Source organism: Phodopus roborovskii, unplaced genomic scaffold (assembly GCF_943737965.1).
Source record: "Phodopus roborovskii unplaced genomic scaffold, PHOROB, whole genome shotgun sequence".
NCBI classification, from domain to species: domain Eukaryota; kingdom Metazoa; phylum Chordata; class Mammalia; order Rodentia; family Cricetidae; genus Phodopus; species Phodopus roborovskii.
Window position 1 is genome coordinate 18,931,457 of NW_026126413.1, and position 72,089 is coordinate 19,003,545.

Sequence of the window (72,089 nt, forward strand, 5' to 3'; positions counted from 1 at the left end):
TCCGTCAACTCTGGCTGCCCTTACCCGGGAGCTTTTCTAAAATTCCGGCGCTAGACCCCACCCGGGAGAGTCAAATGTAATAGGTGTCAGGTGGAGCGGAGGCTGCTGCGCTTTTCAATCTCTGCCACGTGATTCCAATGAGCAGCGGAGCTGGCACGCGCTGCTGACTCAGTCTCCCCTGCAAAGCTCAAGTAAGAAACGGAGACTAAAGGTTTGAGTGACAGAGCAGAGGACTGCTCTGGGCACTGCGTGCAGGAACCTGGCATGCTGAAGGTCACCTGTAGGGTGTGGTCCCCCTTCAGCTCCATATCCTCACCAACCGTGAGCGCTTCCTTGACCTTGGAAACTCCTGTCCTGTGCACGCACCATTTAGTCAAGAGGTTCACAGGAGGCCACAGTCCACAGCTCCAACCTGATTTTGAGCTGACCTCAGGGGTTATCCCATGACACTTAGGGTGGCCCCTAAAGGCCAAAGGCGGGGCTCAGCACTTCAGGGGGCATCTCCTCTGCCCCTCCAAACTCACCTGTCCTAGGCCCCCCACTCTCTAGACTAGCATCCGTAGTAACTTTCATACGAACAGCTTTTTTACTCTCTACCACGGGCCTAGGTCTTAATATGTTACTGTGGGGTTTGTTTAAACAGCACCTACACTACTTCACCCTGAAACAGAGTAAACGGGAAAACGAGCAGCCTGTGTACCGTGAACCAACATCCCTGTTGGATAAATATTTATTGAAAGCCAAATTATCCAGCACACACACAAATTATCACAGCTGTAGATTTGTTGTTTGTGAAGGAGGTATTCGGTGGCTTGAAAGTCTGATATAGGACCTGGCCTTCTCTGAATGTCGTAGAGGCTTCTAGTTGTGGGACATTACTAGAAGATATGTCACATTTGTTTATGCTGTGGAACATTAGTTTAATGATGCAAAGATGTGTCGTACTCTTTTGTGTTGCATTTGTTTAACTCTGTGAAGCTGAGGTTCTTTGCCTGCCTAAAACACCTGATTGGTCTAAAGTAGAGCCGAATGGCCAATAGTGAGGCAGGAGAAAGGACAGGTGGGGCAGGCAGAGAGAATAAATAGGAAGAGGAGAAGAAGAGGGAGAAAGGGGGAAGGAGAGGAGGATCCTGGGAGGCCAGTCACCCAGCCATGCAACCAGACACAGAATAAGAAGAAAAAGAAAAAAAAAATATACAGAAATAAAGAAAGGTAAAAGATGAAATAATTTAAGAAAAGCTGGCTAGAAATAAGGCAGGCTAAGGCTGGACACGCATGAGAAAGAATGAGTCTCCATGTGATTATTTGGGAGCTGGGTGGCAGGCCCCCCCAAAAGAGCAAAGAGAAAAAATAACCCAACAACAGCTTCTCCTGGGGAAGCAAGGCTTAAGGTGAGGTGGTGGAAAGGGTGATCAACAACAGAGTTTGGACCAGGGGAGTCATGCAAGTGGACAGAGCCCCTGGAGTAGGCGCTGTGGGCAAACAGGGAACCCTGTGCAGGAGGGACTGCAGGAAGAACTTGTAAGGAGTAGGTTTTTTTCTCCCACCTCCGCCGGTCTGGTCCTGCCGCCACGCCAGCCCCAAATAACACACAGAGACTCTGTATTAGATATAATGCTATTGGCCAGGTACTTGTTTCTTTTCGGCTAGCTCTGTCTTAAGTATTAACCCATTTCTATGTATTTCCACGTGGTCTTACCAGTGAGAGGCGGCTGGCAGTTCTGCCTTCTCCTCACTCTCCATCCTGACTCCTTCTTACTACTTCCTCTTCCTCCTTGTCTCCCAGTCCCTCCTATCTTCCTTTCTTATTGGCCAACAGTGCTTTATTCATTAACCAGTATGAGAAACATATATACAGAATGGCAAAACATATTTACAGAATGATTATCTGCCATCAAGAACTCTTAGCTGGGGCAGAGGAAACGGTAGAGGGCTTCTGAAAACGCATTTTGGTCCTTAGCATAATATTGAGAACCATCAAGGGTTGTGTTTTCAACTGAGTAGGAATTTTAAATGTCAGAAACAGATTCCGAAGGAGGTTCCCTCCTACAAACAATGAACACCATTATTCTGCTTTGGGGCTATGAAACTCAGAAAGCTCATCTTAAGGATGGAAAAGCCCCTCTAACTATCCCAAGGCCTCTAATGTTTTATTAATTTTATCTGCGCTTCCTGCAACTTATTCCTGGGAGCCCACCATGTTCTGGGTGCTTACCCAGAGGAAGCTTATACCCAGATAAAGGAGGCTGAGGGAGGAATGCAGGCAGCCTGCAGAGCTCCTGATACCCACAGTGCCTCCCAGCAGCCATCCCTTGTCTAGCTTACATCCCTTGGAGGGAAGTTGAGGAGCACAAAAGGAGACAGTGATGGGTGAAACAAAGTCCTTGTTCTTGTGGCTGCCAGGCTGGGAAGAAGAGCTAGGCGACACACAACAAATAAACATATACACACAAGTCAGATTATTGTGAACGCTGTAGAAAATAAAAGGGACACACACAGTGAGAAAGTCCCTGATGTTTTATAGACAGGAATGTGTCCGAATAAGTGACACTTGAGCAGAGAGCACATCAGGAAGCATATGGAACTGTCCTTCCAGGAACAGGTATGGCAAGCGCAAAGCCTCTGGCGTGGAAACATGCCTTGCATGTTCCAGAACACAAGGCAGGGTCGCTGTGTGGGAGAGTCATCAGGGGATAGGCAGTCAGGTGAGCTTGCCCCCATGAGAGTGGAGAGTTACGATGCCTGAAGACAACCATGTGGATCACAGGGTCCCTGTAGGTCCCAGGGAAGAGCTGGGCTTACATGTTGCCCTAGGAAAGCCAGCGTCTGCAGCAAAGCCTGGTACAGGATGGCTACGTGCTGAGAGAGGAGAGAGAACTCTGGAGGGGCCAAGCAGAGCCTTGTTTATGAGGAGTGAGGCCTTACCTTGTTTATGAGGAGTGAGGTCTTAATACGTGGCGATAATTTGCATGTGGGGGTTGAGAGGAACAAGAGAAAGGGACAAAGGCTCTTCCTGCTTCTATCCCTGTTGTTAGTTCATGTGTTGAGGGGATTGTTTGAAAACTTGGAGTATTTGGTCAGCTGTCTTGATGAGTGTGGAGGACACCATGGCTCAGCCAGCACTGAATGAGGGGCTAGGGGTAAGGACACATGGAGCTAGGATTAAAAGCTAAAAAGCCATGCATCTCCACGTCCAGCTTTCAGATGACTTCTTTATTTTTTAAGGTTTATTTTAACTTATATGTCTGTGTGTGCGTACGTGCCCATGCATGCAGGTGCCTGGGAGGCCAGGAGAGGGTCTTAGATCCCCTGGAGCTGGAGTTACAGATGGCTATGAACTGTCTGTTATCGGTTCTGGGATCCAAACCCAGATATTCTGGAAGAGGAGTAAATGGCCACTAAGCCCCTACTTCTTACATTATCCACTTATATTGACCCATACATCTGCAAGTGCATAGCTGTGAATTTCAGAGCTCACACAAATGCACACAGCCACCTCAACAAACAGGGTACAGGCCAGTTTTAATGACCAAAACCCCCATATGACCTCCCTGGGGTCTCCCCTCGGTCGCTACACTTTATCTTCAGGAGATATCCACATAAATGGAATCACATAGTTACATGATTTTTCGAGACAGGATTCTTTAACTAGGAACACCTTTCCAATGCCTCTGAGGTTCGCCCAAATTGTTGCTTTTAATCACTGGGTAAACATTCTAGTGTATGCGTATTCCATAGTTTGTTAATTTTGCCCATTGAAGGACACTTGGATTATTTCCAGGTCTGGGCAATTATGAAGTGAGCCACTAAAAATATTTGTGTACAGGTTTTTGTAAAAGAATACATTTTCACTTCCCTGGAATATAATCAGGTCACTGGCATTACTGAATTCTGTGATCCTAAATGTTTCACTGCCAGACTTTGCCAGAATGATCCCCACCCACAGTGGATAAGAGTTCCCCTTGTTCTGCATCTTTACCGGCATTTAGTTTGGTCGACATTTTCCTTTTGTTTAGGCCAGCCTAAAAAAAGTTGCACAACCAACTATGACTTTATAATTTAATTCAAAAAGTTCTTGGGCTCTCTGCTCTGGGCAGCAAAGAGAAAACACAACCCGGCCAGCGGGAGAAGAAGGCGCACATGCCTTTCTGGGGCTCTCCATCCTGGGTTTGCTGGGCACTTCACGCCCTGGGTGGTTGGGCATTATGGTGAGTAAAAACATGGTGGGGTTAGGAAGAGGGAGACAGAGGGTTCATGTCCTGAGGAGAGAGGCAGATCTGAACAGATGAAGGGGTGAGGAGTACGCTGATGTGGGTGCCTGCTTGACACCCGGGACCATGGTGATGTCCAAGCCTAGGCTACTGCCAAGGGCAGAGTCTGGGCCCAGGGCCCTGCTGCAGCTGTGATCTGTGTTGATGGCCATGGCCCCTGTTACCGCCAAAGGCCGAGGGAAGAGGGCTGTATGGGGTTGGGCCCTTCCCTCACTAGGGAGAGCTGACTCTGCCCCTCATTCGCTGTAGTTCAAGGGAGAACTGGTCCTACCCATCTGGCTGCATCACTGTAAAGGGCAGCAAGCAGGTCCTGCACTCTTCCTGGGCAGCACACCAGAGCTGACCCTTTTGGCAGGACACTTGCCACACTGTCCTGGGGATGTGAGAGCAGGAGAACTCTCCCACCCCATCCCCACCCCCTGCTTGTCTGCCTCATGGTGGTGTGGACAAGGGAAAATGCCCCTTCACCCTTTGACACCTACAGCACCCTGCCCCCCCAATACACACACACACACACACCCCAACTGGAAATTCAGGAGAATGGGCCTTTGCCTGGGATGGACAGTGCAGCTGACCCCCATCCACTCCCCCATGTAAATCTGGGAGAGTTGGCCCTGCTCCTTATCTATCACATGGCAGCATGAGTGAGGAAAAGAAGCCCCTTGCCTCCCCCCCCCACTTCCCACCCCTCCCTGTCTGCAGAAGGTGGGAGAGCTGGCCCTGAGGTCATGAGAGCCAGAGAGCTGGCCTCGCCTGTCACTAGCTGTAGCCCTGCTGGTGCAGGTGTGGGTAAGCCAGCCCCAAAGGCATGCAAGCGGGAGAACTGGTCTACCTCTTGCTGTTTACTGTATAGTGTGAGCGACCAGGGCAGTGCTAAAGAGCTCACCCTGGTGGTGAGGATGGGGACAAGCTGGCAAGGCCGACCCAACCCAGCAACCACCCAGACCCAGAACCAGGGTCCCAGACTTGGCCCACCCCAACATTCACCTCATATATGATCTGCTGGAGCACATGAAGGGGCTGGTCCTGCAGACTCAAAGCTTCAAGATCTCCATGACACAGGACGACACCAGGGTATCCAAGAGCAGTCCCAGTGAGGGTCCAGTATTGATAGTGTAGAAACCAGGGGCCTCAAACCAGACCAATAACTCTTTGCAATAAACACTTAAGAGTAAAGGTGTATGGACTAAAGGTGATATTGTGTGATTCACTGTGTCACACTACAGCTTCCACTATGAGACTTTTTTTCCTTTCAAATTGTGTTTTATTGGGGCGGTAGGGGGGGCATTGCAAGGGCAGAGGGCAGGTGTGAAGGGGTGGAGAGGTGACTGGGATTGAGATGTGTGAGTGAAATCCACAAAGAATCAACAAAAACATTAAATTAGAAACAAAATTCTTAGAGGAATCACATAGGACTTGCCATCCTGTGATTGACTTGTGTCACTGAGTATAATGTCCTCCAGGTTCAGATATCACAGGATTTTCTTCTTTTTCAGGGATAAATAAGGCCCCATGTCGCATTTAGCCATCTGAAAGACATTTGTTTCTGTCTTGGTCACTGTGAATACCCTGCAATAAACACAGGGATATGGGTATATCTTTAAGATTCTGACTTCAATTCTTTTGAAGATCCAGACTGGGATTGCTAGGTCACAGGCTAGTTCTACTTTCAATTTTCTAAGACCTCTACATTATTTTCCATAGTAGATACCCTACTTCACAACCCTACCCACAGTGTGCTGGTGTTCTAGTTTCTCCATGGTCTTACAACATAAGTTATCTCCTATGCAGTAGCCACTCTCTCAACAGTGACGTTTTAACACAATGTGGGTTCTCCAAATGTATCTTTATTTTTTAATCCTTTACTTTTATTGTATACATCGATACAAATTTTATAGAACTAAAGCGTTAAATAGCAATTACATGTCTTCTGATTCCTTCTTTAAAGACATTTTTAATTGAAGTAGAATTAAATCTCTTTCTCTCCTTGCCTCCCTCCCTCCAGGCCCTCACGTCCCCTTTCAAATTGATAGTCTCTGTTGCTTTGATTGTTATTGTCACATACACACATACACATATATGTATGTGTGTACAAATATATAAATACAACTGAGTCCATCCTCTTGTTTGTGTATATTGATTTCAGGGTGGTTTTGAATTGCATTTTTCTGATGGTTATAATTTTGAGTATCTTTTTATAGCTAGGGGTCATTTGTATGTCTTCTTTTGAGAAATGTCTACTCTAGGCCATTGCTCATCTTTAAAATAAGTTATTTGATTTTTGCTTATGTTTGTTTAGCTACCAGGTTGTAGGAACTCTTTGCCATACAGGCAGGTGGAAAATATTCTCTCCCACTCTGTAGGTTGCCCTTTCTCTCTCTTTGTTATATAGAAGGTTTTTAAAGTGATATAATCAATGTATGTATATGTTTTTAAAGTGATATAATCAATGTATGTATATGTTTTTAAAGTTTGTTCCTGTGTCATTGACAAAACTAATGCTATGACTTTTCTCTCTTTTCTTTCAGAATTTTTACATTTTCAGGTCTTGCATTTAAGTGTTTAACCCAATGTGCATTGGTGTGTGTTTGGTGTGTGTGTGGTATGTGTGTGTGTGTGTGGTGTGTTGGGGGTATGTGTGTGTGGTGTGTGTGTGTGAGTGCGTATGTGGAGTATGTGTGGGAGTGTGTGTATAGTGTGTGTGCATGTGTGTATTAGTGTGTGCGTGTGTGTGTGTGTGTGTGTGTGTGTGTAATAGTCCTCCTTTTGCATGTAGAAGCCCAGTATCATACACCGTGACTAAGTGATTCTCATCTTTTGGGTGCAAGGATGGATCAACAGATACAAACCAACTAATATGAGATATATGCTAAAAGAATCAAGGACAAAACCACACTATCATTTCAATAGATGTTTAAAGGGCAATTGACAAAATTCAACACCATTTTTTTCTCTAAAAATAGCCAGGTAGTGGTGGCACAGGCCTTTAATCCCAGCACTCGGGAGGCAGAGACAGGTGGATCTCTGTGAGCTCATGGACAGCCTGGTCTACAGAGCAAGTGCCAGGATAGTCTCAAAACTACACAGAGAAACCCTGTCTCAAAAAAACAAATAATAATAACAACAACAACATGGTGGATATAAAAGAAGTTTACCTCTATACACCAAAGGCCTTATATGGAAACCTACAGCTAACATCCCAGTCACTGGTAACAAACGACGGCTTTTCTTCCACAATAAAGACCTAAGCCAGCATACCTAGGTTTTCTACCGATTTTATTCCACCTAAAACTGGAAGCCCTACAAAGAGCAATTAGTCAGAAGAAAGAAGAAAAAGACATCCATAGAATTATGGAAAAAAATAAAATAACCTCTCCCAAAGATACAATCTTATGTGTAGAATCCCCTAAAGATGCTATGAAAATAACAAATATTTAATAATTTCGGGGAAGCTGCAGAATGTAAAAACAACATACAAAATTCAGTTGTATTTCTGTGCACTAACTATCCAGAAAGAAACACAATAAGCTATCCTCTTACAGTAACACCAAGAAGAATACAATGCTTAGAAATAAATGTAAGCAAGGAAATGGAAGGCCTGTACACTAGAACCCACAAAATGCTGGTGACAGAAAGCAAAGAACACACAAATAAAAGGAAGGACATTTTCTACTCAAGAAGTAGAAGTCTAACGTTAGCTTCCGTGCCACACAAAACTGTAAACCAGGCACAGCGGCCTTTTCCTGCTGTAACCCTGTACTCAGCAGGCTGATGGCGGGTGATCATTGCAACTTTCAGGCCAATTTTGGCAACAGAATGAGTTTCAACCATCTGAGGGAAACTTACTGAATTTTGTCTTGAAGCATGATGTGCAAATGTCATATAGGTTGTCTGTCGTAAAGGCCTGCAGAGGATTTCACAAGCCCTCCTCCTCCTGATTAAACTGGGAAAACTGGATTTTTCCTAGAGAGAAAGCAAGCTTTCCTAGTCTCTAAGCCCATGCATACACACCGTGCTTCCTCAGGCCTGGTTAGTTTGTTCCAAGTCCCTGGCCCTTAGCAAAGAACTCAAGGTCAGCTTGAGCTGAGCATCCTCCGTCCTCGGGAGGTGCAGTACCAATTCTGTGTGAGTCAGAGGGAAAGCTTCAGTTGCAGAAGGGTTTCTGCAGGCTCTGTGGAGATACAAGGAGAGGTAACCTGACCCTAAATGAGAAAGAGCGCCATCTGTCTCCCCCCACACCTGAACTAAAGAAGCCTTGTGTTACTGTCTAGGCTCTGCTTTTCAAATATCTTCCCCAATCAAAGCCAACATGGAAATGGAGAGGGTGGGTGGCTCACACTGAATGGTCATTGTGTAGGAGGCTGGTTATCTCGCCCGTTGTGTTACACAATAAAGGAGGATCAGATAAACACAGGCATACCCTCTGCCTCCATTGATAATGTAAATCATCCCTTGTTTCATTTGTCTTCCCTTCAGGCCGGATACAAAAGGCATAGAAATGAACAATTCATGCCTAAACACAGGAGAGCTTGAAAACGGGTGGATGTCAGATGTTTATTCTGGGTCATCATTAAGGTCTTGAGTGGATTTGCTTATAAACAACAGCTATTCTGTTGGCAGGAGCGGGGGGTGGGGGGGGTGGGGAGGGGGGTGGGGGGGGACAGTGGTTTTACCATGTGGAGATGGCTCTTTTAAAGACACATTGCAACTTTTCTGCCGTGCACAGCAAGTTATACAGATAACCCTTTTTACAGCCTATGAAGTGTTGTCTCCTGAGCAGGGCAGAGTGTAATGCACTAGAGAAACAATGGGTCTTCTCTCCACTTTGTGGAAATGCTATTTTTCATTAGCCCCTGAATGGGACCCTTCTGGAGATTGAGATGAAGGCAAAGATGCCCCTCCTGCAGATGGCCAGGCGTGTCCGGACAAACACACAGCAAAGATCTCCATGGGAGCCTAGGGAGACCTCCCCCAGCAGCTTCCCACAAGGAAGCTGGCAGGGCCACGCCCTTGAAGGATACATATCCTTTCAACCCATCCATTTCTGCAGCCCTCTGCTCTCTGCTGAGGGTTTTGTGGGCTGTTGTTGTTTCTGTCATCGAGTCTGACCACCACTGCCCCGCTAAAGAAAAAGTGCCAAGACAAACAGAGCGAGAGCCTTGGGGACCCTGTAATGGGTACAGAGCGTGAGTGAGGTGATCATTCTTCTGATTCGTGCGCAGATATGTTTTCTATTTGCTTTCATACACAATGCACATTTTCCCCCTGGATCTCTAATAATCTGAACCAGGGTGAAACCATTACACAGTGGCCTTGGAACACCATGTCTCTGCTGGAACTGAACGACTGATCAGACACTTAAATACTGAAACAGGGAATGCCGGGGAATTATGCAGGCGAACTACATTGTTTCAGTTGTTGTTGTTTTAATGCTCAGAGCTGTTTAATCTTTGCTTTCTTGGAATCTCTCTCTCTCTCTCTCTCTCTCTCTCTCTCTCTCTCTCTATGTCACCCTCCCTCTTTTTCTTCCTCTCTTTCAAAAAGAATTCTTCACTGCTCCCCCCCCCACACCCCTGTTTTCTTTCCATTTCAAAATTGGTATTTTGGACCAAATCTGGGGCTTTGGGCATGCTGTGCACAGTGCCCTACCTCTGAGTGACACCCTTAGCTCCATAATTTAGTATGGTCCACAAAGCCAACTATAAAGAAATAATTTCTACTTCGTTTCGAACAGATGGGACAAGGAAAGAGTCTTAACTGTCAAGACCCCAGGTGTCTGACTGGCTTTGCCCTTTCTTTGGACCATGGTCCTTGATGTAACCAATACTTCACATATCCCGAGTATCGGCTGACCATCATCTTTGAGTCAATCACAAGAGGGAAAAAAAAAACCTTCATGTTACATGTGGGACGATGGCTTTAGCTGTTCATCATCATCCTTTCCAGAAGATGGGTGGAAAACCCACCTGGGAAATAAAGCTGAGCGTCCTGCACTGCCTTGCATTCCGTGGCAAGGCCCTCATCTGCAATGCCCCTGCAATCAAGCAGAGGAATCCTACCACCGGGCTCCAGGTCCCAGGTTAATGTCAAGTGCTGGCTTCTCGTTTAGTTACTCAAGGATCAAAGGGAAATTATTCAATAAAAAAGAACTTAGACGGGACTCCTGTGCCCACATAAAGCTTAATCAAAGACACTTGTTCAAACCCAGCTTCCTTGACCTGCCTTCTCATCCGGGCCCTTCTGCTTTTTACAGCACGTTTGTGATTAAAATAAGGGTCTACCCCCATTCCATTCCACACACCCTCTCCTCTCAGAGGACCACGGCTTTGCAAGGGTGACAGGTTGTTGCTAAGGAACTGAAGACAGTGTCACAATTCAGCATCCTGATGAGGAAAAGTACAACTTATCAACATACGTGTGTTGTGTGTACGCGCACAACGCACACACGTGTGCTGTAACAGCCGACATCGTGAAAGGAGGCAGCACCGTGTGTTTGGGTCTGAAATGTGGGTTGTCAGCCGCCACTTGTGCAAACGCTACCCCTGAGATGCCTTCAGCTACCTCTTCCTTACCAGTGTGCCCAGCCTGCATTTGAACTCTGAGCTTCAGCACAGTGTGACTTCCCAGCTTGTTCGCACCCTGGCCTTAGTCACATCCTCCTTTTAAGAACCCAGTCAAACTTTGCAAAGTCTCTAATATCTAGGTATTCAGCAGAGGAGACTGGAACATGAAATTCCTCCCACTGGGAGCACACCCACACCACGGCTTCTCTAAAATCTATTTATCTTAGTCACGACCTCTGAGCATGAATAGAAGAAGGTGGTGAATGTTCCCTGTAGCTCCTGTGCCTGGAAACAGTTAGAATTTATACAGTAACAATTACCGGGGAGAAGTGATGTAACATATATTGAGACTCTGAACATTTAAAGTGTGTCCCATTTTGCTGGGAAAACCTAACAGCAGACGATCCCACAAATGAGTGGTCCACATACAATAATAGACAAGTGTCTGCTGTGAATAAGGAGGAAATGGGTACCTCCAGAAGAGAGAGCGGTGATCCTTCGGAAACTGAAGATAAGAGTTTAATTACTAGCAGAGAAAAAGATACAGGAGGATGTGAGCTGAATTTGATTGAAGGGAAATAAACTTCTCGTCAAATCCCTGGGTGCTGGGCCAACGCTTTGCTTGAACTCCGGGCTGCTTTCTGCTGTGGTGCATTCGGAGTAATGCGTGTTTATTTTGCCTAATTGAGGAGGCTGGACGCTAATGAGTTTCCTGAGCACTCCAAGGAAGAATGCTGTGTGTGAAAAGGGAGCCAAAGGGTACATGGAAATGGGACAAGAGAGGGGGAGAGAGAGAGAGAATGTTCTGGGAAGGTGGGAAAGTTCATTTTAGAGGGCTGGGAGAAATCCAAGCGAGGTATGTTTTACAAAGAGGTGATGTAGCTAGAAGACACTCCTTGTCCAAGTGAGAACTAAACTACACACCCAGGGTCTGCCTCTGGTCACCCATACGTGATGAAGGCGCGCATGCACAAACACGCCACTTGATTCTGCCCCTTGTGTACGATGCATGGAGTTCTCTCGACTGTTGGTTCTTAATCTTTGTTTTTGTTTTGATACGAGGTCTCGCTATGCTCTCGAACTCTTGATCCTCCTGCCTCGGTGTGGCAAGTGCTGTGATTGTAGGTGTACGCCACTTCAGAGAGCTATCTCAAGTTTCTTTGTGTGCTCATAAAGGTCATGTTCCTCAGTCGTCCTAAAAATGTGAAGCCTACACACACACACACACACACACACACACACACATACTCAGTCTAAAATGGAGACTCTCCAAAATCTGAAATACCTAATCAAAACTGTGCCACTAATGACCAATGTTTTGGTTTTGTTTTTTTGTTTTTGTTTTTGTTTTTGCTAATGCCAATATCCATTTGGTTTAAAGTAATGAGGATGAAATACCTCAAGGCAAGAGTGTTGAGGAGCATGGACTCACACTGGATCCACTGGACCCTGGGCTCTGCCGAGATCCCCAGGAATGAAAGAGGAAATGAGGAGCATGCCCTGTGGCTTTAGGGCATGAGAGTGAACAAACAGATGGCATGACAACAGCCCTCAGAGCAGCTTCAGCCAAACATGCCACAGAAGAATAATCAGGGCCATCAGAGGTAGAGGCGAGGACGCTGGCATTGTGGGCAGGAGACCCTAAGGAAAGGGCAAGAGGCTGAGAACCTTGGCTGACTAGGAATATTCTGGTTGCCTGATTTCCACAAGTTACCATCTGGGTTTGGAGGGATCATTGCAAGATGTCCTCTATTCGTGTCGTGGGTGCCTAGACCTTCTCTCCCCTCTCTCTCTCTCTCTCTGTCTCTCTCTCTCTGTCTCTCTCTCTGTCTCTCTCTCCCCCCTTTCTCCCTCACTTACCTCTCTCCCCTCTTCACTGACCCTCATCTCTCCCCTCTGCCCCCTTCTCTCCCCCATCTCTCCTTTCTGCTCTTTGCCATCTAATCCACCAAGTCTCAGGTTCCTCACAGCATGGCAACTTGGGACTCTACTCTTTTTTTCTTTCTTTCTTTTTTTAACAAGGCAGCTTAGGTTTCCAGGACAGTGTTCCCAGAGGCACAAGCGACAGTTGCAAGGGCTCCTGTGACCTCGGCAAAGCCCGGTGTCACTTCGACTGCAATTCAGACTTCTAACAGATCACAAGAATCAGCCCATATTCTAGGGAACTGGGGTTAGACTTATTCCCTCAGTGGAAACAACAGCAAAGTGCACGTGCAGCCAAATGTAATCTACCAAAAGGAAGAAAGAATAAAGTAGAATGGCTTAATGAGATATGTCAGTACTAGAAAGAAAGGACGATCATAGCAAGAAGCATGGGCTCTGAGGTAAGGCAGAAAGATTGAACACATCAGGATGTCACTCTAGACTGTGGGACTGTCTTTAGTTGGGAAAATGAAAGTATCATAATCTTCCAGCATCACAGGCAGTGGACCAGGCAGAGGAGGGACCCTGCCATTCCCATCAGAAGCTCCCTGACCACACGGTGTGCTGCCAAGGCATGTGTGGTTATAGAGAACATGAGCTCGTTCGGGCCATTGTCTTAGAAACAAAGAATACAGGAGATAGGCATAAGCGTACCCTTAGCTGGCATCATGGAAGTCTGACATGCCTGACACTGCAAACCCAGAATGAGGTCTGTCCTGGAACCCTGACAGGGGCCTGAGGCCTTCCGCCATTTTTCTGACTTTGACCTCTTGCTCTTCCGCACAGAACTCTCTTAGCTGCCTCATCAGAATACGAATGCCTGAAAACGGCTGCTCTAGGCCAGTGTGGCCTGTGATCACTACATACCTGGCAGGCTTCCCATTCCAAGCAGACTGGGTTGTGCAGAGGGAACCTATCTCTGAGCTGAAGTCAAGTGTCCATTCTTGGTACAGTCCATGATGGCAGGGAGGCAGGCTTACATGTTCAGAGAAGTGACCTAAATGTATCACCTGGCCCCTCCTGCCAGGTGAGAGAACGCAGGCCAGGATCCACTGGAAAGAAGAGGCATAGACTAGACAAGCCACAAGTTAGAAAGACTATGTGGAAAACATGCCAACCCAAACCCGGAGGCCCACGTAAGAGCAACAGAACAGTTTTGTTCCCAAGCTGTCCTCCACTCACATTCCAAACCCCTTCCCTGATTGTCAGGCGCTTTTCTCATGGAATTGTCCCTGGCAGCTTTGACGTATGAAGTAGTGAAGTAATGCACAGTAATGGGTAATATCAAGGGGGATCCCTTCTTATTTGGCTCTGCAGAGACTTTTAATGCTCAGAATAGTATCGGGTGCTCCTGGCCCCCTCTCTTCCTTCACCTGTCTTCCAGCATCTAACTCTAAAACCACGTCATAAGGGAAAGATGGATGCATAAATGTAAGTGCTTTCGTATCTCCGATGAAATACGAAATCCTGGTCGGAGAAAAGTATTGATACTGTTAATTAATGGCTCATACTGTCACAAAAAAGAAATGTAAGTCAGAATTTTCCTTTTCCCTAATTAACACACACACAAAGCAGGGTGCATTTTAAATTAATGAGAACTTTCTCAACACCAGTGAACGATGCTGCCTTATTGATGGTAAAGGTAAGTATGGAGTACATTAAAAACCATCATTTTCTCGATAATCAAGCTTACCTCCACAATAACTTTGGACTATAGCATTCCTTCAGAAATGCTGTCTACTCAAAATGCTTCAAATAGCAGCAGGGAATGGAATTCTGCTTGGGTAGGAGAAATGTGGCCAAACAGTCAAAATCAATTTGTTCATGTGATTGACACGAGGGACTGTGTGTCAGGCAAGCTCTTTCATACCATCTGGGCTCTGATTATGATCAATAGGTATCTGTGATATGCCCAGGAAATGTGCTGTTTGATTACTTTTACATGGGAGAGAAGACACAAATGTCTCAACCCAGAGTCCCTTGATGTGGCTGTAGAAGCCAGTTGACGAATTATCAGAATATGGAGTCTGCACTGATAAACTTTTGAACTTTCATTGAACTTGTAGATTAAGAATAGGCATTTTTTCCAAGAGGAGAATTCACCAGACAACCAACAATTTTTCTTTCACATATTTAAGCGAGATGTTCGATCTGGTAAGGAAATAATAGTAATTTATGTCTTTGATAATTGAGAAGGATTATAGTTCTATACGCAGAAAAAGCAACCATCACCCAGGCCCTGTGAGTCACAAACCCATTAAAGAAGCCTCCAGCTTAAAAGCAGATGAAACCTCTGGGTCTGGAGGGTGGTATTTTCCAAGAGGGAGTTAAGAGAAGGGAAAGAAATCCCCAGGCACTTGTAAAATTAAGGCTCTGTGTCTGCCTTCCTTCCAAACCAGCATAATGACAATTATCAGATTCAACTTGATACCCCACAGTGAGAGAAAAGCATGCATGATCAGACCATTTCTCCACAGCATGTTTCTCTTTCAAATATCTCTGCGTCCACACATACCTAGGCCTACACAGACTCTTGAGAAGCCCCTTTCCCCACAACAGCAATGAAGCTGCCTCCTTACAATCTGTAGAGATCCATCACACTGTGGACATCATTTGTCCTTTAATATTTAAAAGCCATCCAGAGAAGATTAAAGGTTAAGCAGGAAGATTGCTGACCACCTGGAAACAAGTTTGGTGCAATCAACTTGCTACAAGAAATCATTGTACTGATAAAACAATGTTGACTGAGATCAGGTTCCTGAGAAAGAGGAATTACTAATTCCGCTGCTGGGACACTGAATAGGCTGTATTAAAAATATATGCTGCCATGTGGCTCTTTGACTTAGTCAACACAGTACACCAGACATGTCTACTGGGTGCTGGGTACTCTACCACTCAGTTGCCCTTATTAATGATAGTAATATCATCTTTGAAGAACTCTTCACTGGGATGCTTTGCTTCCTTGGAATTCAATTCTAGTCAATTCCACTACTGTTTTAAAGCACACACTGTAGATATTCAAAGATGAGGACACCATCTTACCATCTGTTAATAGCTGGGATTTTAGTAGTCTAAGTGTTACCAGGTAAGGCTGGGAAACAGCCAACAAGATTAAGGATAGCATTCCTAAATGGTCATGGGAGAACAAGCCCTATTTGGCTGCTCTAAATTGAGCTTGTTTTGTTATTGGGGGTGGCAATTTCTTGACATTCCAAGAGTAATGGGGTTTAGAGAAGGCAATTATAGAGCCTAGAATTTGGTAGTAAAAAGTCATCAGGAACTTGGGCATGTATGGAATCATGTTATTCTCTGTCCTCTTTCTGACGGCATCTCCTGGCCACACCAGCATGTTGTCTGTCTTCCTGTTTTCACTGACTTGGATTACTCGAGATTTCTGTTTCTGAATCATGTGGCTTACATGACCTCTCTTGGCACTGACTCTCCCCTAGTATTCAGTTTTAGCAATCACCGATTACCACCATTTCTGATTTTATAAAAATAAAGAGAAAGGTATTAACTAGCCAGCCCCTGGATGGATTACAGCCAAAAGGATGAAGACAAAGTTGGCATCTAGAAGGGGCAATTTGGTTGTAAGGGATTTGTGGGTAGTCTGAAGGTTGGATTCCCTGGTCTGTGGGATAACTAGGGAAGATCCCATGGATGATGTAACATTTTAAATGGTCATAATAGGATCACATGAATGGATGAACAGGAGGAAACACAGAGGTAGTGGGATGGACAAAATAAAAGGAAAGTATGGAGGATATTTGCACTTTGGTTTGTACTTTGGAACAGTACTTCTCAAACATTGAATGCATGGGAATCATGTAGGGATCTTGTTAAAATACAGACTCTAACTCGATGTTCCAGGTGGAACCTGAGAGTCTGCATTGCAGATGCTGTGGGATGTGACAGATGCACTTAGAGTAGTAGTGATCTAACAAAGAGTGTGACAAAGCCCTGGATGCCCAACTAAGAAGGCAGCATGTACTCCACCTCAGTAAGTAATGGTAGGCTCGAATATGATAGGACTGTGATGGTGTTAAGACTGTTGAGCTGGAGCAAATCTGAAGAGACTTGGAAGACTATTACACAGGCCAGGAGGCAGGTTAGGACCACTCAGGAGAGGCATGGTGGGAGGCAAGAAGGGCATATGAGACAGGCAGCCAGGGAATGTGCCCTTCCCTCTGCCCTTGCCCAGTTTTGCTGCATTGGCAAGAAGAAGATTGTTTTCCCCTCAGGCATCATCTGGTGACATCTTTGTATGTCCTTCTGAGGGTGTCTGCTTTTCATTTCAAATCACATCTAAAGATATATCCTCTCTTTTACCTCTAACCCTTAATTTCATTCTCTCCACCTAACTACATTTGCTATTGTGTGCAACTTGCTGCATGAGTTGACTATATTATAACCATGTAACTGTGTTATTTTGCCATTATTTCATTGTGTACCAGTAACCAAATTCAGTAACTATATTTGTTCTGCTGAGGAGTTTTGTAGAAAGCGTATCTGAAGGGCACTAGGCAATGAAGTAAAGTCTATTACTGCCTTCCCACCATCAGGAAAATAATCTGTTTGTTTGCAGTTCACTGGAGTACATAGCAAAGAAATTGAAAGAGGGTTTAGGGAGCATGTGAGTGAGGTCCAGAGATGAAGATGGATGGGTACTCTAAATACCATGCTGTGGTTCAAGACTAAAAATATATATATGGCAATGACAATATGAAGTAGAGGGGTTTCTAGATCATCTATGGGCAGGGGGAAAATAGATAAGACAGACAGACCTTGTATTAGAATGCAGTTTACACAGTCTGTACTAGCTGTTTAAGCCAAACCAAAGGTAAGCTTGGTGTTAAATAAAAAATCCCCAGTGAAATTTTCTTAAGGCTAAAGGCTTCCTAATATCCTGAGATTGAGGTACAAGTGCAGAATTCTGTGCTTACCTATTGGATTGTTTGTGCCATTTTCAGATCAGACTCCACGGTTGAACTTTGGTTTCCCAGGCCCCTGTGCAGTAAATCACTTTTATACCAAGCAGGACTCTAAACCCAATCCTTTTATATGTAATTGGATGAGATTTGTGCACATGAGTGTTTCTGAGTTAAAAACAGAGTAGTTTCTACTGATCAAAACAAACTAACAAATAAAACACAACAAAATAGTTTGTTTGTAAATAAGAAAGGGGAGGAAGAAGGAAAGAGAAAAGAACTGTCCAGCCCCAAGGAGCAGAGCTGGTTTGATTATGGGAGAACATAATCAGAATTGGAACACAATGGAGGAAACATTCCCAGAGGGAATCTAGATTAAGATGCACACTTTGGCCTCTTCCTCCAAGCACCAACCTCACAAGAGCACAGGTCATTTTGCTTGACAATGTCACATCGATTCACATTTCACAATGGGCTCAACTTTAGAATCATAATGGGCTGGCTGGAATTAGAGACATTTTTGAAGAAGGGGCCAATCTTAACCGAGCTCTCCTTTGGAGAGACTTTCTAGTTGGTTGAAAGCAATTGCAAGATGCCTTCTTATTCTGGTGAATGGAAACCTAGCAAGAAATGCATTTTATACAAATACTTTATATATAAAGTATATAATTTATACATAGACACATTTACTTATATTCTCATATGTATATAAATAAATTACACATACACGTGTATTTGCAGGTTTCAAGCAAAATAAACAGTGGTCGAGCACATCTTTGTGAGACGCTTGGAAGCTGCTTTAGAAGGACGTGGATTCCAGGAGAGGTTCATGGTGTAATGAGATGTGAGTTCCTGCATTCAGTATATGTGACCATAACGGGTCAGATGCATCGTTCCCATCCCCAGAAGACATCCAGGTCACTAGGAAGCTCCAGAGAAGAGAGAGAACTCCAATGCAAAGATGGGAACCCGTGTGAGTGGGCAGTGGCAGACACAGAGATATTGCCAAGCTGCTGCCTACCCTATTTCCCCTCAATGTTGCAGCTCAGGACTCTGGACCCATTCCTGAGCGTCTTGACTGGGGCAGTAGTCTGAGCAGGGCAACATGAGAGAGCGGGGCATGTAGGAGAACTCAGCTTATTTCAGGGTTTTCCTTCCAAGCCAATCCAGAAGGAATCACCCTAAGGCCACCTGCTTTCCTTGCCATCTCTTCGCAGAACCATCACACCAAAGAATCATTTTCACAGTAAGTGGTGTCATTCTCCCAAGAGTTGAAGTAAGTAAGGAATGTGGTCACACAACCATTAAGAGGCTACCACAGGAAGAAATCCAGACTCAGCGGGGAAGTCCTCCAGCGTGCAAGAAGCTAAGGGACAAAACGAAAATGGTTCTGATGGAAAAGTGTGGTTCCAGAGGCAGCCAGCTTACCCAAGGCCAGCACACAACAGAGCCTGACCATCAAGAAGAGAAGCCCTTCCCATTTCAGAGCCCCCCAGAGAATCACTGCTGTCTAGATACAGAGGAAGCTGTGGCTGCTTTGCTTGGCCTCCATCCTGGGTGCCTTCGGGAGTTCACGCCATCCACACTGCGAGACTCAAAGACCCGAGCCAGGTGCAGTTGACAAGGCTTCCCTATGGGGTCCAGGTGAGTGGGGTGAGAGGTAGGACACGAGGTCTTTCTTGCTGGCCGAGAGAGCTGAGGTGGTAGGCTCTGCTAGGGTACAGCTAGGGACCCAGTTCTCGGTCCCATCAAAGAAAGTGTCGTTCTGGGACCTGGGATTGTCTGAGTTGTCCAGCCTTCCCCAGCACACATCTGATTCTTCATCCCTTCTTGTTTCAAAGAGCTGCCATGATTCCCGTCGTGTGATTGACACAGGAGTGGTCTACCATTTGGAACACTGAGAACTGAACATTTTTTTTTTTTAAATACTATCCATCATGTGACAAAACTGTTTTCAGTGATGGTCTTGTAATAATCAGTAACTGTTTCTCTCATGACTCATTCATTAGTTTCAAAAGAATAAATTTCAATTTTAAGATATTAATCAAAACTGATCACTTTTATGTATGAACTACTAAACTTAAACACAAACTGAAGTTCCAAGTGGTCATGTTACATGACAACTGTGTGATTGCACAGTTTTTCTTTGCCATATTGATGCCACTACCCTTTGCCGGATGTCTAAGCACGGATAAAGCTGGTACTGCTGTGACTGGGGACGTAACCTGAGCCTGAAGCCAGTCCAAACTGTCTCAGGCTGCTCTTCCTTAGTGGGACTTCTCCTAATTAACTTCCACACAGATACAGTGTTCATTAAAAGATAAGTAATAAAATAAAGTATGCTAATTACATATATAAACATCCACATATGTATGTTTGAATATATATAATTAAAATTCAACAGTCACCCCCAGCAATTGTTTAGTACATGGGCCAACAAAAGATTTGGGGAGAGGATTACTTTATCACCGACTTTGTTTAGAATAGCTGGCCTGGGGATAATAAAAAGCCAGCTGACTTATAGTCAATTTTATTATTGGTTTTAAATCCTCTACATACGACATAGCCCTGCACAGTGTGCACTAGCGGGGACAGTTCCAGCTGCCCAGTCCCTGATGTCACAGAGCCTAGGTGAGCTTGTAGGGCAGTTCCAGAAAGAGCCTGATCCTATGGAGAGGGCTCCCTGGGGGAAATGGGAGCCTAAGACACCAGGAATTGCCACCAGGCAACCCTAGCATATGATAGACATAGTCTGTGTCCCTAGTGATGCCCTAGATTTCAAAATGCTTCTAAAGCACCAGAGAGCTCCTCAACCATGCCCCGGATGATATGGAACCGAGAGCCTCTGGCTTCTGAAGCCTGGCGTCAAATTCTCACACTGGGGAGACTCATACACCCCATGAATAGGAACTGTGTGCTTTAGTGCAATCAAAAAGCATTTCATGCCATGAGTACACACACAAATAACTGACTCCACACATACTAGCTTGACCAAAGCCAACACTGCTTTCCATCCCATGCCTGCGCATCCTTCATTTTTTTTCCAGGGCAGTGAGTGGCACACTGAGAAGCCAGCAGGAAAGCCCCCTCCAGGAGTGCACCGCCCTGCAGGTGGGATGCAGCCCCTGCACTAATGAGAAAAGCTCACCCCTCTCACTCCCAGTGCTGAGCACTCTGGGGCTGGCCATTCCTCTTTAAAGGCAGGGGCTAGGATTGTGTCCTGTGCTCTTCTGGGTCCCCAGAGAGAGGGGTCTGAGAAAGGCTACTTTCCTAGATCTGGGGACAGTCCGTGCTGTCCATTTTCCTGTTGATGGGTGTCCTCTAACATAAGAGGACAGATTCACATTCTGGGGTGGGCAGGTGGTAGCTAAAGCACAAGACAGTTTGAACACTGGATCCCACAATCTCATGCGAACCCAGAGGAAGATACCGCCCTGTTAAAAGAGAAAAGTGCAGGCTGCATGCCAGTCCGGCATTGTCTAGGAGGATGGAGGAGGATGCCCAGTATCTTATCCCACAGGGACAGAGGACCATCCTACCCTTACACAGGACCAAAACTGTCTAACACGTGGCTTGGGCCTAGGAGTCTAGGAGAAGAGCATAGCCCCTAAATACAGATCTATGCCTTACTGTCAAGTGGCCTTAAAGCCATCCTCAGTGGCCCCAGGGCACTGCCCAGCATCCAAAGGAATGTTACAATGACCCCTTGTTAAATGGGTCTTTGTCCCAGGAAAGGAAGTGACTTCTGGCATTCTTTCTTAGACAGCAGCCCAGTGTGGGGATGTCACTGGTTGTTTTCAACAGACTGATCTTCCAGACACAGCTGGCTTAGGCTTGCTGCTGAGGGACCCAGGGTGAGTCTCATACTGAGATGGTACATATGAACATCACCCTCTCTTCCGTTAGCAGGCTAGTATACCAGGCCTGTGAGCTGCTGAGTATGCCCGGCTTCCCCGTATGCTGACACAGCTAACAGTATTTATACCCAAGTCCGGTAGGTATAATTAACTTTTCTTTAATTGTCCTCATCCTCAGCTGTCCCACATAAAGGAAACAAATGTATTACAGGAAAAGGTGTGTGTGTGTGTGTGTGTGTGTGTGTGTGTGTTAGATGTTTCTTCTCTCTCCTATCCAGGATCCAAATGTCCCCTCTGGGGTAACAATCAGAAACTTTCCTCCCCCCAGAAAGGCTGAGGTATTCACTCCACCTAGACACAGAAGCAGGTTGTTGTCCCATGGTCAGGCAAGATGGTACTCACAACTGAATCTTGGACTCAGGGGCATGAGATCCTGGCTCAAGGAGGACCAGACTTCCTCATAAAACTGGCAGTCCAGACCCTGAGACAGTAAGGAGGGAGGGGACTCCATCAGGTCCCCGGAGACTTTCTAGAGACAGACCAAGGATAGACTTTGGATCCCCATCCCCTAACTCCTTCTACGTTTCTGACCTTGAATCTGGAGCTCTCTGACAACTCAGCAAGCCCCTGCTAGGCTCTAGCACACTGCCTTCTGGTTGAATCAACCTGACTGAGAGTCTTTTGTTTGTAACCAAGAAGTTTCACCTGATGCTGGAAAAGAAACAGCCAGGAGGCAAATCACCCAAAATCTGCAGAAAACGTTTTAATGTGCCGACACATTATTACAGGATTTAATTAAAATCATGAAAACAGAGCCAAGCAGGGTGGCACATGCCTGGTGCCTCAATACCTGGGCTCGGGAGTTCAGTGTCTTCCTAGGCCACACAGCAAGTTCAAGGCCAGCCATGGCTTTATGAGACCCTGTCAAAAAAAAAAATAATAATAATAATATTTTTAAATGGGGGTGGGGTGGGGTGGGGAGCATGGGAAATGGGAAACAGAGCTATGTCAAAAGTAGTATAGTTATTCATTGAACTCAAGTGAGCAATCATCAGGATAAAGGGCAGACAGGTAGCAGAAGCAGCACGCTCCCAAGATAGACCGGGAAGTGGAAACGAGACACGGAAGTGTGTGCCAGGCAGAACGATGAGCTTTCAGGACTTAGAACTGCTTTTTGTTCAGACTCTCATTTCCAGCCTCTGCAACAGTAAGCCTTGAGCTAATTTTTAAAGAATGGATGAATGAAATATTTGTACAGGAGGGGTAGGGGGAAACACTATTAGCTGCTGTTAGCGACTATGATACATCGCTGTTAGATTTTTAAGTTGTTTTCTTTTTCCTGTTTCCAGATTTTTCCATCATGTGCTTTTGTTTCCCTGAGAAAAGAGGAGAGAAATAATGTGTTTCTTAGCCCAAACTACTGATAGGTGACCCAGCTTCCCCTAATAGTTATGCATCCTCTCTAGAGACCTAAGATGCAATAGAGCAGGGTCACAAGGGCAAAGGCACAAACATTCCCCTTGCCAAGTGGAAATGCTTGAGGAGGCAATCCATTAAGAAGCCTGGCTCTGCCTCCAGCAAACACCGTCTTCCTGTGGGCAGCGAGCACAAGTGACCTTCACAGCCCACAGCCAGAGCCTGGGACAAGAGAGACAGTCTGGGGACCAATAAAGCCTCACCAGGTGCCCAGGCCAAGCTAAAGTCCTTTCCGCCCTCCTCCTTCCCCCTCTGGTTGTCATCACTCTGTCCCCTCGCCTGTCATCAGTCAGTGCACAACTTGAAGTCTAAACAATGGCAGATATAATAGCCAGAGGGAGTTCAAAGGGGTTGGCCGCCATCAGATTGGCATTCAGCAGAGGCTGCTACCAACTCAGCAAGTAGGATCTAGTTCCACCCCAGAATGACTAAGCAGGGAAGCAGAAGGGTCAGCGTGCTGCAGAAGGCAGGAGGTCAGCTCCAGGCAGCCCTGAACTCGCTCAGCAGGCAGGTAGAGAGGACTGAATCAGCCAGGTGAGCGGAGAGGGATTGCAGTGTGCAACAAAAATCACAGAGTAGAGCCAGCTGCACACCTGCCGAGGCCATCTCCAGACCATCACTGCAATCCTTTGACTGATATTCTCAACCTCTCCCTACCCCTCTGCCCCCACTCCCCTCTCCCCCAACACACACACACACACACACACACACACACACACACACACACCACACATACATACACAACACACACACACACATACACCATATACACACACCACACACACACACCGCACACACATACACACCACACACACCACACACACACCACACACACACACACACCACACATACACACCACACACACACCACACACACACCACACACACACATACATCATACACACACACCACATATACACACACACCACACATACATACACAACACACACACACACCACATACACACACCACACACACACAAACACACACATACACCATACACACACCACACAACACACACACATACACAACACACACACACCACACACACATACACACACATACACAACACAAACACACCACACATACACACACACCACACACACATACACACACATACACAACACAAACACACCACACATACACACACACCACACACACACAAACACACACATACACCATACACACACCACACAACACATACACAACACACACACAACACACACCACACACACACCACACACACCACACATACACACCACACACACCACACATACACCACACACACACACCACACATATACACCACACACACACACCACACACATATACATCATACACACACACCACACACACATACACACATACAACATACACATACACACACACCACACAGACACACACACACACACACCACACACACCACACCACACACACACACACACACACACACACGTTCATCATACAAAGGAAAATTCTGGACACACACAGGGCACCATTCTAAAGGCTCCCATTCACTAATTCTGTCTCTTCACTAGCCTGCAGCTACCACTTCCCCTTATCCTATCAAAGCGTGCTCTGTCCATCAGCCCCCAGTGGCACCCTGTGACATGCTTTCTTCCTTATGATGAGGTGTCACCATGCTTAGCATTTACTCACAGTGACTGATGTGCCAGCTAAGCATAATCCCACTTGATGCCAGCTCCACATCTGTCCCCTTCTCCAAGTCCAGCCAAATCCCCTCTTCCCAAGTTCCAGGTCCCAGCTCTGGAGGTTTCCTCCTACAAGATTCTGCAGCGTGGGTACCATATGTCCTGATTCTGTGCCCTGCCCACACCTCTGACCAGCCAGCATCAATAACCCTAGGTCCTCTTCAGCACTTAGGGTGCTAGCTTCTTCCTGAAGCTACTTCTTGGAGATAGGTGAGGCTTATTCAACCTTTCGTCTAATAATATGAGTTAACTTAAATCCCTTTATTAAGTTCTCTTAAAATAATAACTGTGACCAACCACTTATCTAAATAACACTTACATAACCAAATGACTTTCTATAGCAGCATTAGTTGGTTGGGTTGTGTGTGTGTGTGTGTGTGTGTGTGTGTGTGTGTGTGAGCTTTATTGTATTCAATTTAAATTAAACTCACTTTTATACTTTAAGTTTATAATAATATATGGATACTTATGCGACAGTTATATAATATATACTATAAATTATATAAATATATATGTGTATATGTAGTGTTTTCCTCATTGGACTCACTCCTATTGATACAGGAGAGAAACACTCATGAAAAAAAAAACCGTGTCACATTGAACATGCTAGTGAAGACAAATGTCTGGGAGCTTTGATAGAGGTCTGCCTCCTCCTTGCCTGGAGTGGGGAGGAGAGATTTTCATCAATCTTAGTCAAATGACACCTCCTCAAGAAACTTTGGTCAAGACCTAATTGGAAGTTACCACACACTAAGCATCTCCGGTCATTGCCGTTTCTCAGTTATATCTGAGAGACTTCCATTAGGAGCAGTACAAGAACATGTGGTACCTAAATGGCAAGAGTTTCCAGAAGAAAGGATCAGGAGAGACTTCTGAAGAAAGAGGTCTGCTCAAGGAAAACAAGGCCCAACTGGAGAAGGGTTTGCCATAGAGCCATTCACAGAAGGAGCAAGCAGTCTAACTGTTCGTAAAGACCAAAGGGAGGCCATTGCGGGAGGGGGAAGACTATTAAAATCACAGGTGGTTGCAATAACCACATATACATTTGGTGCTGAATTTCTAATCCCCATCTCCTTACTTTGGGAGCAATTAGTCTCGGGTGAAAAATTGCACTTGCAGCTAATTGCACCTGCAATTACCTACTTCCGGGTGCAATTAGCCACTTGAACCTAATTCTGAGTGTGCAAGTGTTTAATTGCCTATGTGAGGAGGTGATTCCAGACACAGTTAGTTGTGCCCTCAGTCTTTGCACCTGCAACTAATTGTGACTAATAAAACAAGGCTCCATACAAGTCAGGTTGGAGGCACACATGGTGACCCCATTTGAGAAACCAAGAGTTGGATTGGTTGGGATGATAGAGAGGAACAATTGTAGTAAGGGGAACAAAGGGGCAAATTACTAGAAATCGTCATTGTTCTTCAGAGGTGTGGTTGTGTTATCCTGTTCCCTTCTGACAGCCACATTCCTCTCAGACTGGAACACCAGGTCAGCTGGCTATAGGAACCTGCCTTGACTGACGCAAGTATTTGCCAAGGTAGCGGTAACTCTTCAGCTAACCCTGAGGAACATTCATGGGCACCGGTGAGAAGTGCATTAACTCCAGCCACTTCCCCATTGGGTTAACCCTGGTGAAATTGTTCAAAACACCTAGGTAGCAGGTACAACTCCTACTGTGAGCTAACTCATGTCTTGAAAACAGAAATTGCTATGGCAAAGTTCCTGCCTTCCCTTTCATAGCCACTCTATAAATAATTGTTGAATATATCTGCTTGGTATGTCCACGTGTTCATCTGTTTATTCTGTGTTTTTAAAACTATCTATTTATCAAGCCCTCTTGGAACTCATATTTGAGTGAGGAACACAGACGTTAAACAACTGTTTACACAATTAATGTCTTCATTACAGAGACTGTGAGAGTACATGATTAGAGCCTGCCCTGGGCTGAGGGGTTGGGTTAGGATTCTCAAAAGAATTGATGCTTGAACTGACATTTAAAATATGAGCAGAAGAAGGGATAGGGGATGAGGACTCCGGACAGAGGGAAGGAAGATGCAGAGGCTCTAGGGTAGGAAGAAACATACCAGCCTTGAAAACGGAAAGAAACTCAAGGAAGTTGGAGTACTATAAGCCGGAAAGACTATGACACTTATGCATGAGTGGGAAGAGACTTTCTCTTCCTTCCTTCCTTCCTTCCTTTCTTCCTTCCTTCTTTCCTTCCTTCCTTTCTTCCTTCCTTTCTTCCTTCCTTCCTTTCTTCCTTCCTTTCTTCTTTCCTTTCTTCCTTCCTTCCTTTCTTCCTTCCTTCCTTTCTTCCTTCCTTCCTTTCTTCCTTCCTTCCTTTCTTCCTTTCTTCTTCCTTCCTTCCTTCCTTCCTTCCTTTCTTCCTTCCTTCCTTCCTTTCTTCCTTCCTTTCTTCCTTCCTTCCTTACTTCCTTTCTTCCTTCCTTCCTTCCTTCCTTCCTTCCTTTCTTCCTTCCTTTCTTCTTTCCTTTCTTCCTTCCTTCCTTTCTTCCTTCCTTCCTTTCTTCCTTCCTTCCTTTCTTCCTTTCTTCTTCCTTCCTTCCTTCCTTCCTTCCTTTCTTCCTTCCTTCCTTCCTTTCTTCCTTCCTTTCTTCCTTCCTTCCTTACTTCCTTTCTTCCTTCCTTCCTTCCTTCCTTCCTTCCTTTCTTCCTTCCTTTCTTCCTTCCTTCCTTTCTTCCTTCCTTCCTTCCTTTCTTCCTTCCTTTCTTCCTTCCTTCCTTTCTTCCTTCCTTCCTTACTTCCTTTCTTCCTTTCTTCCTTCCTTCCTTTCTTCCTTCCTTCCTTCCTTTCTTCCTTCCTTCCTTTCTTTCTTCTTTCCTTCCTTCCTTACTTCCTTTCTTCCTTTCTTCCTTCCTTCCTTTCTTCCTTCCTTCCTTTCTTCCTTCCTTCCTTTCTTCCTTCCTTCCTTTCTTCCTTCCTTCCTTTCTTCCTTCTTTCTTTCTTCCTTCCTTCCTTCCTTCTTTCTTCCTCCCTTCTTCCTTTCTTCCTTCCTTCTTTCTTTCTTCCTTCCTTCTTTCCTTTCCTTCCTTCTTTCTTTTCCTTCCTTTTTTCTTTCTTTCTTCTTCGCTTCCTTCCTTTTTTCCTTTCATTCTTTCTTCTCTTCTTCCTTTCTTTACTTCTTCATTAATTCCTCACACAATACATCCCAAGTACAGTTTCCCCTACATCCATTCCTCCACCACCCCCACCTCCCCTGTCCCTCAGATCCACCCTTCATATCCCCCATGAGAAGAGCAGGCCTCTCAGGGATATCAGCCAAACACAGAACAACAAGATACAATAAGAACAGGCACAGAACCTCACACCAAGGTTGGACAAGAAAACTTAGTAGGAAAAAAAGGTCCCAAGAATAGATGAAAGAATCGGAGATTGCCCTAATCCCACTGTCAGGAGTCCAACAAAAATCACCAAGCCAACAACATGTATGCAGAAGACCTAGAGTAGACCCATGCTGAGTTGATTCTACAGGCTGATCTCTTCCAGTGTCCTCTAGCCCCATGGCTCCCCCAATTCCTCCTCCCCCTCTTCTGTGGGGTTCCCTGAGCTCCAAGCTCTGAGAAAGGGACTTGATGGAGACTTCCATCTAGGTTCTTTCTCCCCCTAATGTTTGGCTGTGGGTCTCTGCCTCCACTCCCGTGATTTTATTGGTTTGGTGGGGAAGGGTGGCAATTGTGTTTGGTTCTATTTTAGGTATCTCCAGATTCCAGTTCCTGGCCATCCAGGCAGTGTAGGGCATGGACTCCTTCTTCTATCATGGGCCTCAAATTAGACCAGTCATTGATTGGCCACTCCTACAAACTCTGAGCCACCATTGCCTCTAGCGCATCTTGCAGCCAGGACAGATTATAGGTTGAAGGTTATGTGGCTGGGTTGGTGTCTGAATCTCACTGCTGGAAGCCTTGTTTGGTTACAGAAGATGACCACTTCAAGCTCCATGTCCTCCATTACTAGGAGTCCTCACTAGGGTCACCCTCATAGATTCCAGAGAGTTTGACCACACTGGGTTGCCACATCACCCCCTAATTGGCTCCCCATTCTAGTCATCTCTCCCTCTACTCTCTTCCTGCATCCCTTCCCATCCCAACTGATCCCTCCTATCCCCTTCCTCATCTGCTCCCAATGTACCTACAAAATCTATTTTATTTCCCTTCCCAGGGAGATTCATGCATCCCTTCTTCTTGCTTAGCCTCTCCATGTCTGTGGATTGTAGCATTATAATTTTTTTACATAACAGTTAATGTCCACTTATAAGTAAGTACATACCATGTTTGTCTTTTTGGGTCTGGGTTACCTCACTAGGGAAGACTTTTTTCTTGTTCCATCCATTTGCCTACAAGTTTCATCATGTCATTTTTTTAAACAAATATTCCATTGTGTAAATATACTACACTTTTTTTTCAATTTTTTTCCTTTTTTAAATTGCTTTATTTTTTACTTTCCAATCCCAGTTTCCTCTCCCTCCTTTCCTTCTATTCCTTCCATTCCCCCCCCCCATCTGCTCCACGGAGAATGTAAGGCCTCCTGTAGGAAGTCTACTAAGTCTGTCCCATCATCTAGTTGAGGCAGGACCAAGGCATCTCTCCACCCCACACCCCTATGTCTAGGCTGAGCAAGGTGTCTCTCCATATACAATTAGTTCCACTAAGTCAGTTTGTGCATTAGTGTTAGGTCTTGGACCTACTGCCAGTGGCTTCATATATTGTCCCAGCCACACCATTGTCACCTGTATTAAGGGAGTCTAGTTCAGTCTTATGCAGGTTCCCTATTTACCAGACCTGAGTCAGTGATCTCTCACTAGCCCGGGTCAGCTGAGTCAGTGATCTCTCACTAGCTCGGGTCAGCTGATTCTGTGCATTCCCCTATCATGGTCTTGACTCTACCACATTGTCTTTATCCATTCTTTGGTTGAGGTTTTCAAAAGTATGCAAAACTCAGTGAAAACCCAATGGCAGAATCCTGAATGAAGGGTATTGTGTGGTCTACCAGTCATAGCTAAACAGAAATCTTGGTGTGAGATATTTTTTGTCTCTCTTCCTCTAATTTTACTAAACACCCCCAGAACCCTAGACTACTAGAGAAATGAGGAAGAGGACCAAGTTACAAATCAAATTCTGCCCTAAACTAGACAATTGTGAACTTCAGCTTAGGTCCTATAAATTTAATTTGAGCAAAACTTTTAGTACTTAAAAATAAATATCATTACTAAATTGATGCTGTCATAATTGTTATAAGTAACCCAGAATGTTCTTGGATCTTCATGAGATACCTCTTAAGGATGGAAGTAGGAGCCCACCTAAGTATATGCTCTAAGTGGGAGAAACACCATCTGTCCTTGACTGCAGCCCCTGAGCTGACCCACGAAGGCAATCAAGGGTGTAGAATATTGATTTACTTGACCCTCCCAGAATTAAAGGTGGTCTGTGAAGATGAGAGTGGTCCTTAAGATTTGGATGGATTGATGGATGGATGGAAGTGAAAGACTGAGCTGGGTAGACCATGACTGAAAGCCAGATGGAAGAAGACTCACCAGTGTTAGGAGTCTCAGACCTCAAATCTGGCTTCTCCTTGGACTCTAAACAAAGAGCACAATGACTTAGTTTCAATCGAAAGTGAAAGGTCCTTGCAAATAAACTCCTTCTGGGGACCAAGTTACATCCTTTCCATGTGTTTCTTTTGTGATCATTGTCTGTAAGGATTGGTAAGGTGAAAAGTCACTGTTGTGAGGATATTACCTTCCTTTCCCAGCCCCATCACCATGGTCAAGAAGGTAGTTCAGCAAGTTCCAAGATTCGAGGAAGAGCACTGTCCCCTATTTAGGCTGGCCTTGCTCCTAGAAGGTTCTTCTACTTGCTCTCTTAACTGGCTTCTCCTTGGCATCAATGACAAGCAAGGCTGCTGCTACCCCTGAGCACACCAGTGCTACACTCTCCTTGACTGGCTGCAGTGTCTTCTCATTCATGAAAGAATTATGTCATTCACTATTGTTATCTTCATAGGATATCATCCCCAAGAAAACAAAGATTGAGCTTCACACACTTTGCTCTCATGTCACAGCATGTCCTTGACTGCTCAGTAAATAAGCGGTGAATACTGACTGGATGGATGGATGGATGGATGGACGGACGGACGGACGGACGGACAGATGATTGTAAATGTACCAAGCTCCAGGTGAGCTTGTCTCTGTCATAGATGAGGAAGTTGAACCTTTTCTCAGAAAAGAGGAAACAGGAAAGTAACAGAGGCTCCTTCACCATGACAATTGCTCCTGGGATGCTACACTTGAGCCTGATGATGTACTCAAGTGAAAACTCTGGGAAAACTGTTTAAGAGGGATCCATTAAAAAAATAAGTCTTTTCCACCTGGAGAATATACCCAACCTTTGAACCAATTTCAAAATCCAGTTCTTTAATGCAGACTTGACAAATTTGAAATCTCTTAAACAAAACCATTTTTCATCTAATGTATGTCTGGCCTGTACCACAGTTTAAGTTATAGCTTTTTAATGGGGTAAAACACTTCTATAAAAACCATCAATACACCCTAAACCAAAACTGCCTTGCAGAAATTGATGAGTTTCAAGCATTGATTCTGTCCCTGTAAACGCCACCCTTGCCATTGGCACCATGGGCACTTCTAATAGAAAGGCAGCTAAGGAGATATAATGAATATCTAATGAACCATTTTGTATGTCTACGTGGCTTCTCCAAATAAATCAATGAGCCTTACAAAATGCATATTTTAGTGGTAAGTTCATAAACAATACCTTGTTTTCCCATCATGACTTGAGTGCCATTCTTTTTATAACACAACTGAAAATTTTATAGTTTTTATATATATCTATAACCCAGAGCTTTAAGCAGGCAGGCAGCCTAACTCGTGTATGAGTTTTACAATGTCCTTGGGGTATGGGGTATGGGACATATAGGAAAACCAATGCACTCATCTTCTGATAAGCAAGAGTAGGATATGAGAAAAATCAGTAATTAATAGTGTTGTGGAAACTCCCATGTCTGCAAGGCCAGGAGAAGATTCAATCAAGCACTGTGGGCTAAATGAGTAACAGAGTTGATGGCCTCTGCCCCATGGGTGCTGTAGCTAGGTCATGCTCAGTGGGTCATGGCCCTGGTCTCAGGCTGGGTCAGCCAAAGGCAGTCCGTCTCATTGACTGGAAAAGCTCCACTGTCAGTATGGTGTGTTCACCTGATCCCTGCCAAAGGTTTGAGTTATGTCGTCCCACCCACTTCCTCAACTGGAAATAGGGTAACTGTGTCCCCTCTTATTGGCTCAGACTCTATGACACAAAGCTATGCCGGTCTATCTTGCTAACTTCCCTTCCAGAAACCAAATATAACCAACCCTTTCCTGGCTCACAAAAATTCCAGTCAGACTTCTATGTACAGTGACAGTGACCAATGGCCCAAGAACCTCTGGCCAACTCTGCCCACAGCCAAAAATAACAAGCCACTAGGTTAGTACAAGCTGGGGATTTTGTTTTTCCTGTTGTTGAGACTTCATTGAAAGTTCATTTCATATTTTTGTTTTGATTTTTGGTCTGGTTTCTGAAAAGTAAATGGTGTAACAAGAATGTGCTACATCAAATCCCCACATTAGGTTCATTGGTTTAGCTTAGTCACAGTGGGTCATAACTGGAAAAGCATCCACCACTTAAAGTTTACCACTCATCCACAAAAAGAGAGCTTGACACGTCTGCCCAGCATTGCTTTCTGCGTGGCCAGGGTTATGGTGAAACCCAACCCCCACGCTCCTCCCCTCCCCCCCCCCCCGCCCCCGACTGTGTCATCCACCATTCACCTGAAGACAGGCTGTGAGCTTAAATGGGGACCTTCATGCCTATACCCGTAAAGCACCTGGACCTCAGACAGGTTTTGTACTGCCTGTGCAGTCAATGCTCTCTACAAATACTAAAGTGACTCCAATTATTTTTTTTTTAAAAAAAAATATGCAGTGCTCAATAACCAAACCTACTTCTGATCTGAGTGTGACATGCCAGGCTCTTATCAAGCAGGTTTTTCTGCAGGCCAATAGACATATCTTATTAAGTCTTACCTAGCGGCTGCAGCTAAATTGAAGCATGCTAAAGAGATCTAGGCTGGAGAAGATGATTATCTTCTCTATGCCCTGCTTCCAAATGTGATGAATAATAAACAATTTTGCAAAACTATAACCTTCAATTGTTGGAACATCTTTGTACTTTTGTTCTTCAAAGACAAGACTGTTTTCTGGCATTATGTTTCCACCTAAGAAAATAAAAACACTCCCTCAATTTCTCCATGTGCAAGCATATTGCAGAAATATATTTCATTTCTTGTCATGCTGTATGCTGTCCCAGAATCAATAAATAATTTATGTGCTTAATGCACTTATCAGCTCTCCTGTTTCACAATAACACCTTCTTGAATAGAGGTGTTCAGTCTTGTGGTGTGCACTGCCCTGCAAATGTACGGATGCGCGTGCACACTCTCTCTCTCTCCCTCTCTCTCTCTCTCTCTCTCTCTCTCTCTCTCTCTCTCTCACACACACACACACACACACACACACACACACACACAGTTTCCTATACACTCATGTCAAGATGTCTTCTATTTTAACAGAAAACAAGCAACCTCTTGGGCGTTTCTCCACCATGAAATTAACTTTGCATCTTATCCATCAAATGACTGCAAAGGGATAACAGGTCCCTGTTCTTTGCTGAAGCTAAGAGCTAACCTACACCAAAGGAGAGCTTAAACTAAGAATTTCTTCACATCACTTATTTTCCAAAGTTACTTCCCTCCTTTGTTTTTGTTTTGTTTTGCTTTGCTTTGCTTTGCTTTAATTTTTTTCCCAAGAAAGGTTTCTATTACTCTAGGGCCACTCACACTATAGAATGCACGAAGCTTCTAAGTCTCAACTTGTTCTATCTAAGTTGCATTTCCTCTGCAAAATACCATGTTTGTCATTCAGAACTGCTCGTGAGTACCTAGCAGTGCCAAGTGTGGTGGCAGGTGCATGTACTTGGCACGCCTCACCTCTACCGACATCCACAGACTCCAACTTGGATTTAAGCATGTCATCACTCACACCCTTGTGGCAGCAGCATCTTGGGGTGCCACCATTATGGCGACAAGCAGCCCACAAGAGCACAGGGGCAGCAGCTGCTTCGGGGAAAGTCAGGTGACTGCACCTGGCTAGTGCCTATCTTTCTACTCCACTACATTCCCCCACCCCTTCCCATTTGGAAGACTTTAGTGTTTAATTATATCGCAAAAGAATCACCAGCATGGGTCCACTCCTAGAGGAAGGGATCTCAAAGATAATCTAGTCTAACCTATTCATTTTAAAGATAAAGAAATGGAAACCCATGTGAGGTAGATGGAGTTGGGAAAGCAAAGGTTAAATCATTGGCCAAGATCACACAGGTGGCTATTTGCAGAACAGAGACTGAAATTAAGTATTTGAAGTTAGACTGCAATCTTTTTTTCTACTGCACTAGTGGCTTCCCAACTAGTGGCTCTGCTAGCACAGTCCACAATGCAACAGCATCAATGTCATGACACACACAGGTATGTATCCATGTAACTACCAAGAGTTTCCCAACACAACACTTGTCTTTGCTATATTATAAACTTTACTGCTACCTATTGCAACATCTTCAGCTTAGATTATTCTTGAGCTTGCTTAATGGCATGTATACTAGACTTGGAATGAAACAGAGAAGATTGGCACGGCATCTACACAAAGACAACATACAAGTACTTTCTATTTCTTTGTGCATTTACCAAATAGCATTTTTCTTTTCAGGGGTGATATTCCTAGGTGTTCAGTCTTGTGTTTTGTAATGCCCATTGGATATATCTAATGGATGTCTAAGAAGAAGGACGTTGGATGAGAGGTAGTATTGGATCCCTTCCAGCTCTAACTTGCCATGCATCAAGTCAAGAACAATCTTACTGTCAAATCCCTCCCCCATACTGAATGGCAAGATCATCTGGAAGAGAAAACTGGACATAGAGCCAGGACTTTGGCTTTAGTCCTGGTTGCACTAAAAACTAAATGTGCACATTTCAATGGGTTTCCTCTGGTTTCCTGTAGCTAAATCTACAAACCACACTGTTGCTCATTGACCAAGTTCTGAGAAGTAAGTGAGATAATGCAAATTAAAGCAATAAAAAGCTCTCTACACAAGACCTGTCCTGGAATAGCAATGACGTTCAATTCTCACATTTCAAAGAAGTACAGTGTCTCAAGGTGTTTCTGGGTTCTCATCAAAACACCTGCAGAACACATTTCAAATGCATTTGCTCAAATAAAGCAAAACCATACCCTGAAACTGGTTCATTATACAGTGCTTTTTGCAGGTGTTTGGAGAAAAGGGTTGATGCTAAATTGTGAAGATGTTCAGCACCCCTTTCAAAAACAAAAGTCCTTATAGCCAGAGATGGTGCTAGCCTTGAAAGAGAATGGTAATGTATCTTAACTTGAAAAACATTCACAGGAAGCTGGTGGTACAGACCGGCAGGAGGAGGTAGGGGAACAAGGGAGGTGGGTGAATGAAGAGAAGTGGTTTCAGAAGCACAAAGTGTGTGTCCAGCTGCATGTGAAAAAAAAAAAAAAATTCATCTTCCTTGGAAGGGGCTGGCCTTGGCAAAGGCACTCCAGCTTCAGTCTCTCTTAGACTAACAGCAACAACAACAACAATCGATCGATCGATCAATTATTGTGTAACACATCCTAAGTGCTTGAGGTAGCTTCATCAGGATGGAGAATTAGAAGGACACTGGAGGGCTGAGCACACTGTAATGTGAATGAAGGGACGATCTTGTGGCCACGTGGGAAAGGCATGAGTTCTGCTAAGGTCCAAGGGGTCATGGCCACCATCACCACCATTGCGGTGATAGATAGAATACAGGTTGCTATGCAGTTCTTAAAGAGAAGGGACCTGGCATGTGGAGGTGGCATGGGAGGTGGCATGTTCTATTTCCTAAAATAGTACGTTATCATTATTCATGAACAGCTACAGGGAACGTCAGAGGAATCGCTTGGAAAAAGAAACTAAAGAAAAGGTTGTGCATTTTCCAATGGATAGCCTATGGCGACTTCTGGTTGTCGTTGTCTATGTCAACAGATGGCTTCTTTTGTACTTTTGAATGACACTTTCATTTTTGTGAAGTTGCTTAGTTCACAAAGGCCTCCTCAATAGAGCATTTGGCAGCAGCACACCCACAGTGGTGGAAGATGGCTCTGGTCCGTGTACCCCTCTGCTGTCCCCTATCTTCCCATAGCCATGTCTGTCTCCATCCTCTCTGATGCCTGTTCCATGGAGCCCTTACTCCAAAGATTATCCCAACTCCTTTACAACCCTCTTTAGATGGCAAGCAACTCCCTCTGCCTTGGTGGGACAGCAACTCCCTTATATCCCTGCTTCCAATGGAGCATGGTTCCAAGCAGCCTATCCCATCTCCATTCTCTATAAAGGGTGTACCTCACCCTCCCATGACCTTCAGAGATATGATCTATAGCCTCTTTGTCCTCCAATAGACCGGTTATCTTCTACTTCTCTCTTTTACACCATCTTCCTGCCCACGAGCACTCCACATCTCTGCCCCTGTGTTAGTGGATTAGTCTTATCTGTATTTCAGACCTTGCTATCACCTCAGAAACTTCAGTACGCATGTGGACAGCACGCCCATCACATTTGCCCAACACCCCTTTACTCACACTCTCCTGACTCCATGCCAACCTTGGAAATCACCCGAACCCTCCCACCTGAGATAATCCCTGTTTGGTTTTGTCTTTCCTTTGCTCTCTAGTCACGACGGCCTGTCCTGTGGACTTCACTTACTCAGTTCCTCAGCTCGCCTGTGGTTTGCTTCCTCCCTCTGTCTATATAGGCTCAAGTAGCAAGCACTTCAACCCCGCTTTTTATGGGACTCCAAGCCAATACCCTAAGGCTCTGCTTCATAATGTACGTGCAGCCGAGAGGCAAGGGGGTAACTGAGCTCATATTCCCATCGCTTTATTTTTAGATATCACAATAGACTTTCTTCACCTCGAATATTCTGCCAAAATGGAAATGTATAAAACACTAGACTTTAAAAGACAAAAGCAAGCTTCTCAGTGTTCTTTGCCATCCTCGTTGGATAATTTTATAAAACCCAGGTGTTATAGACATGGCCGCCAGGCCCTGTCTCTCCCTTCTGCCTGTATGCACAGTTGCATTGCATTGCAAAGCCACTCATAGAAATATCTGGACACAAGTATTGTGTACTCTGATAAGTGGTTGGAAGATGCCCAGCATCATCTCAGATGACCTCACAACTTACTCTCTTAGCTCAGAGACTGGGAACTGTTGCCCACCCACCCCCAAGGCCACGAGCAAACCAATCCGCAAGGAAACTTCTTCCCTTCCCACTTGCCCCCTGCACCCAGCACAGTGTCTGACATTTGTCTGTGACTATGAATGCTCATTGCCTTGAACTGTGTCCATCCCAGTATTGCATGGCCACACGAGAAATTCTAATAGGTCAGGGACTCCTCGTTGGATGCTGGAGAAGTTCTGAGCTGTGGAGGGGAGGAAAGGAATACTTAACCTGTGAATCCCTTTGTCTTCCCACGTCTTAAACTAAAACACGAAGCCCGACTATACCCTGTTATGTGCTGGGAGCAGGTGCAACGTGGTAGACTCCAACTCAAATTATGCCAGGGCGCTTCTGCTAATTTGGTTAAGGCCATTTTCACACCTTTATTATTACTGCCTTGGAGGTGGGAAATAGGACCCTTCTAGATAATCTCTTTACCCAAATGCTTACAACAGCCCTGGCTTCAGGACACAACTGCATCCCCATCTTCTTCAGATTCAGCCTCAAAGGAGGGTTTTTCTATGAATGAAGAGATGAACACAGAGGCAAATCTTAATGTCACAACATCAGGGAGACACACAGTGTAGGTGGTAATTTAAGTCCATCCCCCAGAGTAAGTGCTTAAAGGTGTTGATGAGAGCCTAGGGGATGTGCACGTGACCGAACTTCTCTGTAGCTGTAGAGGCACCTTCCGTGTGCATACGTGAGCACACGCGTGTGTGCATGAGTGCACACACACACACACACCCTGATGCTGCAGCCCTAGGTAAGAAGGGTCTACAGAAGGCCTCAGGACTGCTACAGCAGTGTCTTGGAGGGTAAAGATGATTAAATCAAAACTCCCTCACTCTCTATCAATCCTTCCATGTTCTCTTTCTCCCCTTCTTCATCCGACACTTCATACCAACTGGTCCACGGACTGCTCCTTTGTATCTGTGGGCCTGGAAGTCTGTTACAAACGTATGCTCTTGAGTCTTATCCCAGAGAGACTGAATCAGCAACTGTGAAACCGGAGGCAGAGAATCTGCATTTGGACTTTGTTTTGCCATTACAGTTTGAGAACCACTGAAAAGTAGTGTTGTATCTGTTCTTCCAACTTTGCATCCTTAATCCATTGTATGGTATTATATGAAGATGTGTTGCATTTGTTTACGCTGTGGAATATTTGTTCAATGATGCAAAGATGTGTTGCATCCCTTTATGTTAATGCAGTGGGTGTTCGCCCTGCCATGACCTTGGCCTATCTGGCCGGATAAAGGTGGAGTTTCTAGTCTGCCAAGGTGACCCCTTTAAAGGGAAGAGGTGGGCAGTCGCTCTTTCTCAAGTGGTGGTCAGAGAGACATGTCAGGTACCGACCTTATTGTGTGTCCCTGAGTGTTTTCTAATAAACCCTTGATGCCCACTTGAACGGCTCTTGTAGGCTCCCTACATGTTGCATTTGTTTAACTCTGCCTGGCTAAAACACCAGCTTGTTCTAATAAAACCCTGGACAGCCAAGAGCAAGGCAGAAGAAGGAATAGGCAGGGCTGGCAGGCAGCGTGAACAAATAGGAGAAGTCTGGGAGGAGAGGAGAAGGAGCAAGAAGGAGGAGAGGAGGACTCAAGGGGCCAGCCGCCTCGCTGCACAGCCAGCCGCCGAGTTAGAGTGAAAGTAAGAGATGCAGAAACAGAGAAATGTGAAAGCCCAGAGGCAAAAGGTAGATGGGATAATTGAAGTTAAGAAAAGCTGGCAAGAAACAAGCCAGAGTAAGGCCGGGCATTTATAAGTAAGAAGATTCCATGTAATTAGTTGGGAGCTGGGTGGCCATCCCGCAAAGAACCAAAAAAGTAAAAGATCCAAAAGAAAAGAAAAGAAAACAGCAGGCCATATTCGTGCCACCCTCCAGCCCTGCAGCCAGGATTATAAAGTCAGTGTGTATTCACAAGAAGGGTCTAGACAGGAATAGAAGTATCAGAGGCTTCACCTTTCTAGCTGGACAAGAGCTCCCCCTCCCCTGTACCGTTACTTCAGTCCGTGAAATCTCGCCTGTTCCTCCTAGAGATGCCTTGCTTAAGTGAATTTGTTCCGCATGCCCAAGAGGAACGCTGGGCAAACCCGGGACTGTAATACACAGAAGAGGCCTACACTTCACGCACTATTGATCTGTCTTTGGCCAAAGCCGCCACGTACTAATAGACCGCTACCAAAAGACTAGCAAAAATGGAGGTCTTAATGCTAAACAAGAGAAATAAACAGTAAAGACATTTTGCCATTGGCTCACTGCCCAGGGATGGGGTGTGAATAGGAGATACTACCATCGGAAGCACTGTAACCTCAGATAAAGCTATCTGAGCCGTTCTTCCAGGCGCAGACTTTCTGCCAAAATAATCATTGCCAGTTCGAGAGCTAGCATCAGTACAAAGTAGAGCTCGTGCTCTCTCTGCTCTGAATCAAGGGGAAAGATGTAGAGAGGCAAAGAAGATTGGAAGGAAGGAGGGATGGGAGAAGACCACAGACGGCGGGAGGGGGGGGGGGGGCGTGCGCCAGGTGCCGCCCCCAGCTCCTGAGCTAAAATCACACCATGAATTTTGCAAGAGCCCAGAGGTACAGAGACAGCACAGAGTGCACCAAAGGCTTTTGTAGGTGGGAAAGTGTTAGCTGCTGTGGTCAGAGAGCCAACACTCCTTTCCAACAGTCTCACCCAGGAACTCAGAACACTGGAACCTTAACGAAAACAGTCATGAACCCATTTCTGTCGAGAGATACCACAGGGCTAGGAGAACAAAGAACGGGTCCAGCTCCCAGGGCTTAAGCACCAGGAGCTTGAAAAGGTGCTATTTTAGCAAGAAATCAGAACCAAGGACCGAACGTGCCCTTGAACAGCTTACGTTCCTGCTTTAAACTGTAGCCCAACCCGTGTCCGCACTCCGTGCTCCACGTGTGGTCAATTGTTCGTGTACAATCACCTTGCAGGCCCGCAGGACCTCAGAGCCACAGCTTCCTCCCTGCGTGGCGGTTTGTCAGCACGAACACATGGAGCTCTTTCTCTTTCGAATCTATGGTTTCAATGAGAAGACATTTCTCCAGTCGCCATTTCTGAGCCACTTGGTTCAGCTGCCCAACCAGTCCACTACCAAGTTGCCCTTCCCTGGGAGGGCTTGGCACCAGGACCTGGCCACATTTGACGGAGCCAGCGAGCCACGAGGGCTGGACATTCCGCCAGGATGACCAGCTGCCACAGACATCTCCCTACCCCAACACACAGAGCCTGGTCTCTGAGAGCTTGCCAATCCAGAAACAAACCCCTAACCTTCATTGCCCAGTATCTTGGTAAACTCTTATTTTCTTCATCAAGTTTGGATAGAAAACAAAACAATTAATTTAGATGGCAGCCCACAAGAATCTAAACATTATTTATGTCTCTAATTATCTCATTCTAGTGGGTATTTTAGTCCCTGTCTGGTCAGGACATTAATTATCTTCATAACTACAGCAAAAGTTAAATAATAAGCACCCACGGCTACAGCACTACTGTAATATGCAAGCTTAAATGAACTTATAAATTTTATTAATGGATGCTTTATACAACTCCATATATTATAAATCAAACAAGAAACCTATTCCTATCTTTTAAGGGTACGGTGAAAAGGCTTTAACATTATTGAGGGTAATTTTTATTAAGTTTAAAACTCTCTCTTTTTTTCAGTAATGAGACTGTTATGAGGATAATTTAATCTAGTTTGTCACGAGGCACCCCAGCTTGTTAAATAAGTTAATAAATGACTGTGCATTAATCAAAGTGACAACACTATGAAGAGTTGGGGATGGGAGACAATTCTGGTGATAGTATTAATTAGTATTTAATTAGAAACTTAGGTCCCATAAATAAAAAAAAATCATAGTAGAGACATTTATGCAAATTGCTTGGAGCCTGCAGTGGAGTTCTCTGCTTTCAAGAAACATGGCTTTTTTTTTTTTTTTTTTTTTTTCATAACACACTGTACACAGCAGCCCTGTGGTCACATCACGTGGCTTGAATGAGCCCTTCTTTTGTTTCCAATTTGTTCCAATTACAGGCCTATAAATTCAAATCATTCTTTTGACTGTCCTGATTGAAATGAGGACTTTGCATAGTTTCTGTTGGGAGTTCTTTCTTTCTTTCTTTTTCAATAAAAAAGAAGAAATTTTAAGACGAGAGAGAGAGTTTCTGATTCTTCTTTCACTCTGTTAATTAAGACGTGTGCCACCGTTTTTCAAGAACAATTGTGGCTTGCACTTGGTGTTCACACAGTGCCTCTGCTTTTTCATCCTGGCGAGCTGTATCTGGGGTTTGCTGTGGGGTATTAGACTGTAGACTGCGCAGACTCGCTTGCCATCATTTTTATGATAATCACAGTACTTCCACCTTTTCTCAATAACACGTCTTTGATAAATGGGCAATTTTTGATGGCCCGAAAGGATAATAACCATTTGGTTCTGAACGTCCCTGGTCTTCGACGGTTTGTCCCCCTCTCCCCTTCTGGTTTTATTATTTGTTGCATTTATTCAAGAAAGGTTATCCACAGTAAAACTGCCTTTTCTATTCAACAGTCTATCTCTGTCATGGTTCATTTATGTGAAAGCATGACAGACTGAAACCCGTATTATCCACAGCTGACAAGTGCCAGGGTGACAGTTCAATCAGCCCTTCCTTGAGATGATGCCCACGGCCCTGTGTTTGAAGTAGGACAATAAAGCAGGCGACACAATTGAGGCCAAACTGATCCAAACCCTGTATGTAAAAGGGATTCTGCCTAATAACACAGTGTGGGGTTTTTCTCTCTCTCCTCTCCAAACACATTAGTCCTTAAACAGTAACTTGGCCCTTAAGAAAATCTGTGACTGACATGAAAATGCTAAGTTTTTACGTGGTTGGTTTATCCATAACCTCATGGGGCTGCTTCTCCTTTGTGCAGACTGGTTTTGTCAGAGTCAGAAAAATAATGTATTCCGTGTCTGATCATTTTTAGGGAGTTGTTTGAATGGGATTTTAAGTCAGACATCCTGATGTTGACACGGGGATCATTTTCTTGTCCTTTTGTTTTACATTTGAGGAACAGATCATTTGCATCAGCTAATAAAATTAAAGCTCAAAAAAAAAAAAAATGCATACAAAAGCCAGCTCCCTTCTGCAACAATCCTTAATCTCCTCCACCAGCCCTGGTACACAGAGTTGCCAGGCCTGTTTCTTTAAGTGTGTTTCTCTAGAAGGTAATGCAAATAGATAAGCAAACTTAACACCTCTGCAGCCTTGGTAGCACTGAGATACAGACATATACTGAAGCCTTTCTTGACAATTAACAGCATGCCCAGAGTCGATAACCGCTAATACCGACCAGGCTGCTCTTTGCAGGGACTGGGGCACAGTTGTCATGGCTCTCCTGTGGCTGGCCTCTATCCCGCTGCAATGACAAAGGACAAGGGAAAGTTGCTCACCTCCTTAGAAGGAGTCAGAACACTAAATGCCTTTAATAGGGAAAGAGCCCAAGACCCTCTTCAGACATCGTAAACTGCTAAAGCCAGAAGGTACCACAGAGAACGATCAAATCCAACTCCTGTACTTTATGGCTGAGGCCCAGGCACATGTTGTGACTTCCAAGGTCAAAGAGCTTGTAAGTCTCAATGGAGAAGTGAAGTTAACAAGAGTATCCTGTGTTTTGCTTCTCCTGATCTGGCTTTAGGAGGCAGAGCCAAGTTAGTGGGGAAAGGTCTGCTCAAAAACAAAACCCAGATCAGGTGCCGAGTAACGGCCGCCTGCAGCTACCAAACATGACGGCCAGTTCCCTCTGCAGCAGTTGAAGCCTGTTCCCTGTGTGCTGGTTAGTGTCCGCCCACACAGCTCTGCGCCACATCATCTGTTTACCCGCGTTCTCTACCACTCTGCCCTGCCCACCACGTCGCTCACTCTCTGGCAACAGTGGCCAATCAGGCCCTCTTCCTTTGTCCCTCTCTTGAGTCCCCCCAAACTCTGCTTCTATGGAATGACTGTAGATATTGTAAGCCCGGGTCACCCAGTGCCCTCCTGTGACCCTCCAGTCATGGGGTCTAATAGTTTTACGCAGCTGCTAACCTGAGAGGCTGCAGTCCCCTGTTCCTTCACACCGCTCTGCCCAGACTTCTGAGGGTGGTCCCCTTGCTGAAGTCTCCATCCCAACCCTCTCTGGTCAATTCCGTTTCCTCCTAGGACCCACACTGGTCGTTGACCTACTGGACTCTTAACCGGTCTTCCTTCAAGACTAGTCCAATACTTCTCAACATGTTTTGGATTCCCTTGGAGAACCTGATGAAAGCTATGGGCTCTCAGCCCAGAACAAAACTGATTACATACATACATAAAATGTTGTGTACAGTGACAGAGAGCTCTTGGATTCCTCAAAGCTCTCTCCAAAGTCTCTAGGGTGCCCCCAGACTGCCAATATGTCTGCTAAGTGAGTCTTCCAGGACGAATTTAGGAAAGCTCCCCTTCATCAGAGCATTCTCCTCCCATGCGCTTTGAGTGGAATATCCCACAGAGAACATGAGGCCAGGCCCCTCACCGCGGCATGTCCTACTAACTACAGGGTCCTACTAACAAAGGAGCTGGAGGGAGGGAATTTAATGCAGGGCACTTGCTACAGAGGGAAGAGAAAGGGCAAAGGGAAGGAAAAGCAACCCAGAGATTAGCACCAGCAGGAAGCCAGTACTCAGTATTACAGGGACAAAAGGGAGGGGTGAGGGCATCAAGAGCCCGGGAGTCAGAGCTTCCAGGAGAACTACGGGAAGATCACCTAACCCCTGCAAGAGATGGCAAAAATAGGAAGACTGTTGCTGTCCCTCCCACGGATCCCTCTGAACCCACACTCCTCTTTCAGTGGCAAAGCCGAAAATGACCTGAGCTTGAGCAGGTATGTTTCCCACAAGGCCTCCATGGCCTGATTGTCTCTTCCCATGGACCCCTGGCCCCTGGAACCTGGGTACTCCTGGGAGATCCATTCTCCTCATATCTAGAGTGTACCAGCTATATGCCAGGCACTAGTTCCCAGAGAGGGGAAAGGTGGAGACTACCTCCAAGAGTTATAAATAAATATTTAAGATTAAAGCTGGCAAACTGTTCAGCCATAAAAGCAGCAAGGGTAGTTAATTAGGACAGAGGACCAGGGAGGCTTTGCCAGGCTTGCAGAGCAGTGATAACTCAGGCAATGCACAGTTAGAAGCTGATGAATAGGATAAGCAGAGAGAAACGTGAATGCCTTCATCAGAGACTTCTGATAATGGAACCCACAGGTTTTGAAACCCAGGCAACCATGCATGGGACCAGATGCACTGATAACTGGGGTTATACCCAGGAATCTCCTGGGAAGCTTTAGGGGTAAAAAAAAGTACAGTGTCCTACCCAGTGACACATTAGAGTCTGTTCTTAGTTCACAAAAGATGGCTACTACGTTTTCAGAATGTTTTGGAGATGGTGGTTAAGCACAACCATTATTAAAAGTTGGGTCTTATGTACTAAAGATTAAGCTGGTTAGTAAAAATTCAATGAACAAACATTTAAAACACTTCCTCACAGTAATCGTGTGGGGTTTATACTTTTCAGGGCGCTGGTTGCCTGAAACTGTGGAGATGATACTACATCAGGTGTGTTGATCTTTCTGACTGTGTGCAATGTCACTACAGTGAGAGATCATAGAACACTTCCACCACAGAAGTTAGCCAGCACAGGGCTTGATCTAGTGTGTGGTAAGTGTTCACATCAAAAGTCAGCAAACCGCAGCACACGCACCAAGGCTAGGCAAACATCAGTTTTGTGTGACCCGTTATTTTTTTTAAACATAAAGGGGAAAAAGTGGGGGAAGAAAAAAGAAAAAGAAAGGAAGACAGGAAAACAGAGAGCAGGGGAGGGAAGAGGAGGGGCAGGGCGGGGCGGGGCGGGGAGGGGAGGGGCGGGGAGGGGAAGGGAGGGGAGAGGAGGGGAGAGGAGGGGAAGGGTGGGGAGGAGAGGGGATGGGAGGGGAGGAGAAAGAACAGAGGTAGAGAATGAGACATCTCTCAACCACAAAGCATAAAGATACATAAAGATTCACGCTATAACACTTCATTAACTTTGTCAGCCTCTGGTCTAGACTTGCAGAAATATTAATAATGCAAATTAAAATGTGCCACATGTGTGATGGTTACATCGTGAGTATCACTGAAAATTGGGGGAAGGTTCTTTCTTCCATTGCCAACAACTTTCTATTACCCAATCGGCCAGCTTCCTTGCTTCATTCAGGGTATTTGTTGATGCTGATGGAAACTATCAACCACCATCCATGTTGGGGCTATTTCCAAAGAAGAGCACTGAAGTTGAAAAGTAACCAAACATGTATCTGTAGTTGGATTTTGTCAAATCATGCTTGAACTACAACCTCAGGCTAACTCTGGGCTCAAATGTCATGCACAACCTAAGGAGGGGGGGAGGAATCTGAAGTGCCTCAGTGACAGAATACTGCCCTGTGTACCTTATCAGTCTCTGTAGGTAGGATGCTGCTCATCCCTTCTATCAGTAAAGTATGTACATACACACACAAGTGAGCATTTTTACTTCCACAGAAATCCAGTTACGTATACTAGAATTTGATTTTACTGGCATGGGATTTGACATAAAAAAACAAACAAAACAAAAAACAAAACAAAAAAACTCTTAAGTTATTCAAATGTGTAATGATATTGAGAATCCCTCATTAGCAAACAGCCGAAAAACAGAGAGGACTCCTTTAAGAATCTGTCATCTTTACAATGGATGTAACTCGATGGGTAGAGTGCTTACTGAACAAGTGCCAAGCCCTGGGTTTTATCCCCAGCACCACATACATGGGTGTGGCGGTACAACCTGTTACCCACATGCAGACATGCGGGAGGATCAGAGACCCAAGGTCATCCTCTGACTGGAAAGCACACTGAAGCCTGGCCAATGCGAATGTGCACTCGGTAAGGATGTGTGACACATCCTGGAGACGCCCTCCTGCCCTCTGAACATACTTCTCCTAGAGCGCTGTTTCTACGCGCTCCTGGAGTCCTGCTATTGCTTTCTCTCCCGAGTGTCTCCCACAGTAATTCCACTCAGGGCCCCTCTTTTTCTCCAATTGCCTACCTAAATCCTAAATCCACTGGAATTCCACATTAGACCTTCCCTCTCCTATCAGACCTTCTGTCTATGGTATTTCCCTCTCTAGAACCTGCTTGACCCTTTCTAACCAACACTGATTACTTAGCACATTTACTTAGGTTACTGAGCACTGGGTCTCAACCAGATGCAATCTTAGCAGGCATGCCAGCCCAGAATGTCCTCCTACAACTCTGCTCTCCTCTGTATCTGTTCTGAAGCAATATACAAATGGGTTTGCAGTAGTACATAAACTCCTAGAGTAGCTGACAGGACTACAAATAAGATTTAGGTAGACTTGTGTTCATGTAGCTTCATACAGAAGTTAAGTGCCCAACAATTATCTGTAAATACATGATGGATAGTAAAGAACAATTCCCAGGGATTTGGCTTTTACTCACGTTTACTTTTGAAGCAGGAGGAATATGTGTAGATACAGCATGTGTTGTGTGGGTGCATGTGCTTGGATCAGAATACAAAGGGCACTGAGCACCCGAAGGCCATATTTAAGAGCACATGAGAAAGGGATTGTGGCAGCTGGGCACGGAGCTTGACAGACCACACTAGCAATAACTATTACATACACGGTTGCATTCTATTTTTGTATCACATTAACGGATATATTATTGGTAATTGTTCTTAATAGAATCACAGAAATGAGAGATGGAAATGCTATACAGTTTGATGGAATGCTGCTCCTCCATCGTTGATCATTATAATAAGCGTGCTCGGTCATTACTTACAACCCATACTACAACTTTGGCAATGAGGCAGACCAAAATGAGGAGATAAACAGAATCTGTTTCCCTGATAAATGTGAAACCCAAGTTTTAAGATATTTTGCTGAAGTTTTAAACTGATTGTCAATTAGTCAATGAGCTATGGCAGGCAGTGTATTTCTGGGTAATTAGTGTGTGTCTTAGGGGGGTTATTTGGCATGAGGCTGAGGGCAAAGTAATTTGTATCTCCCAGGAAGTGCAATAATTGCCTCAAGCTGAACTGCTTGGAAAGTGTATTAATTCTATTAGGAAACATTTATGTTATTTTATATGGCATCCTGTATATTCATGAGTATACTCATAAACCATGAATTATTCATTTTGGGGGTCTCAGCATATGAGGATGGCATCGATGATAACCAAGAAAACAGGAAGGGCTGTGTGTGCCATTGAAGAACTCAGGCATTGTCAGAAAGATGCATATTGGCTTACAAAATCCATCGTATTGGGATATTACTGGATCCGAGCCATATTAGGATGCCACAACATCCCAACGGGAGGAAGAGTAAGTTCTTGGAAAGGTAACGTCAAAGGTATGTCCAATTGTTTAAAGTTAGCTTCTCAGCAGGCTGAAGGGCATTCTTACCAGGGTCTGCTGTGTAGGCTGTGAGAGCCAATGGTTACACGGATCGGCCTGATCCTGGTATTTGAGGCACTTTCTTCCCCATCCCTATTTTGGAGACTGAGGACATGGGAAAAAAGTAAATCACTCAGTTATTCATACAGTGCTTACAAGTGAATGTTTGGGCTGCTAGTTATCCACTGTTGTGTAACAAGTTTCCCAACTGAGCACCCTCCAGCCATGTGGACTCTTTCATTGTCTCACGGCTTCTGTCAGAGTCACATTCCTGGTCTTCTGTCTCAGTCTTCACAAGGCTACATCACTGTGTCAGCACAGGGTCTGAGAGCCTTTCTGAATTCTCTGCTTCCAACTCATGTCTAAGCCCTCAGATTCCTTTGAGTGATTGTGCTGAGAACCGAAATTCCTTGATGGATGGTGGCCAGAGGCCATACCCAGCCTCTTACCACACAGCTCTCTTCAATATGGAAACTAATTTCATCAAAGTAGGCAAGCTAACTCAGCAATCGGCTAACTGCTGGCAATGAGTCACCCTCTTTGGAAACTTACAAAATTACAAAAGTAATTCCCTTTGCCATAATCTATTGACTCAAAGCAAATCACTTGATTTGGATGACATTGAAAAGAAGGAAACACACACACACACACAGAATCTTCAGGTTTGTCATGAAGCCTCCTACCATAGCCAGACTCAGCTCTCGACAACACTGGAACCTAAAAGAAAGCATTTGGAGAACTCCAGTTCAGGCAGGAAGACTAGAGGAAGCAAGCGACATTAAATTTGAGGACTAAAATGAACAAACACGCATTAGGTACAAAGCAGGGTGAAAGCATGTCCTGTTGGAGGGGCTGAAAACAGACCTGAATGATTGAGACAGGTTACACGGGGGAAAGATGGGACAAGGTGAGGTTGGAAAGATGGGCAGGACCTGGACGATGCTAGGTTAGAGGTCAGGAAGAAGTTAAATTTTATTCTGAGTGCCATCGAGAAGCCACTGGAGGTTTTCTGGGGGTTTTGTTATTGCTGTTTGTTTGGTTTGGTTTGGTTTCTAGCACAGAGTGATGTGATCCAATTTGCATTTGTAAAAGATCAGATGTCCAGCTGCGGCAAACAGAATGAACTGGAAGCATGAAGACCAGCTACAAGGAGAGGTTGTGATGTCTGCAGCAGGAAGGTGGCTGGGGAGATGCAGAAAATGGACGTGAGACAGCTTTTAGAGCTATTCCTGGGAAAATGCGTGTATGTTAACCCAGCAGCTTAACTGCGCTCCTCTTTGTCTGAGTTTGAAGAGAAAGCTAAGGGAAGGGTCCAGTTTATGGTGGGAAAGGACAGACAGAGAAAACAAGGTAGGTGAGCACATGGAGAGAGGAGACCACTGGGGGCAGGGTGCACAGTGGCTCTGAGGGACGTGGTTATGCCTGTGTTCCTCTGTCACATTAGGTCGGACACAGTGTTTCATCTTCATGCTCCTTCCTCTTCTGTAAAATCATCTGCCTTTCAAGATTATTGAAAAGATCAAATTAGACAGCAGCGTACAAATTCCGGTAATTTTCTTCAGGGGTCATTTGACTTACCATCCAGACAGCTGTCTACTCTATTGTTAAACCTTACTGACCACCTCAAGGAAAAGGGTACAATCTAGACATCATCCTGTTCTCAAATTCCTTACCCATTTTAGTCAGTTTCATAGCATTGACTACAACCTTTGTTCTAGGGCCCCGGGGAGAACCCTTGCATGCCTTGGGAGGTCGAATGTTTGCTGAGTGTTGCAGCGAGTGACTGCTGAACAAAGGCATCTTATGCGGTTGTCTCCAGGGTTTCCTAGTACATTAGACAGAGTATGAACAAACCTGCTTGGGACTCAGAGTAAAGTCACAGCCACGCATGTAGCTGAGGAGAACTTGCATAAGCGTTTACAATGTACAGGTGCCTTCACTTAACAGCATCTTTCAGTCCCACGGCAAGCCAGTCTTTGAGATAATGTTCCCATGAACAGATGAGGTGATGGAAAGTGGACTGAATGAAGAAATCTCTCCAAAGACCAGAAACTGAAGATGCTGAAAACAAACAGATCCCTGCTTTAACACCAGCTGGCTGTAGGGGCATTCCAACATGGGAGGCAGAGGCTGGCAGACATCTACGAGTTTGAGGCCAGCCTGGTCTGCATAGTGAGTTCCAGGACAGCTGTGGAACAGTAAAACCCTGTCTCAAACAATAAAAACTTAAAAAATACAAAAAAAAAACATATGAATTTACTTCCCAGCAAAACAAAGGTCAAAATGTTTCTCCAACTCCCCAGTAGATGCGCTGACGCACACCCTGGAGAATCCTGGGCCTCGTTCTCTGGAATCACTTTTCTCTGAACATCCCTGACTCCTGCTGCTGGCAGTAGCTGATACATCCCACAGTGTGATGTACCCAGCTGGACCTGAAGGAATGGCTGCAAGTCAGACAACTGGTACCCTGCCAACTCTCCCACATTCCTTCCTATGGAGGAACTTTTTTCCATGCTACATTTCTCTGAAGATGAGGGGTTATGAGTTCACCAAACCAAGATGAATGATAAATAGGTGTTCATTGGGGATGAATTTACACAGATAACAATAAGTAACTGCCGCAGCGTTCCTGCTCCAAGGATGCAGACCCTGCCTCCCTGATGGTCCAGGAACCGAATGGGACTTCTGTTTCCTACTCCTCTCTCTTAGGCCGCTTCCCTACCTGTAACCACACCCAAAGGGCGTGGCCACGGTTGCAGGTTCACAGGCAAATGCAGCTACAATCCCCCTTTTAATTTAAAGAAGAAGGTTTGACTTGATGCAAAACAATAGACAATGATAGCAAATATCAAATATACTCTAGAAGGAAAGGTAAAAACATACACAAATTAAGATCAGTTAAGCAACATTTCTCAGTTGTGTTTAATGTGCCCAAGGGCTGCTGGCTTGGTCCTTGTCTCACGTTCATTCATCAAACAACCTCTGAGCATCTATGTAGTGTCAAACCTTTGTTTGACATAGTCTCTACCCTCTGGGAGCATCCAGGAGCAAAGGCAGATTTTAAGAAGGAGTTGATATAGAACACCGTGGTTGCTAAGATATAGGGTGATGTAAGAGCATTGAGAGACAGCACCAGTGACTCATTCTTAGGCATCCATGGAAGCTTTCCTAAGCAAAGATCATTCAACTTTATCTAAAAAGCAGCTAGACCCCATTCACACACAAATGAAAACCATCCTAGGCACAGAGGCTCTGGGTATAAGAGACCCTGAGACCTAAAAGAGCTTCTAAAATCCATAAAGGCCAAAATAAAAGTATGAGAAGAGGCTGCAAAGGAGCCTGGCATCAGATGGGGCTGAAAGAGGAGGCAGCAAGCAGGACCCGGTCCTCGAACATCTACTCCCCACTCCAAGATGCTCACAAATAACGTGGCTGTCACCTTATCCTCACTTGATAGTTTTAATAAAACATCCTTGATGCGTGCCTAGGAAATTGTGTGCTTCAATCTCAAGCCACATCCTAACCACCAGCTTCTGTCTTTTGGTGATCAGAACGGCTGTGTGAGTCAAGCCATTCTTGTCCTTCCAGTGACTTGCACATTTAACTTGGAGGACACAGCCCAGCCTGGTTTCTTCCCAGGGAAATGGGTTCTGATGCAATGTGATTCCGGAAGCTTCTGCTCACTATTGTATTTCCTTCTTGGTTCTTATAAGTTAGTGGTTGTCAGGTAGGCAGGTGAGGGCACAATGGGAGCTTGAGAGGATATTTTTGACTGTTTCAAGAGTGGGACTCACTACTGATTTTGTTCGTTTGTTTCGTTTCGTTTTGTTGAGACAGGAACTCCCCCTATAGCTGTCCTTGAACTCAGAGAACTCTCTGCTTCTGCCTCATGAATGCTGGGCTTAAAGGTGTGCACCACCATTGCCTGGCTACCGTTGATCTTATTGGGTAGAGATTGAACTGTTGATCTCTACAGTGCATGAGAACTGTCCAGTGTGCCACACGCCTTTAAAGTCCCACCAGACATGGATGTAGGTTAAAGATCTATTTGGCATTTCTGAGTTCAGGGACATAAAGTACAATATGACTCAGTGTCATTGTGCATTGAATTAGCCAATGACCAAACTACAGTGGAAAATGATGAAGACACAATTTGTTCCTCTCAAACTTTCCCCAGGGTTTATCATTATTACCAAAGCTATGCCATGATATATTTGGCTCACCAATAGACTAGCCCTGCACAAATGTGCCTTTAAAACTGTCATATCTACTACGATTTATGTATATTCATATATGTCATATATATGTGTATGTATATACATATACATATATAGTCTTACTTCATAATGCCAATTCTAAAGAAAGTGTCATCAATATTCAGCTACATGGCTTTTACCCCTCTGAAATCTAAATGTGTTTATTATATGAGGAAAGCATTGAGTGCTTCCTCCTGCACTGGTCCTTGCTTGTTGGGTGTGGTCTGCAGACCAAGGACTGGCATCACCTTGGAGAGCCGACAGGAAGGGATGATGGCAAGCTCCACCCAGATCCACAGAGATGAATCTTTATTGCAAATGCTCTGCAGGAGATGCAGATGAGCACAGGCTTTCGAGATGTTCTCTACTATGTTCCGTAGAGCTGAGGGAGTGAAAGATAGAAAGTGGTCACGCACCCTAAATTACTTTCATGCCTCCTCTTTATTGCAGTTAAGACACTGTGTGATTGTTTCAGATTGTATTCAGAGACGGGTTATTCGATCAGTGGATTTTACTTCAAGCAATGGGAGTTATACAGTCTGTGTTGGGTTTGGCAGGGTTGCCCCGGGAATCCTGAAATAGTGGTGGGGAACTTTGGAGCGGCTCAAGGAAAATAGACAGCAGGGTCAATTTTATTTGAACTTGCCATTTACACATTCTAGTAGCTCCAAGATCTATATTTCTAGTCACTAAACAACAATGTACCTTGCCCTCTAGATACCCTGAGTATATCCTTACTTTCTTTTTTTAAAAAAATCGTTATTTCACAAAATAAGGGCCTTTCTGTTCCTACAGGATCAGCCATACTCTTGCTCATTCTGGAAAACTTGTGTGTCCCCTTTCCTGTGCAATGTAATGCCATCACCTTGTGGAGTTCGCAATAGTCTAGAAGAGTTAAGAGACTGGCGACAGAGAGCCACAGACAACATGAGATGCCACAAAGGAGAAAGAGATAGTGGACTATTTAAAGTCACCAAATGCCAACACCTTGTACAACTTCCAGAAACACATTTCTCTGTCCCAGAACCCTCTGGTTCTGCGACCTAGTCATTTAAGTCTTTTTCTTTTAATCCCTCAAACTTGTCTTGCCATGTCTTCAGATGGCCTTGTTTACTTCTCAAAGGATAGACTATCACCAGGTGGGACTTTCATCATCGTGTTCTTGTACTTCTGGTGACTGTGGTGGGACTGCTGATAGTTCTCTGCTGCAAGGGTCATCCCTTCCGTTCCTTGTGAGGTCAAGATCACACACACTTCAGTATCTCTCAATCTCATTTCCTAACTGTTGTCCAAGTCCATCTTCTACTCAAGTTTTAGGGTTCCATTCTCCATCACAACTGAACTTCTTTTAAAAGAAAGTGCTCTCTCTCTCTCTCTCCCTCCCTCCATCCATCCATCCATCCTTCCTGCCTTCTTTCTCCTCATCTCCTTTGGACATCTCTCATCTTATTTATTCTCCAAACACTGCAGCCAACTTCTCAGCCCGCTGCTCACTGAAAACCCCATACCCATACCACCACTTCTCAGCTACTGCCAAAGCCATCCATCTCTTCTTTGGTTTCTTCTCACTAGGACGTTCAACAGGCCAGCTCTTGGAGTACCTGTCCCTTTCCTTCGTTTTTCATGGCGCCACACAGCCTGCATATCTTCCTGGATCTCTGAGCCGCCTCTCTTTCTCAGCCCCTTCATGTGCTTCTGTCAGAAATATTAGTGCTTCCTGGAGTTCAAGATTCTCTTCTCTACCAATCAACATTTTCTCCAATTTGACTGCATCCTTTAATAATGCATCATCTCCTTCAAGAAAACATGTCCTCAATTCTTTCACCATTGGCCCAGGCTTGAAACTGGGAGCCACACCCCAGTTAAGAACTGGTACCATTGTCTACCATCCTCAGAAACTGGGGCCTCTCTGTGAACCTCCATCCTCTCTCCCTCATTTCTGACATCTGAACTTCACATTTCGGGTCTATCCCAGCTCATGGCTTTTGTCTCAACATTGAGCAAGACGAGAAGAGACATTAGCTATATACATCTTCCACCTCCTCCCTCCAGGAACCTTTGAAGCCGTGCCCCAGCCTTCCTGTCCTTCAATTCTGCATTCCCACCTCTGCTCTTTCAAAGTGTGCATGTCCACAGGTTCCACTCTTCATGGTAAAACAAGGGTAAACTGAGCTGTCCCCTTGAGTTACAAACAAATGGCTTTGCTCGTACACCATGGCATAGAAGAAAAGGCAATTAGTTAAGTGGGGCTTGGGTGCAACCCCATCATGCACAAGTTCTCTGGTCCCCTTGAAACTGCACTTAGAAGACGAGGTAGTCACACACTGGAAATCAAATGACAATACGGGTAACAGGATAAGGTGAGGGTCAAGTATCTAGACAAACCCCGTGGTTCTTAAAACCATAGCATACCTAAGAATACTTTGTGTATGGAGTCATTAAAGACTCAGGTTCCTACATTCTACCCAGGAGACCAGACTAACTAGGACTCCGATTAATCCCAGCAATCTGAATCTTGGATAAACTCTACACAGTTTCCACACAGGTAGAGATGTGATGAACATCAATTCAGCCAACAGTTCTCTGATGTCCAAGCAGGGAGGGAAACCCATTGGGCAGACCAGGAGAGAGCTGTTTTTGAGTCTAGACATTCAAAAGCTCACAAGGGATCCTTTTCATCCTTCCTCTGCACAGTTGGGCGTCTTGAAGGGGAGCCAACATCTCATCATTATGGGGAGGGTATGCAACTGGCGGTAGGGAGAAAAAGGGACGTATCCAGCTGAGTCTCCAGCCAATGAGACCGGTTTATCTGAATCTGATTCCAGGGTCTCTGGGCGCTGAAAGGTGTTATGATTCATGGAAGCTTTCACGTCTATTGTGCTTCTTTTCCTGGGTGGCTTTGCCAAGGACCTTGTAGATATCATTATTTCCAGATTACTGTTATTACATTCTTCTTGAATAAAATACTACCATGTTCTTATCTCCATAGAGTGTAAGACCAAGTTTCAGCTGTCTCCTTATCTTTTCATGGAAAACAATCCCAACAGTGAGGTCTCAGATGAGAATAACAAATAAGTAAAAGCTCTGGGGGGGGGGCACACCCACCTCAACTGAAGGAGCGGGCAGACAGCATAGAGCCGCCTCCCTACATGCATGCCAGCAGCTGGGCTTAAACTGCACCATGAGCAAATAGCTCAATCTAAAGAAAAGGCATTCCTGCAATTTAGCAGGAAGGAGTGATTGACGAGTAACTCTACCCAGAAACTGACAGATTGTCAAATCTGCCTGCTACCTCTGGGTCATTTGAGCCATAGAATTTCTGGTCCAGTGAGAGCAAAGTCATTACTTTCTCCCTTGGTGCGCCTCTTTCTCCGTAGAGAGCCCAGAGTAGACGAAATATCCGCAAGCTGTTTGGAAGCCATGGGCAGACTATAAGATTTTTGTCCTTCAAGTCTGTATCGGGCTCCAGCTTTCTCCACAGCAGCTCTAACTGGACATAGTTATCCACTTATTTGAGGCTCATTGGTGAGTGGCACCTTAAGGAGTGAATTACAAACTACAGTTCAATGAATGTTTGATGGCAAGTGTTCTGCTGACTGTTAAAATAGACCCTTAGCTGAGGTTGAGTAGCAGAGACACCTGCTTGATCTGTTCTGTAGTGGAACTCTGGCTCAGGCCTAGCAGCCGATTTTATATGGGCTATGTGATAGGGTAGCTATGCAAATTGCAGCATGTCCTGGTGCATTTAAATTTCATTTAAAAAGAACAATGTAAGAACATCCCATGGAGTTTTTGGAACACATGCATATGAAATTTTATTCATATTTTTCCTGAGATTCAAATTCAACAAAATGTTTTGTGATTTTATTTGCTAAATTTGGCAACTCTGCTCTGAAACTATTTGGGCATTATTGTGGTTTGAATGTGAAGTGTTCCCCCTACAGAAGACTCATGAGTTGGAGGCTTGTGTTACTGTTGAGATACGCTTAGATCCTGAAGTAACATCATCAAGGGGCTCTGCACAGATGGGCTTGGTTCAAGGGAGAAAGTCAATGGGGACATTTCATACATGTGTGTATGTACACACACACACACAAATTATATACATATATTTACACATACATACATACATACACACACACACACACACACACACACACACACACACACACATTTTTTGAGACAAGGTCTTACTATGTCTCTCTCTGGTCTAGAACTCGGTATGTATATCAGGTTGTAGAACTCACTATGTAAACCACATTGGTTTGAACTCACAGAGGCCTCTTTTCCTCTTACTGCCTGAGTTCTGGGGTTGAAGAGATGTGCTACCATGCCTACAGAAGGGTATAGCTTACTTAACTATTTCTTACTTTTTTTTCTTTGATTCCTCCATAAGACGAGCAGCTCTGCTCACCACATCTTCCCCCCTGTGATGCTCTGACTCAACCACAGTCCCAGAAATACGTAGCAACGTGACCCTGAACTGAAGGTCCCAAAGCTGTGAGCCGAAATACAAAATTTCCCTGCAAAGCTGTTTTTGATTGGTATTTCCTCATGGCCTTAGAAAGGTGGCCAACTGAAGTGCCATGTCCTCTTGGTTCTTATTCAGTTGAGGCCCTCTGTGAGGCTTCTTTGGGTGGGAATTTTAGAACATGAGACATCCTAAAAATTGACATTAGTGGTGGGGACATGGATGTTCCCACACAGAGACCTCAAGGCCAGTCATCCGGGCTTCTACCTATCTGGGAGAAACAGAGATGGAGGTACAGTGAGTCCCCACTCTTCCACAGGGGGACATCTTCTAGGGACACCTGAGGACACATGCACCTGTGGGTCATTCCAAATCATATATGGGCAATACTCTGTCCCGTCTATCCATGCTGTAATAAGTCTACTCGATAAATCAGACATATGATGTTTATGCCTGATATTGTTGTGGTTAACAATGACTAATAATAAAATAGAACAATCGAAATGTACCCTAAGGAAAAGTTACTGAATGTGCTCTCTTTCTGTAAACGTATCTTAGCGTACGCTCACTTCTGGGACACACTTTACAGCATCTCGTTGGTGTGTCCTAGCTGCCAGCATTACCACTCTTTATACTCAGGGGCTGTTATTAAATAAGAATCTCTCAAAGTAAGTACCGCTATGCTGTGACAATCTGACAACTGAGTAGGCACTAAGTGACCAATGAGCAGGCAGTATGGACAGCACAGCCATGCTGGGCAAAGGGAAGGTGATTCATGTCCCAGGCGGGACCCTAGTAGCAAGGTCTGACATTTCATTGTGCTTCTTAGAAAAGTGTATAACCTAAAAATGTGTGAGTTGTTTATCTTCAGAAATGTCCATTTAATGTCTCTTTACCACGAAGAATTAGAATGTTGGAAAGCAAAACTGTGAATAGGGAGACTGGTGTGTACTTTAAAAGCCCTCTGTACAGTGGCAGGCCTGACAAGGGCTTAATACGCAAGGCTAGTCTCGAGGACTACACTCTGTTCACAGCCCATCTCTTAGCTTGGCTGTACTTCTTACGTTTGTCTTAGGGACTGAGTCTGCCCGGTGCTTTTGCGCTTTCGTTCCTGAGAAGGCTATAGCCACCTGGCTCCTCAGGCCATCCCTTCCGCCCTCAGTTCTGTGTTTCTGCTGCTCTTCGCTACCCGGAGTCCCGATCCCAGGGAAGATTTGCCTACTCACCTTTCTTGTCTTTCCTTATGCAACCGGGTAACCTGACCCAGATCCAGGCTGCTTGCCCTGGGCACCAGTCAAGCTGTATTCCTGGGTCTTAGTGCTGGGATTATGCCTGGACTCTGGAACATGCCACCTCAGCCAGCCTAGTGCCCAAATCCTGCCAGCCACTCTGCTCTGAGAACAAATGAAACAGCAAGACCATTTAGTATCTGTCCGTCCACATAGCCCCTGGGACCATGGATTTTATATTATGGTACATGGTGTATGAATAATCCATGCCTCTATTCCCCCTAAAAGTTCCTTAGTGGAACTCAACCCTCATATGTTAGTAATTCAGGACTGTCTGGGTGCCCTCTGTTTGTGTGGCCTCCCTGGGCCTTGGCCAGCCTAGACACACTAGTGTACAAGTCCAGGAAGACACCTTAGAGATGTAGAATTCAGAATCCTCTTCTCAGCCCTCTAACATGAAAGGTATCCTACTCTAGTGGACTACCCTTAGGGCTTGAGCCCCTCTCACAGTTCTGGGGTCTCGTCTGTGGCGGCCCCTTGCCCCATTCTCTGGACACATCACCCAGGACCCCTTGAGTAATTTGTCAGTCCACTGCACTCTGATTTGATGGAGAAATAAAGTAAGATTGTTGTCTACTTCTGTTATCCTGAAAAAGCATAAACCTGCCAAGTCCGGGACCCAGAATCCCTTGCAAACTGAGGGTACCTCCTCCCTGACCCAGTTCCCTTCCCTAATCATGGGAGCCCAGCTCTCAACAGAAATACACAGACAGCTAGTGATTCTCAGTGTTATTTTCTAGGGATGAAGCCACAATTTTCCTGATTGGACCCTTGCTTATTATTTAATTGTTTATCTTGACATGCAGGCTTATACCAGAGGGGAATGCTTAAAAAGTGGTGAGGCATTGGCGGATACAGAAAGAAAGGAATCCTTTAGCATCTCAGACTCTCCTGCCAGGCTCCTCCCAATTATTCTGCAGGCTTCTTTGCCCTGAGGGCAGTTTGCAGCTCCAGGGGACTGAAATTGGCTTAAAAAAAATTCTTTCCTCTCTGTGCCCCTTGTGAGGGGGCATTGTGTGCTCTCTAAATAATAAGCCTGGCTTTGTGTGACCTAATGGGCAGGGCCTTAGGAGAGATTTTCCAGCTTGGAGCAGTCAGCAGTGCCCTAGGAAACCAAGAAGTTTCTAGAGCAAGGAGAAAAAGTTGGGGCAGTACCATTTGTTTTCCGGAATTTGTGTTATGAGCTAATTCTTCTCTAACTAGTGTTTAGGGTAACTGGGTAATAGTGCAACAGAATACTCCAAACAATCTAATAAACAATAGCATTTAATCAGATGCCTCACACCCCACCCATTATCACCAAAATAACAAATAATCCACAAATCATTTTTGAGCAATTATGGTGTGCTAGCCATTGCCATCGATCAAGATAATTATTTATTACATGTATTGATTTCCTACGTGGGACTCAGTAATAGCTAGAAGCTGAAGGGGTCAGGATGGAGAAGCAATAGTTCTTGGTTTCTGGCTTACAAGCTACTGACCAGAATAAAATACCTCCATTGTACCAGGCACAGACTAGGGAATTTACATGTATAAATTACCACATTAAATCCATCGGAAGCCAGGGAAGACAGCCATTGTCTTTTATGTATTTATTTTTTTTAACATGTGTGTAAACAGATCCAAAGATTCACAATAGACATAAAAAGGTATGTTCATTCCAAAGATCCCAGTCCTTGATTTCAAATGGCAGAGGGGGCTTCTCAGAGGTGATTACTGATATGGAGGTAGAGAGGTGATCTTGAAAGTCTTGGGGGGGCCAACAGAAACACAGAGATTCCTATGACAGCCATGAAGAAAAGGGACAGGGATATGACAATGAGAACAGATATGGGAGAGACATGGGAAACACGGCAAGACACAGGTGCTCCCGTGGGGCCTTCCAGAATGCCTGGCCCTCTGGCCCGGTGTGGACATGTGACCTCCAGAATTTCAGATAATAAATCCGCGTCGTTTTAAGCTACTGAATTTGTTGTATCAGTCACCGAAAACAAATCCAACACACTATTCACACCTGCCCCTACCGCATTCTGTGGTGCATCTAAACTGCCCAGAGGAGCTTATGTCCAAGTGGTAAACCCAGGCTGGGCTGCCACAATGCCGCACACGTTGACCCTGCAGCGTTACAGTATAGAGGTCCTTAAATCCCACGTCTCCCCCTCCCCCAATCCTGTACTATAACACGTTCAATGCGTAAGAAATTTGGCTGGTGGAGGGAGATGAATTCTGAGTAAGAGTTACCAGAATATTCCAAGGTGGCCAGAGATGCTTTGAGTGGACCAGATGCAGACTGGCTTGTGTTCTGCACCATAGCGCTGGGGGCAAACAGAAGGCATTGTAGAGGGGGGTGGCCTGGTTAAGAAATGCTGTTGGAGTCAGCAATGCTAGCCACCCTTCTGCCTTCAGCCTGTATTTTCCCGTGGATTCCATTAAGTCTCCTAACCAAGGCCCTGGACAATGTCCTGTGGTCCCCCTTAGCTTGCAGATAGCAAGCCTGGGCCCAGGGAAGTATAAATTGTTTACTTTCCCACATTACCTAGAATATCAAGTCTCCCAGTGCATCGTTCTCTGGCAGTCAGGAGAAGATGTTTTCCATTCTTCAAAGTCTAGAAGCATACTCTTTGTGAAAGTGAACAGTTTGCTTTAAGACGTCCAAAGGAAGAAAGTTTGTTTATGAATCCCAGACCTCTGCACAGAGAGGAAACATGGCCGCTGAGTTCCAACATCGCTTTAAAAACACGTTTAATTTGTCATGTGTTAAATTGCGAGAGGGGCAGCACACAACAAAATTACCCTGTAGCAAAAGGCACAATCCCTGCTGCTGAGTTCTGTTATTACTTGAGCAAACATCTTCTATGCAATAAGAACTCCATTCCTAAGTAGTCTGATCAGACAAATTACTGCTGGTTAGGAAATACACAGAGAAATCTGATCCTTCAAAGGTCCCTTCAAATTTTAAAAACTTAAAAAAAAAAATCATTTGAGGGCTGGAGATGTGGTTCAGTGGGTAAAGTGCTTGCCTGCGGGCATGAGAGCCCGAGTTTGAATCCACAGCACCTGTGAAAAAACCGAGCATGAAAGCCCACATCTGCAGTTCCAGGACTGGGGAAGCAGGGATGAGCAGATTCTTGGAACTTACCAGCCAGCAGAGCAGTCAAATCAGTGAATTCTAAGGTCAGTAAAGGAGACCTTGTCTAAAAGAAGGGGGAAGCCAGGTGGTGGTGACGCATGACTTTAGTCCCAGCAGGCGGGTCTCTGTGAGTTCAAGACCAGCCTAGGCTACAGAGTGAGCTCCAGGACAGCCAGGGCTACACAAAGAAACTCTGTCTATAAATAAATGAAGGAAGGAGGAAGGAAGGAAGGAGGAAGGAGGAAAGAGGAAGGAAGGAAGGAGGAAGGAAGGAAGGAGGAAGGAAGGAAGGAGGAAGGAGGAAAGAGGAAGGAAGGAAGGAGGAAGGAGGAAGGAGGAAGGAAGGAAGGAGGAAGGGTGCTCTATTCTCAGACTCTTGGAAAAGGAGAAAAAGAAAAAGCCCTGGTGATATCACACACAGAGACAGGGGTGTACGTTGGAGGGTTTTGTATTTTCTTTCAAGGAAATTCAGATAGGCTGTGGGAGCTATTGACCTCACATTGACCATTGGCAGATCGTGTCTATTTCAACTCACTTTTGAAATACTTGTACAAGGAATGACGCTTTCCCCCAATGTCGACCTGGTTCCTAGAGTCGCCTCCTACAGCCACAAGGACCATTCTAAGGAGAAAATGGAGATGGATGGATGGCTGATGGGAAATGCTATTCCTCTCGTTGGTCTCTTTTTGTGAGGGAGGCCCAGTGTGTTTGCTCAGTTCCAATTACCTGTGGCTTTCTTCTCTGCCTGGATTAGTAACTATTCAATTCAACCAAGGCATGGAGCAGCCTCTCTGAAACCATTGTTCGCCTCCCAGCAGGATACTTAGATTCTGACTGAGTAATCAAACTCGGAACAAAATTTCACCGAGGTAGTTATTACATCAAGCAATGGCAACGGGAGGTATGTTGTGTTATATAACGTATCGAAGCTGGCTAGAAGAAACAGCCCAAACACCTTTCTTCAATGTGAAAGTTGCATTATCCATCTTCCTTAGCATGTGCGATGATCGACAGAGAGTCCCCATCTCATGACACTGATAGCAGTGACCATTACGATAAGAAATATGTAAAGAAATAAGCATGTGTGAAATAATAATGTGTGCTTCAAGTTCTAAGTTTTTGTACCAACTCCTTGCAGTCAGCTATTGTACTGTGGGCGGGGACATTCTGAATTTCTTCCAAGGTCTGATTTTGTTGCACAAAGGGCCTGGACATCACACTGAAACAGAGTCCATAAAGCCAGTAATGAATGTCACTGTCCTCCCATCATGCTTTGAACAGACCCACCTGAGGATGTCACGCTGCCTCACACGAGCTTCATCTCTACCTCCCTTCCTCGCTGCAGCTTCAAGGAAGCAGAGAAGTGACCAAAATTAGGGGGAAACAAGATGAAGATCCAGGAGAAAAACAAAGGGCCCAAATCTTCTATAAACTGCAGAACACTTAAGGAAGGGTGGACCTAACAGTAACCAATGACAATAGGCTGGGCTGTCCTTAACCTTACAGAGTCCCACACAAGGCCTTTGCATCTAGCTTAGCCAGGTTTCCGTTGCTGGGATCAAATACCATAATCAGAAGCAACGTGGGGAGGAAAGGGTTTATCTCAGCTTCCATTCCCACATCACAGTCCTTCGTCAAAGAAAGCCAAGGCAGGCGCTCCAGGAGTGCAAGGGCCTAGAGGCAAGAACTGATGCAAAAGCCTCGGGGAGCACTGTTTAATGGCTTGCTCCTCCTGGCTTGCTTAGCCCGATTTCTTACACCGCCCAAGACCACCTGCCCAGGTGCACCTGCACCACCTGCAATGAGCAGGTCCTCCTGCATCGCTCAGTAATCCAAAGATGGCCCACAGGCTTTGCCATCTTCTTAACAGTTCCTTCTTCCCAAAGGACTCTCCCTCCCTCCCGTCAAGCTGAAGTAAAACTAGAGTGTGTCCTGTCTCACAGGCCACTCACTGAGATTCTAAAAAGGTCCAGCTTGAAACAGCTGGTCACGCTGCACCTGCAGTCACGCTGCACCCACTGCACCAGCAGCCACACTGCACCCGCAATCACACTGCACCTGCAGTCACTCTGCACCTGCAGTCACACTGCACCCGCAGCCACGCTGCACCCGCAGTCACTCTGCACCTGCAGTCACAAAGCAGAGAGAAACAAATGTTGATGCTCAACTTGCTTTCTTCTTTTATCCAGTCAGGAACTGTGGCCCATGGAACACTGCCACACGCTTAACAGTGTGTCCTTCCACCTCTATCAACCCTTCATGGACCTATCCAGAGTTTCCTCACATTGGTGGTTCTAGAGCCTGACAAGTTGATGGCCAATATCAAACATAGCAGTGCCCGTAAGCTCGCAGAGCAGAGCACACCGGCCTCTGCCAGCCCTTTGCCAGGTTCCTCCTTTGGTGGGAGGCCTCTTACAGCCTTCGCTTCTCACCCTTCCAGATCGGTGCTCTTACTCTTGACATACTAGTCACAGTTCTAATGGACACAGACCACATAACTCTGACAATGGAAACATAAGCCAAAACTGATGGCTCCTTTGCTCCAAGAAGATTTGAGGTCTCCAACAAGGTGATGATGGGACTTTTGCCTGGATGTAAAGGGCTGTCATCCCTCTGTTGGACCTCCAACCCAGGAAAACACGTCATGGTTTGGCTCTCTGCTTAATTTCAACTCCAGGACAATTGTCCAGTTAAGGATTGTTCTAGTCTATGCGAAGAAGAAGGAGAAGGAGAAGGAGAAGGAGAAGGAGAAGGAGAAGGAGAAGGAGAAGGAGAAGGAGAAGGAGAAGAAGAAGAAGAAGAAGAAGAAGAAGAAGAAGAAGAAGAAGAAGAAGAAGAAGAAGAAGAAGAAGAAGAAGAAAAGGCTAGTCCCTAAGAGAACCTCTGGTCACAAGTACAGCAATAGCCGACAGCCTATAGGAGCTTGTCTGGTCTACCCAGTCCTGGAATCTGAAACTATACTTTAACAAATTTTTTTTCAGATAATTCTTTAAAATTTGAGAAATGTTTGGCCAGGATACAACTTCTTAGCAATACCAATATAGGCCCCACTCTGGGCCAATTTAACCCATCTTTCTGAAGGTGTGGCCTGGCATCTATCTCCATGTTTCAGAGCCTGGCGGCTTGTTCCTGTGTGCAGCCAGAAGAAAGAACCACTCTTCAACTGATACAAAACTCAGAATCAAAGTGGAAACCCCTAGGTACTGTGCATGAAGCTAAGTCCCTCTCCCTAAGCAGCAACCAGGCTTTGGCCTAGTAACAAGGGATTCCTAAAATATTTGCCCTTTTCCAAGCACAGGCACCATCAGCCTTTTGAATAGCTACGCATTGTCCATGCCTCATAAAAATATCCTGGGGCCTCCACCGCCTGGAGCCCAAGAGCAGTGTTCCCACCCCTTTGTTAACAGAGGTCTAACCCAGGCCTGCCGGCATGGGAAATGGCCTCTTCTGAGACAGATTCTCTTTTGGCTTCAGCCGCCCCTGGTATTTGTGATTCTGGGCAAGGCATATGCCTTCCTACCATGTCATTTCCCTCATTTGCAGAGGGAAAACACAGTGTCCATTGATCCCTTTGGTTAAGCCGACTGGTGCCCCTGGCTCGTGTCCAGTGACTATTTCTCTGCAACAATCCCCAGCTGGGGTTGAGCCAGGAAGGCGATGGCTGCTCACTTTGAGCACAAGCTCGAGGGGTGCTCTCTGTCCTGTGAGCCCTCCAAGTGCCAGTTTGTTCCATTGCTTCTCTTCAACAGCGGCTGGTCCAGCAGAAAGCCTTGGAAGTGGTCTGTGAACAGAAATACTTCCAGGCAAAGTCAATGCTCCGGCAGAGCCAGACCTTAGGAATATAAGCCAGTTTTCAGCCAACCTGCCTCCAAATGACTAGGATGAGCTCTCTGGAACTCTGTAACAATACACTTACTACCATTGTATCTACAGTGGTTGATGATGTCTGTATTTCTCTTGACCATCACCAACCATATCATCGCTGTAGTCATTCTTCACAACCTCATTCCTATTCCCATTGACATGGGTGCAAGTGTTTCACGTGCACATTACTGCTTGGGAAGATAGTTGATATTATTATACTCATCACACAGATGCAAAACCAAGGTTTAAATAATAAGTCACCTGGTCCAGGTTCCACCCAGGAAAAGTGGCAGGGGCTAAATACTATCCAGATCTATGTTATTAAAAATGTATGTAGCTCCAAATGATGGCCCAATCCCTCATCTCTAGCCTCGGTGCTTAGGGACAGGGTATTCTGAATTAGGTTTTCCCTCCTGTCTGTACTTGTTTGGAAACTGGCTGTAGTGTATGTCAGGATCAAAATTATTCAGGACCAGTAATGAAGACTGGAAAGTAAACTTATATTTCATTTTCAAAAAAGTACCAAAATCAGTTTAATATGAAATATTCTTAAATAAAACAGAGGCATTAGGAGAAAATATAGTTGGATAGCTGGGAAACCCTGAAGTAGAGAAGGACTTTATAAAACAGCATCAATAGCAGATGCCAAAACTAAGGGTCGTGGCCGCACTAAATGTTAAAATGTCAACTTAAACACAAAAGCAATCAGTGGACGGAGATGCGGCACCGTGGTAGGGCACTTGCCTAGCATGTGCAAACTCCTGGGTTCAGTCCCCAGTATGGCGTGGGTGGGCAATTGGCAGGTTGCAGAAAACTGTAGAGTAAGGGGAAAAATTAGTACATAATAAAATTAAGTACATTAAAACGTCCTTACAAACCAGCAAGAAAAAGATGAATATTCCAATTTGAAAGTAAAGTAGGTAAAAAGGTACACACAGAGAGAGAGAGAGAGGGAGAGAGAGGGGGGAGAGAAGGGGAGAGAGAGAGAGGGAGAGAGGGAGAGACTAATGCTGTAACTGCTGAGGACAGAGCTTCTGCATTCTCTGCAGGTGGGAGTGTAAGTTGACATAACCTTTCCAAAGGTTGATTTGATAAGATGTAGTGAAACTTTAAAAAAAATGCAGAACAGTTGACCCAGCCATTCTGAGGAATACTTCTTAAGGAAATAATTAAGGACCTGCATGGTGACACAGCAGGGGATGACCCCCGAAATGTTGTGGACAGAGGTTTTAAAAATTAGAAAGTGTCACCATCCTAAAAACCCAGTAAAGGAATGGCTAAAAATATCACACTACACCCTGGCAGCAGAGCTACTGCTTAATCATTAAGGAGGCAGGCACATCCACTGAACCGTTATCATTGAAAGGACGCTGGTGTGGAAAGATGTTCACAGAGCATTGTTTAGAAAAAGAAAAAAAAAATCAGTTGTCCTACAAAGAGCCGTGTTCGTGCCACGATGTACGAGGAAAACTCGTCTCTGGGTAATGAGTATGTCTACTTTCTTTTGTGTGTTTGTTTTTTCATTAATTCTATGATAAAGATGAACAGGTTTCGTAGTAAGAAACAAATTGTGATCGAAGCCATCAGCATCACGGAGGCCCAGTCCTGCTTCCAAGGAGTGGTCTAGGATAAGATGGTGGGGGTTGGTTAGTCATGGCCTTGACCCACAGGCCAAGAGAAGTACCTCCCATCAGCTTTCAAGGGATACTGGTCTTGTGGGGAGCATCCACAGGCCCTAGGAAGAGCCACCCTTTCCAGCAGTCAATCCACCCTTAACTGTTCTCTGTCTCCACTCTTAGTACAGAAACCTGGGTCTCTATTCTGCATATGGAATCCACACGGGTGTGCGTCCTGTAAAGGATACCCAGGAAATCCGAGGCACAAATAAAGGCAGCCTGTGCTGAGCAAGCCCCGCGGAGCAGGGAAACCTCCATTCATTTCTCCGGGCCTGGTGGTAGAATCTGTATTCCCGAGACAGGTCCTCTGTCCTTCTAATCTGCTTTTAAAACACCCCCTTCAAGTCTCCCGTCCTGAGAGAAGCTTCGTCAGCGATTCATGGCGGTCGCCCTTCTCTGCAGATGTTGACCCACTCACCTCTACTGTTGCCTCTGGACTCCTCCACCCACCCCACCCCACCCACCCCAAACACACCTGGGCCTGGGCCAACCCCTAGAAGGCACCAAAGCAGGTAACAAAGGTGTCAGCGAGATGGCAACCCAGGGGTCGGCGGGCTCTGGCAGGGCCCTGCGGATTTCTGTAAACTCATTTGCAAATGAACGGCTCTCTGACTGACGCCTGGGGTGTCACACCCGGACCGCGGGCTCTCAGAGATGCAGCGGAGAAACCTGCCCCACCCCTGACCCCCTCCCCAGAGCACCGGGTCTCTTCTAGCTCAGACTCCCTTCCGGAGGGAGTCCTCGCCCCGCCCGGGGTCCCTGACTCCGGGGGCCCCTGCGCTGCTTCTCTTGGCCAGCCTAAGGGTCCTCGGATGCCACCGCCTCCGAGGGGCTGGGGTCGCGCGCCGCAGCCCCCTGAGCCCTGGCGTTTAGGGGACTGGGTCGGGCGGGGCGGGGCGGGGTGGGGCTTGAGGCTGTGGCCGGCGGCCTGAGTGTCCACTGCCCGCGCTGCAGGCGGGAGTGGGGTGCACTGAGCCGGGTGTAGCCGCACCCCCGCAGGACCGCCTGGCACTGGATGGGGAGGAGGCAGGGGCCCCGCCGCCATCAGAGAAGTACGCAACAGAAAAGAGCCCGGAAAACTGACTCGAGGAACGGAGGGGAAGGTCCCGCGACCAAACCACTGCAGCTGCCGAGCCCACCGAAGGCCAGAAGCCATCCACGAAAAGAAGAGGATATTTTAGGAAGGAAATTGAAATAGTAATAGCAGCGGCGGGGAAGGGGACGGGGGATAGGGGTGGGGGTGTCCGTAAATCAGGCTTTCGCGCAGGGACTCAGATTTTGCAATAAGCACTTAATTAAAAATAAAATATATTGATGCAGTAGGCAAGTCGCGTACCGGGGAAGGTTAAAAAAAAAAAAATACAGTGGACTGACTCCCCCACACCCCAGATGCTCCACCTGCCTGCTGTAATTACAGGGCTTCAGATAGGAGGGAAAAAACACGACACTGAGAAATCTGCTTGCATATTTTTTCCTCTATTGTGCTCGGCTCATTTGAATTATAATGTGTTGCAGGCCAGAGTAGAAAATTTTGTGCCTTGAATAATGAATCCCCCCTGGAGTCCGCGGTACCTGTGCTTCTTTTTAGTGTCCACTGAGAATAACGTGTTCGACATTCAAGTGACAACACAGGAAAGGATTTCAAAGCCCCGGAGCCCCAGCACGCTGTACACCCCGACAGCTCTTCTGCCCGCCCCGTCCGCCTTCCCAAGGCCGCAGCCCTTCCTTTACTTAGCCTGGGGTCTTCACACCGATCCCGGTTGCACCACAGAAATGCCGCCAAGGCAGAAGGGCGCCAGTTCTAGAATCCGAACTGGTCCTTCCTGCCCTGCATAAAGCTGCGCGCTAGCTTTCTATCTAGACAATTCTAAACGAAAACATTGCCATCCCAAGCCCAGGCAGGCTTTTCTGCCGTCAAAATCAATCTACTGTGCTTAAGCAAGCTTTCTACAAAAAAGGGGATAACAAACAAATCAGTAATTTGATAAAGCAGACGGGGTTTGAGTCACAAGCAGTACCCCAGTCTCTGGATACTCACTCGATGGTTCTGTGACCAGAAGTGTTAGGGGACAAATGCTGGGGATGGGGGCAGGGGGTTATGAAAATGTCAGTAAAGTGAGAAAAGGGAGGATTTACAAGTAATAAAAGCAAGTAGACCTCAAAGCAGAACTTCGCAGCAACATTTTGTTTGTTTTGGCTTTTGTTGTTTTGGTTTGATACAGTCTTTTTTTTAAAAACAAGTCACTTTTAGCTGACAAGATCGAAAAAGAGAGACGCACTAGAGTGGAAAGATTTCCACCATACGTTAGTAAACAAAGGCTTGCATGCATACACAATATATGTGTGCACACATTATGTAGTGTGGGAAAATGATCCATACTTTGTTATATGTTACATCTGACACTTATTTTAATGTTTATATTTATTTTATTGTATTTAAATATATATACTTGTGTGCAGTGTTTATGCTTGTGTAACCATGGGGCCATCTCTGCATGTGTATTGCCTTTTGGGAGGGGATGGTTGTGGACATAGAGTTCCTCTTTTACAAAACTCCAGTCTCCTTCTATTTTAAAACAATATAAACTAGTGACATGTGTTGGCTTAAACTATATTAAATATAAATATTAAATGTAATATCAAATATAAAGATAATGAGATGGAGAGGTAAGTGAGATGGTTATCCTCTGTACTACAGCCAGATGAAGGCTTGGTGCTGATGAGAGAAATCAGCTGGTGCTCTGTGTGTGTGTGTGTGTGTGCGCGCGCGTGTGTGTGTGTGTGTGTGTGTGTGTGTGTGTGTGTGTACACTTGTGGCCCTTATCACAGCTTCCCATCGCGACTGTTAAATACTTCCCAAAGAAAGCTGCTCTAACATGGGCATCAATAGTCAGGGAAGTGACTGGGAAATGTGTTATGGGGAGGAACAGGAAAAGAAACAGGGCTGAGACAGTCTTAACAAACTGGCTACTTACTGTCTGAGTTGGGGCACTTCCTTTGTGACCGAGGACCACTTTGGGACTTGCTAAGTATCTACTCATTAATATCCTCAGGGCTTTGAGCTCAAAAGTAGAGAACTCTGAAGACTGGGAAGGGCGGAAATTCCCCAGACCGTTTTAGTCCGGCTGAACCATCCAGAACAGTTCTGCAGAGTCTGCTGCAGGGATTGAGCAGCCAGTGTTAGCAAAATTCCCTGAGATGTTCCTGCAAAGAGCTCTCACCCCTCCTGCTCACCCCTCCTGCTACCAACAAGAGCAGAACTTCCCTCCGCTTACAACAGTTTTCTTCACAACCTCAGAACCTCTGTAGGGAACTTAGCAGCTACAATAAATAGCCTGATCTCTATGCACTAAATGCCATCAGCACCCCTTCCACAGAGGTGACAAACTGACGTGTCTCAAGACAAGGCCAAAAGTTCCCTGGGAGAGAGGTCATGTCATTCCCAGCTAAGAAGTATTTAATTTAATGCTAAAATCCAAATTTTATGAGAGATATGATAACTTTTTTCCTGTGCTTTGAAAAGTGGTAATTATAATATTTTAAAAATTAAAAATTTAATTTAATTTTTTAATTTAATTTAATTAATTAAAAAGTAAATATATATATATATATATATATGGGGGAATATTTCAAGAAGGGTTTCTCTGTGTATCATTAGCTGGCCTTGAACTCAAAACTCCACCTGCCTCTGCTTCCTGAGTGCTAAGATCAAGATAGGACTCTGTCTCCCAGCTGGCATGTTTTTTGTTTTATTTCAGTTTGGTTTTTGTTTTTCAAGACAAGGTTTATCTGTGGCTTTGGAGCCTGTCCTGGAACTTACTCTGTAGACCAGGCTGGCCTCGAACTCACAAGAGATCCACCTGCCTCTGCCTCCCAAGTGCTGGGATTTAAAAGGTGTGTGTCATCAACATTGTGTGTGGCACATCCTTAATCCCAGCCTTCAGGAGGTACAGACTGGCAGATCTCTTTGAGTCCTAGGCTGGCCTAGTGTACATGAGTTCCAAGACAGCCAGAACTACATAGTGAGCCCCTGTCTCAAAAAAAACAAAACGAAACAAAAAACAAAAACAAACAAACCTCTGGAAAGAGAGGAGATGGCGTAAACACAGTGATGCTGTGCGTCTGAGACGGTCAAGTTGACCGTGCCATTCCACGTATGTCCCTTTACCCTACGTACCTGCCCAAACCTGTTCTTCCTTTCTCTGTCTCAAGGGCTGCATCTTCAGGTGGCATCAACACATGTGTGTTCAGACATTGCCCTCCAGCCAACAGGCAAAACTGGACATGGGGTTACAGGAAAAGAACAAGACTGAGCTCTCTGCACTCGCCTTGGCCACTTGTCCCTATAATGCATCAGATAAGCTGGCTGACTGCTTCCTTCTCCACAGAATAATGCCGCTGCTAGGCCCTCTCCACGTGAAAGTGTGCCTTCCTGTCCCCTTCCTACTTTTTCCTTCGTTGATTTAATTTTTATTTTATTTTATTGCAGTACTGGGTGTTGTCCTAGAACCTATGCATGCTAGGCAAGCTATGTTCCCAGCTCTTGGATTTTGAGACAGGGTCTCTTGCAATATAGCCCAGGCTGTCCTTGAACTTCTGATCCTCCCTCTTCTGTCTCTTGAGTGCTGTGATTGCAAGCTTGTATCACCCACCATGTCATTCTCTGTCCACACTTTTGGATTCCACCCCTTGTTAAAAACCTCCTCCAATTCCTCTTCAATGTTGCCCTCTATCTCCTCGTGGGTCTGATACAGATGGCGTAGGAAAGCCTTCAGGGAAAAGGAAAGCCTTCGGTGGGAGTTAGGGCCTCTTGGGACCTTTGACCAAACACTAAGTGGGTTGATGTGCCCTGAACCAGAGCAGGACTTTCCTCTGAACTTGTCTCTCAAGAACTAGGCTAATTCTCCCACATCGGCTACTTAGAGCCCATGTTCCAGACCCAGAGGGCAGATGATTGTCCCAGTCACGTCTCCCCCTCTCAAAAAGAGTCAAGATCCTGGATTAGAGAAGCACCACAAGAAAAAGAGAGCCTCTGAGACCAAGCTCTGTCCCCTTTGCCACTTGGGCCTCAAGAAGAAACGGCACCCATCCTGGGGAAACATACTACCTGAAAAACAAGGAGAATGTGTTTTCCAAGTTAGCACCTAAATTATTTGGGGGCATAAAAAAAAATGTCTTCATCTTCACCGTGACATATGTATTCAGGATGAAAGGAAAAATGTCTGGCATGTGGAAGAATGGGGAACCCACTCTATTAGTCCCTGGGTTGACTGGATCAGGAAAGACTAGACCTACTGACCCAGGCCTAGGGTCCAGGGCTTAGGAACTGGGAAGACAGGTGCAGCAGGTGGGCTCAGCCAGCCAGCTCAGCATCTGGCAGCAGCGCCTCTATTCTAGGTCAGGACAACAGCCTTGATTGTCCCTCCCACAGTAGCTATGCTGCTCCCAGAGCAAGGAAAGCCAGGAGGCCTCCTGGACCGAGCCTCTGAATGAAGAATACTGCTCTTTCTCTGCAGCCCTGGAGCCCAGCATCAGGGCATGAACTGCTCCAAGCTGGCAACTCCCACAGAGGCCTGGGCAGCCTCCCCTGTGGTCACATGGTCTAAGACACTCTGTTCTTTGTGACAGGCGCTCGGCCAGGTGGGCAACAAAGGTCCTTCAGGTACCCTGGCTCCAGAGAAAGTGATGAAATACTAGTCCTTATCTGTGCTCCCAGCATGTGTATCTCCCCTGGCCTCGGGGCCACCCCATGACCCCACACTTGACTGTTATTCACAGTAGAAACAAAGACCAC